General features: G+C 34.2%; 5 protein-coding genes and 2 non-coding genes across 7 annotated transcripts; 2 read left to right on the top strand and 5 right to left on the bottom strand.

The window, feature by feature from the left end:
- The first annotated feature begins 11,722 nt into the window (after nucleotides 1–11,722).
- On the top strand, nucleotides 11,723–13,376 carry LOC145034000 (sequence-specific DNA binding transcription factor). Its single transcript, XM_078982450.1, has one exon. The coding sequence runs from the start codon at nucleotides 12,046–12,048 to the stop codon at nucleotides 13,309–13,311; it is 1,266 nt and encodes a 421-aa protein (XP_078838576.1). The 5' UTR covers nucleotides 11,723–12,045; the 3' UTR covers nucleotides 13,312–13,376.
- Nucleotides 13,377–19,506: 6,130 nt separating this feature from the next.
- On the bottom strand, nucleotides 19,507–19,579 carry TRNAR-UCU (transfer RNA arginine (anticodon UCU)). Its single transcript has one exon. It is a non-coding gene; the product is annotated as a tRNA-Arg (tRNA).
- Nucleotides 19,580–20,918: 1,339 nt separating this feature from the next.
- Nucleotides 20,919–20,991, bottom strand: TRNAR-UCU (transfer RNA arginine (anticodon UCU)). Its single transcript has one exon. It is a non-coding gene; the product is annotated as a tRNA-Arg (tRNA).
- Nucleotides 20,992–21,773: 782 nt separating this feature from the next.
- Nucleotides 21,774–26,108, bottom strand: LOC145033992 (pyruvate kinase 2, cytosolic-like). The gene is made up of 14 exons (XM_078982444.1): nucleotides 25,860–26,108; nucleotides 25,598–25,694; nucleotides 25,010–25,107; nucleotides 24,737–24,892; nucleotides 24,583–24,660; nucleotides 24,327–24,458; nucleotides 24,157–24,237; nucleotides 23,974–24,045; nucleotides 23,783–23,872; nucleotides 22,869–23,013; nucleotides 22,697–22,785; nucleotides 22,466–22,629; nucleotides 22,227–22,386; nucleotides 21,774–22,150 (listed from the first exon to the last, which is right to left on the bottom strand). The coding sequence occupies exons 1-14, from the start codon at nucleotides 25,926–25,928 to the stop codon at nucleotides 21,998–22,000; spliced, it is 1,584 nt and encodes a 527-aa protein (XP_078838570.1). The 5' UTR covers nucleotides 25,929–26,108; the 3' UTR covers nucleotides 21,774–21,997.
- A 21,101-nt stretch (nucleotides 26,109–47,209) lies between these two features.
- LOC145033979 (uncharacterized) lies at nucleotides 47,210–49,639 on the top strand. The gene is made up of 6 exons (XM_078982434.1): nucleotides 47,210–48,135; nucleotides 48,224–48,368; nucleotides 48,454–48,599; nucleotides 48,699–48,934; nucleotides 49,025–49,192; nucleotides 49,287–49,639. The coding sequence occupies exons 1-6, from the start codon at nucleotides 47,393–47,395 to the stop codon at nucleotides 49,385–49,387; spliced, it is 1,539 nt and encodes a 512-aa protein (XP_078838560.1). The 5' UTR covers nucleotides 47,210–47,392; the 3' UTR covers nucleotides 49,388–49,639.
- Nucleotides 49,640–56,374: 6,735 nt separating this feature from the next.
- On the bottom strand, nucleotides 56,375–58,915 carry LOC145033969 (Leucine-rich repeat protein kinase family protein). The gene is made up of 2 exons (XM_078982426.1): nucleotides 57,533–58,915; nucleotides 56,375–57,233 (listed from the first exon to the last, which is right to left on the bottom strand). Exons 1-2 carry the CDS (start codon nucleotides 58,863–58,865, stop codon nucleotides 56,569–56,571), a joined length of 1,998 nt encoding a protein of 665 aa, XP_078838552.1. The 5' UTR covers nucleotides 58,866–58,915; the 3' UTR covers nucleotides 56,375–56,568.
- A 2,042-nt stretch (nucleotides 58,916–60,957) lies between these two features.
- On the bottom strand, nucleotides 60,958–63,620 carry KDTA (KDO transferase A). Its single transcript, XM_078982422.1, has 12 exons — nucleotides 63,342–63,620; nucleotides 63,141–63,234; nucleotides 63,007–63,049; nucleotides 62,789–62,911; nucleotides 62,561–62,680; nucleotides 62,409–62,487; nucleotides 62,222–62,332; nucleotides 62,021–62,118; nucleotides 61,838–61,928; nucleotides 61,620–61,739; nucleotides 61,480–61,550; nucleotides 60,958–61,394 (listed from the first exon to the last, which is right to left on the bottom strand). Exons 1-12 carry the CDS (start codon nucleotides 63,541–63,543, stop codon nucleotides 61,212–61,214), a joined length of 1,335 nt encoding a protein of 444 aa, XP_078838548.1. The 5' UTR covers nucleotides 63,544–63,620; the 3' UTR covers nucleotides 60,958–61,211.
- Between the last annotated feature and the right edge of the window lie 8,469 nt (nucleotides 63,621–72,089).

Genomic DNA, 72,089 nt, shown 5'->3' with positions numbered 1-72,089 from the left:
TTCAGTGGAGGAGTTCGTGTCGGAGTTTGGAGTAGCGGGATCTTATCCTTTCGGTCAGCAGTTGCAAGGTGAGTTATCCTCACTATATCAACAGGGTCTAAGGCACCAAGGCTGGCCCTTTTATCGGATTGAGATCCGGGAATCTGTTGTTATGTTATTGATTTGGTATGTTTGCATCCTGGTAGTTAGGATGGCATTTGCTGGTAACCGGTTAGGTCGGTATCCTGTTAGAGTATGTTGTGTTATGTGATCTGCTAGATCGGTTTGCCTGAATATGAATTGTTATATGATTGTATGTTTATGTGCACATGGTTGTTTGGACTGGAGTTGGGTTGAGGCGGGTCCTGCTTCGTGCTGTAGGCCAAGATACCCAGGGCGGACCGGTTGTTCCGAAGGCCCAGCGAGCGGTCCGGATAGGCTGTAGGCCCCACGAGGGCGGACCAGACGTGCCGAGGCTCGGAGAGTGGACCAGGCCGACTGAAGGCCCGGGTGCGGACGGACCAGTCATACTGTAGACTCAGAGAGTGGACTAGGTGGGTTGAAGGCCCGGTGCGGGTGGACCAACCACACTGCAGACTCGAAGGACATGATTGGACTCGGAGGGTGGACCAGGTGAACTGAAGGCCCGACACGGCGGACCAATCTCACAGTAGACCCGATATGCATGGCTGTTCTGTGATTCGTTATTATATAGCATGTTATGTGTATGGTATATGTGGTTGGTATTTTGGGGGTATCTCACTAAGCTTTCGGGCTTACAGTTGTGGTTTAATGTTTTTCAGGTTCTTCAGGAGACTGTGGCAAGGCAAAGGCGTGATCGTACCGCTCCTCGTGTTTATGTTTTATGAAATGGACCTGGAAATACTCTGATAATAAATGTATTGAAAACCTTTTTGTAATAACTTAATGAATTGGGTTGTTTTTGAAAAGTTTAAATTTATTTGAAAATTTGGGTCGTTACACATGTATCACAATATTGTGTGCTTTGGGCTCCCAACATATGTACATACATCCGTGTTTTCCGCAAGATGTGATTTTAGTAATTAACTCTGATTATTGTTCTACTTAGAAATGCTTTTAAATGTATGGGTCAAGTTACATATATGTTTTGATTATAATAAAAATGAAAATTTTACCCTATGATATTCGGAATGTTACAATAAAGTTGGAAACTTTATCCATTATGGAGCTATCAAGAATCATAAAAATGTGATGTTGGTTATTTTATCCCTTTCATGCAAGAGTTGTGATGTCTTAATGGATTAATAAATTAGGGTTTTAGCTTTTGGACATTCCTTTGCCATGGAAAGTCATAAAGGTGGAAACTTTATGACTTAAGACAATGTTTTAAGGCTAGATATGAGTTTGGGTGAAAATTCCTTAAGGGATTAAGTTCTTAATGAAGGATTGGGATCAGGTTGCATATATCAGAAGCCCAAAATAGACAATATTATGATACGTGCCTGAGGGAGATGTTACAAATATTATCAGAGATAGGGCAAAGGTCGATGTGTTCGTCGGGGACGTCGAACTCTATAATGTAGGGTGAAAGTGAGTTCCACAAAATCCCACATCGACTTGGAAAGAGAACGTCACATTTCCTTATAAGGGGTATGGATATATTGCTTGTCACAACATGTTTTAAAGTCGTGAGGGCAACAGATCCTATAATAACTCTACAGTTAAACGTGCTCGTGCAAGAGTAGTATCTAGATGGGTGACCCCCTGAGAAGTCCTCGTGTCGAGTGGCCCAAAGAGTACAATATTATGATACGTGTCAGAGGGGGATGTTACAAATGCTATCAAATCTAGGGGACGGTTTGATTTGTTCGACAGTAACGTCGAAACCTATAATCGGGATGAAGGCGGGCACGTTAGCTGCACATGATCCCACATCGGTTAGGAAAGAGAATTTAACATTTCCTTATAAGGGGTATTGTTGGGCGTGTCAAACCCAACAAATAAAGGGTACAAATGACTCCTTAAACACTACTACTATGCACTAATTTATGATATCAGAGCTATGACACGGGTCGATGTGTTCGATGGGGACGTCGAACCCTATAATGTGGGGTGAAGGTGGGTTGCACCTAATCCCACATCGGCTTGGAAGGAGAACGAAACATTTCCTTATAAGGGGCGTGGATGCTTTTCTTTTCACAACGTGTTTTAAAGCCGTGAGGGCAGTAGATCTCATAAGGACTCTACAGTTAAGCGTGCTCTGGCGAGAGTGGTACTAGGATGGGTGGCCCCTAGGAAGTCCTCGTGTCAAGTGGCCCAAAGTGAAAAATATTGTGATACGTGCCAAATGGGGATTTTACATGAAAGGTTGGAGACATGGACTTAATGGATTAAGTTGAAAAAGATGCACTTTTGGCCCCTTTGAGACTTAATAACTAGATATTGTTTGTTTGGACCATTCTAACAGGTAAAGTTGGAAACTTTATCTATTATGGAGCTATTAGGAACCATAAAAATGTGATATTGGTCCTTCTATCCCTTCAACCCAATAGTTATGATGTCTTAATGTATTAATAAGTTAGGGTTTTAACTTTTGGACATTCCTTTTCCATGGAAAGTCAAAAAGGTGGAAAATTTATGACTTAAGATAATGTTTTAAGGCTGATGTGAGTTTGGGTGAAAATTCCTTAAGGGATTAAGTTCTTAATGAAGGAGTGGGATCAGGTTGCATATATCGGAAGCCCAAAATGGACAATATTATGACACGTGCCTTTAGGAGATGTTACAAATATTATCAGATCTAGGGCAAAGGTCGATGTGTTTGTCGGGGACGTCAAACCCTATAATGTGGGGTGAAGGTGGGTTGCACCTAATTCCACATCGGCTTGGAAGGAGAACGAAACATTTCCTTATAAGGGGTATGGATACTTTCCTTTTCAAAACGTGTTTTTAAGCCGTGAGAGCAGCAGATCTCATAAGGACTCTACAGTTAAGCGTGCTCTGGCAAGAGTAGTACCGGGATGGGTGGCCAACTGGGAAGTCTTCGTGTCCAGTAGCCCAAAGCGTATAATATTATGTTACGTGCCAGAGGGGGATGTTACAAATGGTATAAAATCCACGGCACGGTTCGATTTGTTTGACGGTAACGTCGAAACCTATAATGGGGATGAAGGTTGGCAGGTTAGTTGCACCTGATCCCACATCGGTTGGCATAGAGAATGTAACATTTCCTTATAAAGGGTATGGATACCTTCCCTGACACAACACATTTTAAAGTCTTGGGGGCAGCAGATCCCATAAAAATTATGTAGTTAAGCGTGCTCGGGCGAGAGCAATCCAGGGATGGGTGACCCCTTGGGAAGTTTTCATGACGGGATCTCAAAGCGGACAATATTGTGATATGTGCCCGAGGAGGATGTTACAAATGTTATCAGAGCTAAGGCACGGGTCGATGTGTTCGACGGGGACGTCGAACCCTATAATGTGGGGTGAAGGTGGGTTGCACCTAATCCCACATCGACTTAGAAGGAGAATGATACATTTCCTTATAAGGGGTGTGGATACTTTCCTTTTTCACAACATGTTTTAAAGCCATGAGGGCAGCAACTCTCATAAGAACTCTACAGTTAAGCAAGCTCGGGCGAGAGTGTACCGGGATGAGTGCCCCCTGGGAACTTCTCGTGTCGAGTTGCCCAAAGCAGTCAATATTGTGATACATGCCATATGGGGATGTTACATGAAGGTTGGAGACTTGGAATTAATGGATTAAGTTGAAAAAGATGCACTTTTGGTCCCTTTGACACTTAATAACTAGATATTGTTTGTTAGGACCATTATAATGGATAAAGTTGGAAACTGTATCGATTATGGAGCTATTAGGAACCATAAAAATGTTATATTGGTCCTTCTATCTATTCAATGCAAGAGTTATGATGTCTTAATGGATTAATAAGTTAGGGTTTCAACTTTTAGACCTTCCTTAGCCATGGAAAGGCATTAAGGTGGAAACTTTATGACTTAAGACAATGATTTAAGGCTAGATCTGAGTTTGGGTGAAAATTCCTTAAGGGTTAAAGATCTTAATGAAGGAGTGGGATCAGGTTGCATAAGTCGGGAGCCCAAAGCAGACAATATTGTGATACGTGGCTGATGGGGATGTTACAAATGGTATCAGATATAGGGCATGGGTCGATGTGTTCAACGGGGACGTAGAACCCTATAATATAGGGTGAAGGTGGGTTTCACTTAATCTCACATCGGCTTGGAAGTAGAACGAAACATTTCATTATAAGGGGTGTGGATACTTTTCTTGTCACAATGCGTTTTAAATCTGCGAGGGCAACATATCCCATAAGAACTCTGCAGTTAAGTGTGCTCGGGCAAGAGTAGTACCAACATAGGTGACCAACTGGGAAGTCCTCGTGCTGAGTGGCCCAAAGAGGACAACATTTTGATACGTCCCTTTGAGACTTAAAGACTAGATCTTATTTTTTGGGACCATTATAATGGATAAAATTGGAAACTTTATCCATTATGGAGCTATTAGTAACCCTAAAAATGTGATCTTAGTCCTTATATCCCTTCCATGAAAGAGTTATGATGTCTTAATGGATTAATAAGTTAGGATTTTAGCTTTTGGACCTTCCCTAGCCATGGAAAGTCATAAAGGTGGAAATTTTATGACTTAGGACAATGGTTTGAGGCTAGATATGAGTTTGGGTTAAAATTCATTAAGGGATTAAGTGCTTAATGAAGGAGTGGGATCAAGTTGCATATGATGGGCGTACGTTGAGTACGTTTAGCGTACTCATTGCCTTGGACTTCGTTCCATTGACTGTTGACTATTTTATAAAGTTTGACCTTGGGTCAAACTTGAGGATTTCGGACTATTGATTAAGATTTTATCTGGTTCTAATGTTAGTGGATTTCTTGGGAGAAAGTAGTGCAAAAGGTATCATATCATAGTCTTTCATGGTTCTTCGATTCATGTGAGTTTCGCCTCACTTTACCCATAGGTCGAAGGCACAAATGTCAACCCACTAGTTTAGGTTATCTTTAGTAGAAGGATGTCATAGGGACTGTATATATTCATTTAATGTAAACTGAGAACTCTTGATCTAGGATCTTTTAGATGTTCCTTGTTTGGTTGTGGTTCCAGAGTAGGATCACCTGTACGGGTGTCTATCTCACCTCTGAGTATATACAGTTATGCATTCGTTGGATTGTTGGTATTTAGTATGTTGTTATGTTGTAGCAACCTGTTAGATCTATATCCTGGTAGTTGGTATGTTGTTATGCTGTAGTGACCTGTTAGATCTGTATCGTGGTAGTTGATATGTTGCTATGTTGTAGAGATCTATTAGATCTGTATCCTGGTTATTAGGATGTTGTTATGCGGTAGTGATCTGTAGATCTATATGTTAACCCGTACTTTCTGGTTATCATCTAGTGGATCTGTATGTCTACCTGTACTTGTTGGTTATCATCTAGTGGAGTGCCCTATGGACTATATGTGGTCATGTAGGATAGCCTGAGAACTCTTGATCTAGGCTTTTTGCTTGTTCCTTGTTTGGTTGTGGCTCTAGAGTAGGATCATCTGCTCGGGTGGCTATCTCACCTTTGGTTACTTATGGTTATGCATTTTACGGAGGATAGTTAATAGCGATAGAGTGTGCGATGTAAGGACTAGTGTGACATCCCCATTTTGACGGCCAGAAAAGACCAATTTTGTTTATGCTTTGTTTAAAAATCAGAGTAACATTTTAAATAAAAGTGTTGCGGAATTTGTTCCTAAAACAAAATATGATAAATAAAATTTATCAAAGCATTCCTTAAAGAAATGTATTTTCATATATAAAAAAACTTGGGATGTCATGTTCCGATACAGACCAAAAGCATAAACGGCACATTATAAGCCTTACAACAGTTATATACAATTACTGGTCTATAAACAAAATATCTTCACAAATTGTCCAACTTATGCTCATGCGCCACTACCTGTAATACAAATAAAACTGAGTGGGTTAGACTTGGAAGCCTGGTGAGCATATAGGGTTTTCAACCCAAAATAAATAATTACAGTTAATTTTCACCATCCAACAATAACTCGATTACCCATTCCCGTTATCTTCACTTTATGTCCCTAAAACAACAACTATCACATGGGACCTAGTCTAGGATTTTTTTTCATTGGGATGAACATTACTGCAAACGGGTTTCCTCAACAATAGATGTTCTAAAGGCAACCATGAAGGGGATAAAGTACACTGGTGAACACATCGTTCACAACACATACATGTTATGAGCCTGACAGCGTTCCACTGGATTGTCTAGAAAGAGTCTGTGGTCGTCATCCATACTCCGCTAGATGACTAAATCAACAACAACATCGAGGCCTCTCATCATTTTATTTCATCACACATCAACTATCTACCCATGTTCTACCCAACATATATGTAGATAAAAGTATATATATACCGTTTAAAACATGTATACAACATTCAATCAATACTCATTTCACTAACAAATAATATATAAACACATAGCACGTATTTTATGGAGAATACTTCGTATTTATGTGTTAGAAGAAATCAACTACACACTTACTCAAAACGTATACTTAATACATTCAACAATACTTGTATTAAATCGCGTTTATGAAAGAGACTATGCAATCACTTGATAAGACGATGCTCGAATAGCACTACGACTCTTAAAGTGGTATTCTTCGGTGAAACTGTGATATCTTCACACGTCGGGCTTCTCGCGGGCAGAGCGTCGGCTCGAAACTCTTTACTTCTCGGGATCTTCGGGGCTTCAGGACTCGCTTCGGATCTTGGGATGATATCGGGGTTTCGGGGGTGTAACTTACACGTAAATCAAGGTAATATGGAGTAAGAGGAAAGAAATTGGCAACCCTAAACGGCTGGCCTCGCTTTCTATTTATAGGGGCTGAAATCCTATGCTCACGTCGTGAGCTCGATATGTCACTGCGTTCATCATGGCCACTTGCCCTGGAAGATGTCCATCACCCGCTCATATCGTGAACACTGTGCTCCCGTCTGAGCTTTGACATAGGGGTTGAAGTTCGTTCCCCGAACTTCAGAAATTCATATCTTTTGCATACGAACTCCGTTTTCGATGTTCTTTATATTCACGTGTAGGTGAGATTATGCTCTACAACTTTCATTTAGATTCCATCGGCTAATTTTAACTTTATTTTTATTATATTATTTTTAGTAGGCTATGATAGGAAAACTCTGCCAGAAATTCATAGCTTCTTCATCTGACATCCGTTTTCATCTGTCTTTTCACCGTTGGACTACTATCGATGAGATCTTCGATTCTCGTTTAGATTGTTTCGGCTAGAAATCACTCGATCTCATATTTGAACTTTGGACTGCATACTGCTAAGTCGAAACTTAGAAAAATCATAACTTCCTCATGCGAAGTCAGATTTAGACGCTCTTTTTATACACACTCTCGGTTTAACTTATTCTACGACTTTCGTTTAGATCACTAAGGCTAAATATCGCTTTAACGTAAATTCAGGATTTACATCACACAGTGTCGTACTGGTTCTTTCACAAAACTACGACAGGTCATAACTACTTCGTTATAACTCGGATTTCGGCATTCTTTATATTTTCAGAATCCTCGTAACGACCACTACAACTTCATGTATATATATCGGGCTTATATAATATTTTATTATTATGATTATTGTTGTTTTTAATTCATTTAAGTCACACAATTAAGCATAAAACACATAACACTCAAAATAATACATTTTTATTATTTCACAACGGTTTACAAATGTTAACCTAAACTATTACATCATCATTAATGCCTAGCCTAAAAACATGGGTGTTACAACTAGTAAGCGGTAGTGAGTTGTATGATTGTTGTTTTGCTTGTATTATGTATCTACTTGATCTTAATTGTTTATATGTCGACATATGATAATAGTGGGTTGAGGCGGTCCTATTGTGTGTTGTAGGCCAAGATACCCGGTGCAGGATGACTGTAAGTCGTAGGCACTTTAGGCTCGAATAGAGTGGTTGGGTTGGGGTGGTAGGCCAAAAAAAACCCTGGTATTCCAGTTCGATTGTTGATTGGACCCGTTACTTGTTGATATTCCAGTTCGAGGACTGATTAGGCCTGGGCATTCGATAGGTGGTTGTTCTATTTTGATAAATTCGGTGTTAGGTTCCATTGGCATGTATTTTCTATCTTTGTTTCGCATGCGTGTTCAAATTAAAAAGAAGTTGGAATTGTTGCGTTCAATGGCGGAGGGAGTACCGGTAAACTATTAAACCAAATGCTCTTTTATTAATTAAAGCCAACTCATTTTAAGTAAACGGAAAATTTTGATTTTTAACTTTGATGCTTAGTTGGTTACATTGAATCAACACCAATACCAAGATAATTATAATTAATATTACATATTCAACTTTTTTTGTAAATTTTAATTAGTAATATTGCTATGATTGGTAATTTACCAATTTATAATAACAACGTAAATCGTGGGCAACAAATGATTTACAATATATATATATATATATATATATATATATATATATATATATATATATATATATATATATATATATATATATATATATATATAGGTTTAGGGAATATGTGACTGTTATTTACTTAATATTAAGCATAGAACCATAAAAACTACATAGTTTTAACAAAATGCAATCAAATATATCTACCATCTTTCTTGTATTCTGTATTATACTAGATGATAGACTTTGTACATATTTTTATGAAGTTTTAAATATTTAATTTTACACCACAAACCATGTATAAAAATACATTATCAATTACCTATAAATCTTCATATTCCAATTTAATATAGAAATCTATAGTGAAAGATTGAAATTGTTATTAAAAACCCAATAAACTTCTTCCCATAACACATCAAAAAGAACCATGCAGGTATATATATGGTAGGTGTCAAAGAACGTTATGAAACTTACTAGATGTCTAATAGAAACAACACATTCGAAATACATAGATGCTGGAGATAAATTATGAAATAAGAAATAATATGAGCTCTAAAATAATAGAAGGAAGCTAACAATGAAAAAAAAAAAATTTAATTAAGATGAAGTCAATTTTGATGGTTGTATACCTAATATTACATACATGAGAGCCACATATTCATTTTTCAATATATATATATATATATATATATATATATATATATATATATATATATATATATATATATATTTCAAATGAAAATAAAACTTATCTATATACTAACTATGTATTTTCGTATAAGAAAGTGCATATGGTCTTGAAAATTGATTTTTGCAAATAATGATATAACTTTTATTTGAACGATTTTGTTTTGTCAATTTCTCTGGTAAATTTGTAGATCCTATTATGTCATTTGGATATAAATATATTATAATATTTTATTATAGCCCCTTTTATTAAAAAAAATTGGCTCCACCTTGATTGCGTTAAAAAATTCCTTGGATTTCTTGGAATATGGTGATTGCATCTAAATGTAAGGGTGGTCTTCAGTTTGGCATCTAAATGTAAGGGTGGTCTTCAGTTTGGCAGCTTGGAAGCTTTGAATTATGCATTGTTACAAAAATGGCAGTGGAGATATTACCAAAGTCCTAATTCCATTTGGGTTAAGTTGGTAAATACAATCTATGGTACAAAAAATTGAGATGTTTGTCGTCTTCAGCTTGGTCGTGGTGGTAGGGTGTGGGCCCGTATAATGGGGTCTATCAAAATGATGAATGAAAAAAGATATTATTTTGTTAAATACCCTTAGGAAATCTATTGGAAATGGGTGTGATACGATATTTTGGACATATATTTGGGTAGGAGAAACTTCTTTCATGTCGAGGTTTGATAGATTATTTGCTTTGGAGATGCATAAAGAGTGTTTCGTAATCAAAGGTGGGGTGCAATGGAAGCTTGGCGATGGCGTCGACCCCTAAGAAGTGGTGATCAACAAGTGCAATTTGATGAGTTGATGAGGATTTTGTTTGATGTGATCCTTTCTAGTGTCAAAGATAAATGGCGATGGGTTTTACAAGGTTCGATTGACTTTACGATTTTTAATACTAGGAAAATTATCGATCAGATGTTGTTTCCGAATGCGGCTACTCCCACCGGATGGAATCCATACATCCATATGAAGGTTAATATATTTGTGGGGCATGCGTTGTTGGATCTCCTTCCTACGAGATGAAATTTAAGTCATAAAGGTGTTGAAGTGGCTTCTTTGTTATATATGATTTATTCTTCTTCGGTGGAAGTTTCAAATCATGTTTTTGTTTCTTGTGAACTTTAAGTGGGTATTTGGAAAAAGGTTTTTTTGTTGGTTTGATGTGGTTCAGCTGATTTGGACGGCAATGAATGACATTGTTAATTCAGAAGGTGTCAAGAAAAGGAGCATGGTGGGGGGCTATTATCTTTGTGATTCTTTGGAGGATTTGAAGGTTTCGTAATGACCTGATGTTTGGAGAGTTGGTGTGTTGATGAGATGAAATTTTTGATAGCATTGTTGATTTTACATTTAATTTGTTCATTTTTAGAAACTTAAAAATTTCGTTAAATGGGTTGATTAACTTAATAACCCTTATATAGCTATTTCCTTGTAACTTCTTGTTTTTTTTTTCAAATTTTATTCAATTAAGCCTTTCTATTAAAAAAAATGACATCTTCTTATATAGAGGGAGACCATTTAAAAAAAAATAGATATTCGAAAATCTTTACTTCGAGAATATTTTACTTTCGATACATTTTCATTTTTGAAGATCATGATTAGATACTGAATTACTGATATTTTCATTATAGTTGTAGGTGGTTGTAATGTTTGACACTATTCATACTATATTGTTTGATTGAACCGTCTTATGGAGTTTTTTTTTTTTTTTTTTTTTTTAATATACGATTTATTAATTACAAAAAACTAATTTCCTATGTATTAATTTGTCGTTTTGAATAAATAATATAATCTTATTCTTAATATGTATTTTTAAAGATTGAATATAAGCTTATAGTTTTCATCATTTTTTTCATAGTTAATCTTCCCTTTAATTTGAATAACATCATCATTTTTTTAATATAATATCAAATGTTAATATGTGCTGAGAAAATATCAATAAATAGTTCGTCTACGACAATATGCAATACGATATTGAATGTGTATATGACATTCAAGAGTCACGAAATGATATAATCCGTGATAGTATTGCAATTTGGTAAATGGTACATGAAATTTCATTTATCATTGCTGCTAATATTGCAATATAATAAATGGTGCATGAAAATTCATTTAAGCATGAATAACCAGAAAATAATTAAATGAAATGTATTCTACATTCGTCAAATAATAATGAGCATTCTTTTAGATACATTCTTATGTCTTAATATTTCTTATTTCTCAAACATCACGAAATGATATATCAAATGTCTTTACAATTGGGGTTGGAAGTGACATCACACATTACAATTTAAACATCCTATATAATTTTTAAGGTGTTTTTATTGGTTAAAACTGTGTTTTCTGAAAAAAAAAATATTAAAAATAATTAACTAAAGATTAACTTTACAATTTACTTTCCTTTTAGCATAATCAGCATGCATCGTATCGACAAGGTCAACTCTATTTTTATAATATACAAGTTGACTGTTTTAAAAAATCCTGTGGACTCTCTCTATGACTCAAAACCCAAACCCACCCATAATCTATAGATACATTATTTATGTACGTATATGTAAAAAAAGGGTGGCAGAAAAGAAAAGATGAAAGCAAAACAATGGGCAGATACTTGTCGGTGAAACTAGTTTTACAAAACCAACACCAACTGCAAAACCAGCTGCTCCGCCCCTTACTATATCAGCCACCATACGTACCTTTCTACTTTCTACTTTCTACCATCGCTCCTATCTTCATCTCTACCCAAAATAATCAATGAATTCGCAGTTTTAAATTCTGGGTTTTAATCCCAACATCATTTTAGCTGGTGGGTGTCTCTCAAAATCTGTTCTTGTACTAATTAGTTTTCTGAATTTTTTTGATTAGTTTTAGAAGCTGTTTCAATGGAGACAAATGGAATGTTCTCTAACACGTCTGGAGGGTCGGGAATGTTAGGGCTTGAAATGTCGTTAAACCACCAGCAAAATCCCAACTTCCTTCACCAGCAACCACCGTTCGCGGCGGCGGCGGCAAAACAAGGGTACCCGTATGCAGCTCCAAAACAAAAAGCTTCGCCGATTAGCGACGAAGAAGAGCCGCATAGCAACAATATGAACAATCCGTCTACCACCGAGGATAGCGGCGGCGATGGGAAGTTGAGAAAGGGGTCACCGTGGCAGAGAATGAAATGGACGGATAACATGGTGAGGTTGTTGATAATGGTGGTTTTCTATATCGGAGATGAAGGTGGGTCGGAGCAACCAAGTGGGTCCGACACGGCGGCGAAAAAGAAAGGCGGTGTTGGTGGGGTTTTACAGAAGAAAGGGAAATGGAAATCGGTTTCCAGAGCGATGATGGAAAGAGGGTTTTACGTTTCTCCACAACAATGTGAAGATAAATTCAATGATTTGAATAAAAGATATAAAAGGGTTAACGACATTTTAGGGAAAGGAACTGCTTGTAAAGTCGTCGAGAATCAAAGTTTGCTCGAAACCATGGATCATTTATCGCCGAAATTGAAGGAAGAAGCCAAGAAATTACTCAATTCGAAGCATCTTTTCTTCAGGGAAATGTGTGCTTATCATAATAGCTGCGGCGGAGGGAGTGGCGGAAGTGTTGCAGCCCACCATTCTTCACCACCGGAAGTCACCACAACCGAACAGCCTCCACACCACAGACAGAATTGCGTCCATTCAAACAACGAAGACGAAGAAGACGACGATGAGGGAGAAGATGATGAAGACGACGGCGATGGCCACCCCGATGAGGAGGAGGACGACGGCTTATCAAGCCGGAAAAGAGGTAGAACCGCAGAAAACGATGGGCATGACGGCATAATCCAACAATTTAATGGCGAAATCAGTTGTGTGATGCAAGATTTGACAAAAAGCGTATGGGAAAAGAGGCAATGGATGAAGGTAAAGATGATGCAATTGGAAGAACAAAGAGTAGGGTTTCAAGGGCAATCTTACGAATTAGAGAAGCAAAGATTGAAATGGGTGAAATTTAGCTGCAAAAAAGAGAGAGAAATGGAGGTGGAGAAGCTAAGGAATGAAAGAATGAAGCTTGAGAATGAAAGAATGGTGCTTTTGTTAAGGCAAAAAGAGATGGAATTGGTTGATCTTCAACACCAATACTCATCTAATCTTCATAAGAGAACAACTGATTAATCTTTCTATTAATGGTTGATGTCATTTCTTTTTCTGTAGATATATAACTTGTTTTTTTTTTTTTTTTTTTTTTTTTACTTAACTTTTGTTTTCGATGAATGTTTACATGTTTAAAATGCAACACCGGGTTTGAGATCATGGCGAGGAACACCATCATTTGGAGAACCCACGCCCTTGGCATGGGTAGTACGTGGTAGCCTTAAATTTTGAAAGATGGAGAAATTGATCTCAAACATTAAAAATGACATAGTTTAAGTATGTAACAAGTAATATACAATTAATAACAAAACATAAGTTTATAAAAGTCCAAATGCATCTTCTGAAATTCCAAGTTTTAAGTCTTTCATCGTCAACTACTCTGAACTAAGTTGGATACATATCAAAAATCAAAATAATAAGCTAGGAAATATGATACATAGTGAGTTAATAATAAGTCAAATATTCAAGTTCTCAAGTTCAACTCTTAAACCTTTTAAAATTTAAATAACCCGTAAATTCCCACATTGGGGATAGAAACAACTACAATTTCAATCATATGAAAATTGAAACTCAACATTTATATAAACAATTATAACATTCAAAAAAAGGAATACAAATGCAATATACAATTATTTCAAACTCAAGTCAATCTCATAACCCAACTCACACAATTATGACAAAATTCGAGCTCAACGGATTGTAAACTTCATATATGATATTGTCCAATGGCTCATTGTAGTATAAGGCATAGCACACACACATCCTCCTGCCCGTTAAAAATACTAGGGCATAGTATGATATTTCCCTGGACCACATGTAGGTTAGCAAGTCCTCACATGCATATGAGGGGTTCTAGACTAGAATGTCATCACTCATCACAACCCTTAGCTAATTTTGTGGGATCACAAGTTCTTAAGGCCACTCGACTCAAACTCCTACCCATACACATGATTGAAATCATTTTTAAAACACCAACTATTAGGAAATGATGCTTTTTAATGGGAAAATGACATTGTAGCTTTATAATGTTTTTGGAATTTTTCTCTAAGTGGTTATTTTTTATAACCGGGTTACCTTTTATGTCTAAATGGCTATATTTTATACCTGGTTACCTTTTATGTCTAAATGGTTATTTTGTTGGGTCTAAATTGTTGTTTTTTATTACCGGGTTAACTTTTATGTCAAACTCATTTAATAATTAAATGACTAAATTCAATAAAGACAAAATTTCACAATTGGTCTCTGTGGTTAACAAAATATTGTATTTTGAGGACTTTCTAGCAAAAAATCACGTGATTGGTCCCAATGATTTGTAAAATTATATAAAACGTCCTTCTGCCGTTAAATCTAATTTTTCAGTTGTTATATTTTAATGAAAAAACTATTTTGCCTTTGTACCAATATTACAATACACTACAAACCTCAAAGATCATTTCTGTAATTTTATAAATTTGAAATTCAATATGTTTATAAATTATCCTATATATATATAAACTATAATTATAAATTATATATATATATATATATATATATATATATATATATATATATATATATATATATTCAGCAACTTGATAATTTTTTTTATCTTTTTGATATTTTTTTCTATTTTTATTTTATAATTTAGTTATTTATTATTTTTAATGTTTTTATTTATTTTGATTCAAGTAAATAAACTTAAATTCGATAAATTATATCGAAACCTTTTTTTCTCTTAATTATGAAATGAAACATTACTGTTTTTTTTTTTTTTTTTTTTAATTTTATGTTGTTACGGTTTATTTTTTATTTTTTATTTTTCTACTTTGATGCTCTATAATTAATATCGTTAACTTTATGTTTGCATTTATCATTATCATTATTTCATCTTTTGTTGTTATATATATATATATATATATATATATATATATATATATATATATATATATATATATATATATATATATATATATATATATATATATATATAAGAGGCATAAATTTTAAAACATATTGTACAATTAGAAAATGCATAAATCAACTCTCCTAAATATTAGGTTTTAAAAGAGTTGATTACCCTAATCTTGCCAATAACTAATCACTAATTAAATATTGGATCCCTTAAATTGTGGAAAAAATTATGGAATTTAGAATAGACAATCTTATTTTATTTATTTCTCCATTTCATGGGGTATATGACTCAAATGGCCCTAAAATGGAGTCTACAAGATGCATGGGTGCTTATGGCCATAAGAACCCCCTATGGTTCCAGATCTGAAGTCATGCTCCTTTATAACCACAAAATCCCGATTATGACTCTATAAGAGCTTAGAAAAGATGGAAATGAACCCTAACTAGAGATTTAAGAGATAGATGGTCAAGGTTAGGGCTTTTTACCTCCAATAAGCTGGAAATGGGACACAACCTCTAGATCTACTAGCTTCCACTTGAACTCCCAAGCTCCTTCTTCCTTCTCAAGCTTCACAACCACAACAAACACACAAAAATGGCTCAAGAACACTCAAACAAGGTTAGGGTTTCGATTTAGGGCTCTTCTAGACTGAGAGGGACGGTAGGGATGGCAAAAAAACCCGAAACCCGATCATTTCGGGTCGGGTAACGGGTCGTTATCGGGTTTTTTAGCGGGTTCGGGGCAGGGAGTGGGTTATCCTCGCCCCGACCCGATTATATATATATAATATGTTCAAAAAAATTTGCTGTTAATTGTACACATTCAAATATAAAATACTTATCGTGGACAATTTTTTTAGTTATTAACAATCTGGTGTTAATGATCATTTTTATGTGTTTTGACGTATTAAACAAAACTTAAATCAAATAATTTTTTATATAACGTCCAGTTTATTTTATTAAAGTGATGCATCATGTTTTTAATTTAAAAGAGTTGCTAGAACATGTATATTTTATAAGACATTGGCGTACCCTAAAAGAGAATAAAGATTTCGTTATCAGTTGTTGTAAACCTGATAAGATACCCGAAACCCGACGGGGAAACCTGAAACCCAATGGGGCGCCCCGAGAAGATACCCGAAAGTTATCGGGGCGGGTTTGGGAATCCATGCCCCGCCCCGAACCCGCCCCATTGCCATTCTTAAGGGACGGTGGACATTGGGTTGGGACAAGATAAGGCGTTTAAATATGGTGCAAACCCTAAATATTAGGGTTTCCTCCAGACAGGCCTACTCGTCGAGTCAAGGCATCCGACTCGGCGAGTAGGTTCTCCTTCTCGCGTCCCATTTTAACCTCTACTTGACGAGTTCGTGCCTCTAACTCGCCGAGTCCCATAACTAAAGTACAAAATTTTATAATTAAATTACGTACAAGGAACCGGGTGTTACACTTGTTTTTAGTTAAAAAAGATGTAAGGGTAGGGAGATTGCATTGCTGCCTCAAATGGAACGATTGACATTGAAAGATTATATAGATCCAGAGGAAGTAGTTCAAAAAAAAAATTTACAAGATTTATTTTTACTTGGCTTGTAAAAAAACAAAAGAAAAATATAGATAGTATTTACTTTTATTTGGTATGTAAAACTATCATGTTCATCATCTTCTTCTGGTATCATTATCAACCTACTGCCGAGAGCTTCCCAATCTAACCTCATCCATCTTCGCCCATTGCAATAACCACATCGCACCACCACCTCCCTACCGAATAACTACCACCCTTCGCAGCTTCCTTTCCACTTAACCATCTCCGACCACCACTAACTTACCTTATACCACCACCACTAGTTACAGTTATCACAACCTCCAAACTTTCAAAACCACCATATAACTTCACCAACTATCACCACCATTGCACCCTTGTACATCCGTTGCCACAAAACTGCAAACACCAAGACCTCCTTCAACCATCACTATGTTACCAACGGTTTCTTTTGGTGATGGCATCGTCTACGTTGAGTTTGGATCTAGTAACAAACAAATGATCAAAATGTGATGTTGACTTTCTAATGATATCCACATCAACATATATTTGTTTCTTTTTCTAGGATATTTGGATTTAATTTGATTACATGGCACAAAATTGGTTATTATATGTTAGAGTGACTAAATAAGCACGTAAAACCCCACCTTATGCTCCTATAAAACCAGATTAATAGTTAAGGGATTGATTAGACCAATTTTAAAAACATTGTAAGGCTATAATGTCATTTCTTCTTTTCCAAAATATAAATCATAAAACATATAAAATTGATATCATAAACGAAAGCATGTCAATATCTACAAAACTATTAAGTGACATGTATCCATGGGTAGAAACTCACCTCAATTAACTCAATTAACTAAAGATGCTCAACTTTACTACTTATGGTGGATGGTTCTCTAATGGTCACCTAAACAAGAAATTCTAAATTCATCATTTAACCATTAATTAATTTCTTAAAGATATCGCTTTTGGATTCTTGTTGCATCTATTAGGCATGTTCCCCAAACCAATAGAATAGTAATGAAGTGGTTTGAGATTAAGTAGATCAACCGAGCAAAAGTTATTAAATTTACAAGAAATTGGGGAGACTACTACATAGGTCCTGTAAAAAATTTCATGCCAGTTACATGATCGTGTAATGCCCAAGCAACACCATTTCATGGTTTTTGCCCCATTACGGTATTATACTTTGGTTCTTATGACTTCAACTCTTCATTATATCGTCCATTTGACCATCAAATGCTAAACGAAGATAAGTTAGCTTGTTTTCCTCAATTAACATCAATAATAATCAAATGATGTATAATCCTGATTTGAAGATATGGCGACTCATAACTTTAAACTCATGATTAAATTCAATATAAGTCAGAAACACCTCTAACTAGGACATTAACTTCCCTCAATGATTAGTTGATTATTATGGATTGTGACTCAAATTGAATAATTAACATAGATTTATGGTTCAACATTAAGTTCGAATAAATTTAGAATCACATCAAACCACAAACAACTACAAGCATAAAGTCCATTAAAACGCCATTAATGGCTTGAATTCTAGTTAATAGTTTAAATAAGTAATGATAGTAATATGTTTTTGGATTCTCTTACTTCACTTGAACATCTAAAACAAATGTATAAGCTAATCAATTCATAAATATCATTTTTATAAGTTACAGTTCCATAACTCATAAACCTATTTTTCGTAGATAAAGGTATATATGACATAAAGATATGTACGTTAGTTTAACCGTCAGCAAAAACCATATAGCCATATTAATTATTTTATTTTCTAATATATTTAATTAGTTATATTTTTTTTCAAAACAGAGCGTCGTTTGGGCACTTCCATTCATTTTTAAATAAAGAAAAACCATATATAACATAAAAAACGAAACCTGGTTTCTCAAAACAACTCAATGTGGTAAGTGCGTTGATTTTGGTATTTATCTAACACAATAAACATGTTATAGTTTTTACTTTCTATTTTAATTTAACAATAAATGTATTTTTTGTTTTTGCCGTAAGGCTAAAATATGCTTGTAACGATTATGTTTGATGTGGATCATAAAACTTGGCATTTGATGTTATCGTCACATCTTATTTTGAGCTTTGTGTATGTATAATATTATGTTAAAGTATAATATTATTTGAATTATACAATTAATTAATTTATGATATCACCTTTTTGTAAAATAAAATAAAATATTTCAAACATAAGATTAATTTTTTTGGCAAATTATAGAAGAACACAAAGCCTAACATACATTTTCTAGTCTACTACTAAAATACAACTTTTATCCCAAACAAAACATGAACCATCCATCAACATATGTTTTATAAGCATCGTTCCATAACACCAAGCCACAACCTATAAGTCATTTGGTGACATTACGTCATTAACCACTAATGCCACATCATCGACACCATTGGTGGAGCTAGTAGGGGACGGATGGGTATTGATGATCCCTTCCCTCCAACCAATCTATTAACTGGACTACAAGTCCAAAATTAGTTGTGGCTCACTATAACTAAAGTTCACCAAGCAAAGCTTACTTTATTATTATTATTATCATTTTACCAAAATTTTGGATAAGATTTATAGGTAAAAAAAAAATTGTCTCTTTTAAAAAGAAGAATAATGATGGCTTTTTTTAATAGAAATGCATGCGCTGATTTAAAAAATAAAATAAATAAATGTTACATTGTGATTGTATTTTTATTAATAAGAAAGGAATAGAAAATAGAAGGGGGGAAACCTGAGGTTTACAAAAATAAAAACTTCACACGCCCAGTGGGACTCGAACCCACAATCGCCTGATTAGAAGTCAGACGCCTTATCCATTAGGCCATGGGCGCCTTGTTGCTTAGAATTGGAGTTATAATAAATATATACGGGCTACCGTTATATAAGTTATACAAATAAAGTTAACTAAGAAAAAGATATCCAAAATTTATTTCTGATCACTCTATTAAGACATAAAAAACAATGGACACAATATTGTATCTCATAAAACCAAAAAGGTCATACACCCAAACCCAAACCTAATTTTTAATCTTTATGCTCGATAATTTTAACCGCAAATGCATCTCCAACCTTTCGGCAAACCACAACTTGATCATGTGACGCTTTTCCAAAATCTATTGCAACCTTCAAAACAGACTTATTTGATCAGGAACTGAGCTAGATGGGGTAGAGTGGTCGGGCCTGAAACCTTTTCTCTTTTGGGGTTCTTGAGCACACCATGCCTCCTCCATGATTGTTGATGGTGTGGGTGGTGATGTTGAGGTCATGGTGGCGTAATGGTGTTGGCAAACCATATTTGATAGCCTAATAAATATTTAATTCCTTTCGTTGTTCAAAAAAATATATATTAAATAAAACTTACGTCAATTAACCCTATGTAGGGTGAAAGGTGTGGATAGCAATACCCAACCAAAAGTAGCTCGTTCGCCCCTTGCTATATCAACCCCATACACGTAACATTCTACTATTACTCATATCTAAAAATCATCTCTACTTGAAATAATAATAAAATTGGAGATAAATTCTAGGATTTCATTACCACGTACTAATAACGGGAAGGTGATTTTCAAATTTTAAATCTGTATTATTTTTAGAAGCTATTTTTCAATGGAGACAAATGATATCTTCTGTATAAGATGTCCGAAGGTCCGGAATGTTATGGCTTGAAAATTTCTCATACAAGTTTCCATGATAGTGACACACTGGCAATTCAAAGAAAATGATTGGTAGTGTATTTTTATGTAATAATCATACGTAACAATCTTTTTCATTAATATTTTTAAGCAACCTTTTAAAGTTAATGAGTGTGCTTAGAGGTCTTTTATTAGGTTCTAGTTATAGTTGACCCTTAAGAATCTTTTTCATTTTAATAGAAAACAAAACCAATGTACTTTTGAATAAATAAAACCAAACACCATCCTAGCATAAAAGAATACTCTTGCAAACAATTTTCAATCACTTTCGTCAGTGGAAAATAAAAAATAACTTTATTTCATTTGTTGGCATCCGATCATAAATTCATAATTACGGCAACTATAACCCTGACACAACAAATAGCATTTAAATGGTGATTTCTTAACTCTATTTTCATTTCAACTCTCGCCATATATATAAAAAAAAAGAACATCAAATTATCATATAATAATAATAAAAAAAATAAAAAAGTTTACACACGCCCAGTGGGACTCGAACCCACAATCGCCTGATTAGAAGTCAGACGCCTTATCCATTAGGCCATGGGCGCTGTTTTTGTACTTAAGTTGGTATATACCTATAATAATACTTTTGGGTACCTAAGTATTGTCTTTTACTCATCAATAACGAATGTGATTTTTTTCTCCTTTATTCTTTCACTTCCACGTAAGCTCTCAGTTATCTTTTTTACTCACGCCATTGACATGATTTAATCCAAAAGTTTAATCCTGAAATGATTTAATCCTGTTCAAATAATTTAGAGTAAATTTATGGTTTAAGGTAATTTGTACATTTGGTTTCTAACTTATTTTTTTAATTCCTTAACTTATTTTTTAACTCCGAAAGTTTGTATTGTTTGTTTTTGTTATACGTTTGGTTCTTTAAGGTAAACACGCAAATTACCCTAAACCATAGGAACCATTCGTATAATTTACTAAATAATTTATCCAGCATAAAAGGATGAGAGCAGAAAACATAGGAAAAGTAGGATATCATTATTGGCAGAGATTCTTATCTTAACGTTATAACTAGAAAACCGAAACCCCCAAATTACCAAGGCACCAAACCTGAAACTCATATCCATATACAAGTATCCAAAATTGATTTCTCCTATTTGCCTCCTAACATAACTTCCAACCAACTTCCTAAATCAATCTATAAAAAACTGAAGACAAATACAAACAATAAATGATTCAACAATTTTATTTCACAGAGTCCCATTTGACGATTTTTTTTTTTTTTTTTTTTTTTTTTTTTATAAATTAAACCTAAACGAAGGAGGAGGTTACATACATTATATTTTTCAAACATATAATAGTATAAAAATAAAACTAAAAACAAAACTGAAGCCCTTTTTATTCGATTCTTAAAGAAGCTATTGAGATATAAAGGTAAATGAATAATCGTTGTATCTTTGTCTTGTAAAACCAAACCAAAATTTGTCCCACACCGGAACATTTATAAATATAACATACACGTTTCCAAAAAACTGAAAAAAAAAAAAAATCACGTCATGTGAAAGATGTACCCAAACCAAAAGTCCAAAACCCAAATTTCTAATCTTCAAGCTCGATGATTTTAACAACGGAAGCATCTCCAACCTTTTGGCAAACCACAACTCGATCATGTGACTTGATCACTCCAGACGCTTTCCCAAAATCCAATGCAACCTTTAGAACCGATTCATTTGTCGCACTATTGGATTCAGCCTGTATCAAAAAATCATTTACAACTTTAGTAATAATAATTCCATTTTATTATGTAAAAATTAAAAAAAAAACTTACGGGATGTCGGGGATCAGCAAGCATGGGGAAAAGACCTCTGACAATAAGCGACTGCCTTGCCTCAAATGCCCCACTGAAACTCCACTTCAACTGATTACTTTTTAGCCGAGGAATCACAACTGATAAAACCGGCATTGTTGGTCGATACTTTGCGATCAATCTGCGCATTTTTTTTTTACGTTTAAATTAGTAAAAAAAAATGGGAATATGAATTTATGTAAATATATTATGGAATATACCTTGCAGCTCTTCCGGAAGAAGTGAAGCAGATAATAACAGATGCTTTCACTTTAATGGCTGCACGAACCGCTGATGAAGCAATTGCTTCCAAGTGAGTCATTGGTTCTCCAACGTATTTCACTGTTTTCTTGAAATATAAATCTTGGTTGAAAACCTTTTCTGCCTGCAATAAGTCCAATGTGTTATAAAAATTAATAATGAAAAATGTAATGAGATGTTTGGTATGTTACCTCTGCACAAATTTTACCAACAGTGGATATTGTCTCAACAGGGTATAATCCACGCAGAGTCTCCGCACCAAGGAGAATTGCGTCACTTCCTGAAAAGATTCTCGTCATTTATTATTTATTTATAAGGATTAAGATTTTTTTATTTAAAAAAAAAAAAGGAAAAGAAACTAACCATCTAAAACAGCATTAGCAACATCGGTTGCTTCAGCACGAGTAGGTCTTAAATTGTCGGTCATGCTATCCACAACACGAGTAACCACAGCAGGTTTTCCAGCCATGTTGCACTTGTAAAGAGCAGTCTTCTGAAATAAAAACACCTGCAAAAGCAAAATATACATTTCCTCGCGTTAAGCCCTTGCATATTTTACAATTACAAAAACGATCCCTGTGCTTTCTGAATTCTGAATTTCAATGTGTTTTAAAAAGTCCAAAAGCGAAACCTTTTCCAATTTAGGTCATTACAATTTACAAGGTTTCATGTTGATTTTGGTCTCTACTCTGGAGCATTAAATCTAACTACACAGTGGTTAAGTTTTTTTACATGACCATTTTGCCCTTGGACCAAACCCAATGAAAAAGAACCAGTATAACACATGGACCAAATTTCTTAATTTTATATAGAAACCAAACTGAAATAAAAAGAGCCCCACATAAACGGCAACATACCATGGTCTCTCCTAATATTAATAAAAAAATCAATCATATAATAATCTAACAAAAATAAAAGATTAACATAACTTAACTTAAAGAAATATATTAATAATCAAGTAAAAGATATTATAAAATTATGATAATTACATAGAGCGTAAAATAAAAATCGCCTAAATAACAAATTTGGTCCTTGGGGTATAACTTTTTCAGGTTTGATCCAAGGGCAAAATGGCCATTTAAAAAAAAAAATAAAAATAAAAAAAAATAGTTGAGTACTTAGATTTAACAATCCAAGAACCAAAACTGATATGAAACATAAGGATAAAAGCTTAAATAAGTTTTGATTTTGGACTAAACAAAGTAAAAATCAGGAACCATTTTAGTAGTTTATTATATTTTTTACAAAATTAAAATTGTTAGCTTGAAAAAACTTACCTTCTCTGGTGGAAGATCAATGCCAAGATTTCCACGAGAAAGGATAATACCATCTGCCTCTTGTAGGATCTCATCAAAGTGAGTTAGACCCTGTAAACAAAATGAAGACATTGATGGATCTAAACTCAAAATATATTAAAAAAAAAAAAGTTAAAAACCATATGAATGAAAAATAACTAATGACTAATCACCTCTATATTTTCAATTTTTGCAAATATTTGAGTTTGACTAAGATCACCAAGCTTGGAAAGATATTCACGTGCCTGCAGTTAGTTGTAAATCAAAAGGTTAAAACTCTTGGCATAACTAGATAAACATAAAAGTAGTAGAATGTAATAACAAAAATAAGGGCATATTTGTAAAAGAACACTTACTTCACGAACATCTTGTGCATGGCGAGTGTATGACAATGAGAGAAAGTCAATCTTGTTTGGAACCCCCCAAGCGCTAATGTTCTGAAATAGGAGACAAAGTCATCATAAAAACATGTTACTTTTTAATGGATAACTATACTTTAAATATCATCATACAAATCAAAGCTAACCTCTTTATCTTTTTCAGTGAGAGTAGGCAGATCAATATGAATTTGAGAAGCATGGAGAGTGAACAATGCCCCTGCTAGAGTTGCAGTGTTCTTGATCTTGCAATCAACATCATCCCCATCCACTTTATCAACCTGATCACATCCAGTCATGAACAAATTATACTTGGTTTTCTATACAGAATTCATGCTTTCCTCTAATAAAGAGACATGCAACATCTTTCTAAAATACATGAGACTAAAAAAAAGAATGTCTTACTTCTAGCCAAACAGAGGTTGTTTCACTTCCAGTGAACAAGTATTGGCCAATAAAAATGGTATCTCCCTTCTTCACAGCCTGCAAAGAGCACATAAACAGTGTTAAAGGCAATATGTGTAAAATGTAAATGATGATATGGCATGGGTGTTCTCACCTTAGCTAGTCCATTGAAGTTGATTGGTAGTACTTGAGAAGAAGCTTCTTGACCTTTATCAGGGGTCAAGATAACATTACCATCCTGCTGAAGGGAAATGGACTTCTCACTCTTATTAACCACCTGCATCTCAGCCCCAACTGTATCGAGCATTACCTGGAAGTAAAAGAAATTATTTAAGTTCTTAGACAAACTTTGATTATGCTGAGTTATTCATATAAAGATGATTAAGATTAACTGAAGTAGGTTAAAGGGATAGAAATGGGAACATACTGCACAAAGCTTCTTAGTGCTCTTGATAGCCGTCTTTAGATTATCCAAAGTTTCTTGGTGATAAGCACAGTCTCCCCATGAAAAATCAAATCTAGCAACTGCCACATGAACATCAAACAAACCACAAAAGAGGTTATGACATTTAACATCACACCAAACTGTCAGTATATAGATTTAACTTGTTCTTAAGTAAAAGTAGCTGACTAGCTGTAATTTCTTTTGGAACCGAAGGCATTAATTACTCTCCAGCTTCAAATTGAAACGAATTGCAGGTTTTTTAGAGAGTAAAAACAAAAGCTACATAAAAAGCATACTGGAAATTGAAAAAAAGTCATAATCATATATATTCTGGCGTTTGAAAAATACAAGGTTTGACATCGCTATACGAGCACAACGAATTTTCAAGTCAGCAACATTAACAATAATCGTATTATACAAGCGATTGGAAAAACGATTTGACATCACATGCATTAAATGGCTCGTAGTTGACATCATTATACGAGCATAACGGCATAGCAAATCGTCGATGATCGAATTCAAATCAATACCACACACGTAAACATTGAAAAAATAATAATAACGACATACCAGACATGCCAGCTTTGAGGCAACCAGAGATAACATCCACAGATCGTGAGCGAGGACCTAAAGTTCCAACGATTTTGGTCATCGCGGGGAAAAAAGACTGCAAATACGTAAAACAAAAACGCGAATTCTTTCAGAAAATCTTAGATCGGAAATAGGTAAAAAAAACATATACATATATATCAAGTATGATTACATGTGTAAATATGAAAATTAAAGAAGAAACGCCAAAACGGATCGATGAATTGAAATTTATTAAACTTACAGCTTTAGAAGGCTCGAGGATGGATGCCATTCTGATAGGTTCTTCGAGAAGCAAGTGATTGGAATGCATTTTGACTGATTAACAGCAAGAACTCTTGGAAATCGAAATCGAAAGAGATAAGTTACAGAACGAAGAGCGATAGGAGTATGGAGAGGAGATTGTAGCGTGAATCAGGTGGAGGAGTTTGGTAAAAAGAAGAGGAATATGCCGAGTTCCGAGTTTTATTTTCAAACACATGAAACTAGGAGAACCCGGTTTTCTACAAAACCCGCCACCCGGTTTCGTCTTCCCCAAGCTACTTTTGTTTTAATTCCAAATTTCGAATTTATATAAGACAAAATTGCAAAAATGGTCCCTGTGGTATGCAAAATTTTGGGATTTTAGTCCAAACAGTGACTTTTTTGGTTTCGTAGTCCTTTTGAAGTGGTTTGTATGTGAAAATGGTCCCTCCAAAAACTGAAATGACTATAATACCCTTAGGGTATTTATTTTTCATTTTTCTTTCATTATTCTTAAATTTTAATATTTATTTATTTATTTTAACAATTAAAAAAATAAAAAAGGGCCCACGTCTCTCTCTCTCTCTCTCTCTCTCTCTCTCTCTCTCTCTTCCTTATGATCCATCACCCTCTCCGGCTGTTGCTACCCTTCTCAACCCCCACAACCCCGATTGAAGGCTTGAACCGCCAGAAAAATCGACTCCTTCATGCTTCATAACGAATCAGGAAAAGAAGAAAGAAAGAAGATGTTGCTTGCGATCCCTTTCGATGGTATTGTAGCAACAAACACGATTTACTACACCCGAGATTGAACACACACCAAAACTCGTCAAACTAAGTTGAATTAGGTTTTCTAAAATCGAACTAGATAGAGATACGGTGGAAATCAAGTCAGAAATCGAAAACACGTTTAGAAATTTGGCAGAATCATAATTTGGATTATGAAATCAGTTCATACATACATATGCTCACAAAGATTAATGCAGAAAATCTAAAATAGATTACAAGAGAGCAGATATTAGCAGCGGATTAAGTTGGAAGAAGGAGGTCGGCCGCCGGCGAAGTGAAATTGAAGAAAAATGTTAGAGATTTGAGGCGTTTGATCGACAGAGAGATACGATTCTGATTTTGGGTAAATACAGACATTGCAGATGTGGATTAAAATGGTTTGATGATTATGATTGAGAAATAATAGAGAAGCTTCAATCGATTATCCATAATCATTTTATTTTCCGACAAGTTCGGGTGATTGAAGGAGGATAAGTTTCAATTGATTTGTCCCAGTCTCTCTACCAGTCTTCATCTCTCAAAAAAGCAATACGATTACCAATGGGTTGCTCCGATCAACAGAAAAAAACAAGGAGGGAGGTGGTTTCATGGTGGTCCCAGCAACAGCAACACCATCGTTGGTGGTGGTGGTGTTTCTCGATGGGAAAGAGGCAGTGGGTGGCGGAGGGAGGAGCTCCGGTAGCCTCTGATGCTTTTGTTTGGTCTTCTACCGGCGAAGACAAAGGAGGGAAAAAGTGGCATCGGTGATTGCTGGAGTGACTCGACAGAAGAGGGCGGAGGGAGGTGGTGGTCGGTGTCAAGTTGGTCGGTCTTTTCCTTCGGCCGGTGAGATACGAACTGGAGGGATCGAGATTTGCTATAGCAGTAGCTGGATATTTGGGTTTAGTGTTATGTGTGTGTGTGTGTGTGTGAGAGAGAGAGAGAGAGAGAGAGAGAGACCAAATTAGTTATTTATTTTCTTTTTCATTTAAATTAAACAAAAAAAATACAAAAAATATATCAGAAAGGGCATTTTAGTCTTTTCAGTTTTCCGAGGGACCAAAACCACAAGCAAACATGGTCAAAAGGACCACCAATCCAAAAAAGTCACTGTTTGGACTAAAACCCCAAAATTTTGCATACCACAGGGACCATTTTTGCAATTTTGTCTTTATATAATATAGACTTTTTCTAAATACTAGACTGAATTACAAGAATGGTCCCTGAAGTTTGACAGATGGGACAAGTTGAATCAAAGTTTTTTTTCTTACACCATTAGTACTTAAGATGGGTTTTTCATGTTGTTTAATAAAAACCGAAACTGAAACTCATGATGTGTTTTTCTTTAATTTTCTAAAAACCGCGAATTTTTGGTACAGTATGGTTTTAGTTTTTTCAATAACCGTAAATAATTAAATCGCACCAAATTTAATATACTAAATAATTATATATAATATTTATTAGGGGTATTGAGTATAAGGTTGGTAGGTATACTAGTTTAAATGTAGAACAATCAAAACTGAGTTATTTTATTAAAAAAATCCATTTTCATTGATCTTCTCTTCCGTGGAGTTTCTAATTCTATCATCTTCTTTTTTTATAGTCTCAAATGCATATTTAATGGTGATAAATGCTCATAACATATTTAACGTTGTTATTCTTCTTCCTTGTTTCATCTTCCGATAGTCGTTGTAACATCCCAAAAATCCAACAGTAAAGTTTGAAAATCAAAGTATATGTTTTACCGAAAGGTTTTATTCATAATCATTAGTAAAATATAAAGTTGTCTTTCATATTAATACAAATTGTAACATCTTGTTTCGGATCGTTTGTGATTTAGGGTTCGTGGGCTGCAACTCGGGCATCAGAAAGCCTTGAGGCTGCAACGGGTTACTAGAAGCGTAGGGCTTCTCGCCATCTTTCTGTGGATGTGCGGATTCGTTGGGAACGGGCTTATAACGAATAAGCTATGATAGTTTGAAGCTTTGGCATGTTTGGTCCCTTATTTGAGAAAAGGTGGCAGCTGAGTACGCGGGGCATACGCGTGTGTACCTCAGCGTACTCATGTGCGTGATTTGGACACGGAGCCACCTAATACGATGGGCGTACTAGGCTCAATGTGAAAACCCTAAATGAGGGGTGTGTCCCTATTTAAAGAACATGATTGGCCTCATTTCTAGCCACCATTTCCAGCCCTCAATTCTTAGAGGATTCATGATGATTCTTAAGGAAAGTATGGATAAGTGTGAAAGGTAATATTGGGTCGTACTACTAGAAGCGCCTGATCCGTACTCGAATCAAGGAAAATCATGGGGATTCTAAGGAGTTGGTTGGGGTAGATGGCATGTTTGCCAGCATGATTCATTTCATTGTATTCCTGTCCTTATCAGTCCTTCAATTTGGTTATTCGGAAAGAGAATGAGTCTGGTAATTGTACAGGACTTAGTGATCGTGGCAGTTTGATAGTTTCATTTTATTTACTTATTTTATAAGTCTATTTTAGAATATTTCATCTCATTTTAGTTAATCCCCATGCATATTTCCTCTTTTTGTTGTTTTTCATTTTTATCGGGTTCTTTCTAGTTTTTTGAGCTTATTTGTAGATTTACCAAAGACTATTCAATGTGGAGCGATTACGAGAGTGCAAAACCTTGAAACATGGAGTTTGCGGCACATTTCCGAATTATTTGACGGACACGATTGGGCTAATGGTCTAAGAAGTGATATGATTATTTGGTCTTGAGAAGATCAAAGGAAGATATGGGCTAATTTGGAGGCATTTTATTGGCAATCAACAAGGTCTTGGTCTTAAAAGAAGATGGAAAAAGATAATTGTAGTTGCGGAATTGATTGATCGAGTGAGTGTTTGAGCTTTGGATGGTTTAGAGGAGATGATTTTGGTCGAAGTTGAAGAAATAATGAAGAATCGTGGGCTATGAGTTGATGGAATTCAAACTAGGCTACTAGGCCAATGCAATTCAGGCCCAAGAAATGAAAATGGCCCATTGATGACTAGCTCACGCGACCCGCGTGACTTCTTTCAGGGGCATTTTCATGATTTTGCTTTTGGCTTCTATTTGAGGAAGTTTGGTGGGAGTGTTTTGAAAACTTTTGACATCAGAGTTTGGGGCCATTTGTCCACACTTTGAAGGCCTTGAAGGTTATAAGAAATTGAAGATTGGCATCATTTTATCATCTTTTTCACTTTGAATGTTTGGTATAATTGTTAGGGGCAGGATCCTAGAATCATATTCAGGATCCTTAATATCCCTGAAATCACATTTTCCTTAAATATATCGCATAATCCTGACTATTATCACTAATATTTTCTAACACTTATAACGGCTATATTATTTTTTCTTTTTTTATCACATGTGCAAAATTATTCAATATGAGACTTATTCTCAACGGAGAGTCATCTCAACCAGGAAAAAGACTCAGAATACGAAGCCAGACAACATTTATATGATGATTCTGAAGGATCCCGAAATTATCTGCCTTCTTGTTACTTGCATTATACTATAAATAACACATATATTTAGCACACAGCACACACAATTAGCTGGATTAATACACTTGTACTCGTTCACCTTCATCATCTTTGTAATATCATATTTAACTCAATAAAACACATCAAAGCAGGTGATCATTATCACATCCAATGTTTTATGTTAGAGATCCTATAAAGGATCAAGTGCTTTCCTTATAACTCGCTTGTCTCACCTTGATCATAATTTTATACTTACATTATACTAACACCACAACCTCTCATACAACTTGGTCTAATTGCACTTAATCTATTTTTTACCAAAACAATTTGACGCCCACCGTAGTATCGTGATATTGAGATGTGATTGGCTACAGGTCCTTGTAAAGCAGTTGTTGTAGGAAGGCAAATGGGAGTTCTTTAGGGACACAAAGTAACTTCATGTGTAGGTAAGCATCGATATCAATTCTTAATTCATATATTTGACAACCAAAAGAACTCCATTCAAATTGTTTTGTACTGCAATGTATTAAGTGATATATTATCATGTGTGCTTTATATGTATATTTACCAAGTCATATTCTGTATTTAACCTAGTCAATAGACTTAGTTGTATATTCCTAGATAATCTCTAAATCAGTTTGTAATCTTGGCTATATATGCCAATCGTATCTTGTACTCTAATATAGATTTCTCAATACAACAAAGCATTGCTTTATATGGTATCAGAGCCATCCTGCTCATACGAGCCAAATCGTTCCTACCCTATTCTCTAAAATCAGTCAACAATCACGACAATGGCTTCCAAAAATACCGCTCAAATCACCGCCTCCACTCACCTCACAATCAAACTTACGCCAAACAATTATCCGGTGTGGAGAAAACAGGTTGAATCAACCTTAATTAGCCTTGACCTAGATGGTCACCTCACCTCAGCACCACCGGCGACCACCCTCACAGACAAAGACGGAAAAACCATCGCAAATCCAGAGTATCGGCCATGGTACTGCAAGGATCAGATGATCTTTAGTGCAATTTTAGGGAGTTGCTCAGATTCAATCCAACCCCTGGTATCATCTGCTACAACAGCTCGTGAGGCTTGGAATCGACTCAGTTCCAGTTACGCCTCTACTTCCAGGTCACGCATCATCTCCCTTAAATCTAAACTTGTGAAGAACCCTAAAGGATCACGATCGGTCACAGAATTTCTCAAGGACATGCGTGCTATCGCCGATTCCCTGGCCCTTGCCTAGAGCCCCATCACCGAAGAGGACCTTAAGGTCCATATTCTCTCACAGCTTGGCGACGAATATCACACAATTGCTGCTACTCTCAAGGTACAAGAAAATCCAATTGAATACTCAGAACTGTTTGACAAACTTACTGACTTTGAACGTAGCCTCAAAGAAGCCTCTCCTCCTTCCGATATCCTGCCTACCACGGTGAATTACACTACCCGCAATCAAGGATTCCACAATCGGTCATTCAGTACCAACTCTTACAATCGCCAAACTCGATCTTCACCGCCCTATCAGTCTCGTGGCTCTCAGCAGTCACAATGGCATAACAACAACAATCCTGGTGGTAACCGAAACACAAAAAGCAACCAGTTTTGTCAATTCTGTCACATCCCAGGTCACCTCACCAAGGATTGCCGGAAACTAGCACGCTTCCTCCGCGACAACAACATCACAACTGACAGCCACAGCCCTTCACCGCCCACTGCCAATGTCACCACGTCCTCCCCAGCCTCTCCAAAATGGATTTTTGATACAGGGGCATCCAATCATGTTGCATCAGATCCTACCTCCCTTCATCACGTATCGGAATACGGAGGACCCGATAAGATAGTGCTTGGTGATGGTACCTGCTTACCTATTACACATACCGGTCACTCCTATATTCACACATCTCACAAACCATTAATTTTATCTAATGTGCTTCATGTTCCTAAATTAAACAAGAATTTAGTTTCTGTTGGTGAATTATGTGACACTAATCTTGTTTCGGTGGAATTCTTTCCATCTCATTTTTATGTGAAGGATCTGGACACGGGGGCGCGACTCATGCGAGGAGAGAGAACTGATGGCGTTTACCTCACTCGGTTCCCTAAAACACGTTCCATTCATGTCACCTCCAAGACCTCACCACTTCTTCTTCATCACAAACTTGGTCATCCTTCGCGTTAAGTCTTCAAGCAACTAGTTTCTAAGTTAGGTTTTAGATTTCAGTCTGAGTCTAATGTTCATTGTCCATCTTGTTCAATTAATAAAAGCCATAAATTGCCATTTGGTCAAAATTCCTTTGTTGCTACAAAACCACTTCAACTCATTTATTCGGATGTATGGGGACTGGTACAAAAATCTGTTGATAAATTCTCTTATTATGTCATCTTTGTCGATTATTTCACCAAGTATACATGGCTATATCCTTTGACTCACAAAAGTGACGTTGCTCTCATCTTTCCACAATTCAAAGTGTTAGTTGAAAAATTCTTCCAGCTACCCATTGTATCCTTATTTAGTGACAATGGAGGTGAATACATAGGTCTTACCTCATACCTTCAACAGCATGGTATATCTCACTACACAACTCCACCCCACACTCCTGAACAAAATGGCATTGCGGAAAGACGTCACCGGCACATAGTTGAAACTGGTTTAGCACTCCTCCATCATGCTCACATGCCATTAACCTTCTGGTCCCATGTATTCCAAACAACCGTGTACCTTATCAACCGCCTTCCAACACCCCTCCTCCAAAATAAATCCCCCTTTGAATGCCTCTTTCACCAATCACCAAATTATCATAAACTACAACCCTTTGGTTGCCTATGCTATCTGTGGCTCCGTCCCTATACCACCTCCAAATTACAACCACGATCAGCCCCTTGTCTATTTCTCGGGTATTCATCATCTAAGTCCGCATACAAGTGCTATGATACTCAAAACAAAAAATTATACCATTCCAGACATGTGGAGTTCATTCCAACAACATTCCCTTATACCACCGAAAACCTTCCTGAAACACTCCCTACCCCTGATACGCTACTCGACTCACTCACACCTGAACAAAATCCTCTACATACTAACGACCTTCCCACCTCTCAAAATACAGCACCGCCACCTACACCTTCCCCTCCTCTATTCACTACAACTGATACTACCCACCCAGAACCCATCACCAACTCCCCTACTGCACCCGACGAGGACCCAGCCACCCCTACCCAGCAACCACTATCTCCCAGCACCTCCAATCCACCATCCCCAACAGTACAGCCACCTCCTACAACCTCAACGCTTCCTACCCATCGGCATAGAAAACCCAATACCAAATATTACAACCAATCATTTATCAACTCCACTACTTTACACCCCATTCCAAACTCCATCAAACCAACCACCCATACTCAAGCTCTAAAGGATCCCCAATGGTGCACTGCCATGGACCATGAGATCAACGCTCTATTACAAAATGGTACCTGGGAACTAGTACCCAAATCCTCCCACACTCCAATAGGATGCAAATGGATTTTCCGCATTAAACGCAACCCGGATGGTTCCATCTCCAAATATAAGGCCCGCTTAGTCGCCAAAGGATTCCTCCAACAACAAGGCAAAGACTACTTCGAAACATTCAGTCCGGTTACTAAACCTGTCACAATTCGCACAGTTCTATCCATTGCCCTCTCCTCCAACTGGAACATCCAACAACTAGACGTTAATAATGCTTTCCTTCATGGCACCTTGCATGAAGAAGTATTCATGACTCAACCTCCTGGTTATATCCATCCTGATTATCCTACTCATGTTTGCAAACTCCGTAAATCTCTCTATGGGCTCAAACAAGCACCTAGAGCGGTATCTCGAACTCACTTCCTTCCTTGTGTCGTTTGGCTTTCACAAATCCAAGGCTGATCCATCTTTGTTCATTTATAAATCCGGTACCATCATTAGTTATCTCCTTTGTGTACGTCGATGATTTTGTACTTACCGGCAACAACAACTCCTTTCTTGACAAGTTCGTCTCCGCATTATCCAATCGGTTCTCCATAAAAGACCTAGGTGCCCTTCATCATTTTTTAGGTGTTGAAGTCATTCCTGTCTCTACTGGTCTCTTTCTTTCCCAACATCGTCACATCCATGATCTCTTACAACAATTTCACATGGATGGAGCTAAAGAAGTCACTACTCCGTTAAACTCATCAGCTCATCTCACCTTGCATGACGGCTCCCCCAGTACAGATCCAACACCGTATCGCCAACTTGTGGGCTCACTACAGTACCTCGCGTTTACACGTCCGGATATATCTTTTGCGGTCAACAAACTATCACAGTTCATGCATGCTCCTACTGATACACATTGGCAAGCTTTAAAAAGAGTTCTTCGATATCTCAAAGGTACAATTTATCATGGCTTATATCTTCACAAGCAATCCAATCTCTCACTTTCAGCCTTCTCGGACTCCGACTGGGGTAGTATTGAGTATGGTGGTCGCTCAACAACAACTTATCTTTTATTCCTTGGCTCCAATATTATCTCCTGGCGATCTGCAAGACAAAAATCCGTATCTCGTTCGTCTACAGAGGCGGAATACAAAGCCCTTGCCAATGCTGCCTCCGAAGTTATGTGGGTTAAAAACTTATTGCGTGAACTTGGTATCTTGCTGCCTCAGTCTCCTACACTTTTCTGTGACAACACCGGTGCTACATATTCATGTGCGAATCCCGTTTACCACTCAATAATGAAACATGTGGCCTTAGACTACCACTTCGTCCGTGAACAGGTACAAGATGGCTCCCTTCATGTTCGTCATGTCAACTCTGTCGATCAGCTTGCAGATGCTCTAACGAAACCTCTCTCACGGGGTCCATTTCAACGACTACGATCCAAGATTGGCGTATCCGATGGATCCTCCATCTTGCGGGAGCGTATTAAGTGATATATTATCATGTGTGCTTTATATGTATATTTACCAAGTCATATTCTGTATTTAACCTAGTCAATAGACTTAGTTGTATATTCCTAGATAATCTCTAAATCAGTTTGTAATCTTGGCTATATATGCCAATCATATCTTGTACTCTAATATAGATTTCTCAATACAACAAAGCATTGCTTTATACAATGTACAACCAAAAAGAAGTTCATGAATTTTACATCTTGTATTGTTCATGAAAGGTGCCAATAATGGCCTTTTCTTCAAATTTTTAGGCTTGACTCTATATCCATCAAGGAAAAAAAAACTAAATTATTTATTTATTTTTATTTTTTACAATTCTACTGATAAAACATGGTAAGACTATTGGGCCAATGATTGAAAAGGCCGTTGAATCATTTGACAACATGGCTATTGAAGCTTTTCTTAGGCTGAACATGGTAAGTTTTTTTCCACAATGGTCTCACTAGAAATTTATGGAATCTCAAATAATCCACTTTATCTTTGAAGCCCTGATTTGTCTTCTATTTTAAATATTTTACTAGCTTATTGGCTGTTCTAATGGGAACCTGTTTTATTTTATCTGATGCTTTAATGTGTAGCCAACACACAAAAGGATTATGGATTGTTTTGAAATCATGTAATAACTAAGGCTAAATCGTTTGTTGACTATTTTATCTTATTAAACATATGGGTTTGAGCTTGGGAAACTGACAAAACTAGCCAGACGTTGAGCAAGTAGTCTTTGATTTTCCTTAAAATGTAATGTTTTTTGTGATATAAAATATTGAGGGACAAAGATTTTTTTATATTTGTAAGTAATATTGTTTTATGCAGAAAACGGAATGGTCGAGGAGTGGTGGAGATCAGATTAAAGATCAACTACTTGGTGGCTATGCAGTTATCGCGGTCAAAATTTCAATCGCGGTCACATGCCGCTATTTGAGATTGCGGTTATCGCGGTGGTATAGCGGTGATATAACGTTTTTTTAATATTACATATAATTTATAATTTTATATTATATTTATATAGAATTTGTATATATTTGAGTATTAATACTATAAGTCTATATAGAATTAATATCATAAACCTAAAAAGTCATATAAAAACATAACATAATATTCTATTATGGTAATAGGAAAACTACGTAGTGTCAAAGTGTCAAATAGAGATTAATTGTATTACCCGTGTTCAATATCGTATTAGTAGATCATGGTTGATATAAAGAGTTAAGTTTCAAGTCGTAGCCTCATAGGTGTGGTTCGATTTACAAAAAGCATTAATGGAGTTCGATCATAGCAGATGAAGTCTTCGTGAGTACAGAAAAAGATGAGAATGAGAGTTGTCGGTAGACGTAGTTGCTTTGACCGCTTTTAATTATGTTAGTTGTTTGGGCATTTTAAAATTAAAGTGTAGTGAGATCATTAAAATTAGTTTTTCATTGATAAAGTAACAAAATGATCCTAAATGAGAACGAAAATGGAATAGTGCCCATAGCGCCGCTATAGCGGTTATTGAAATAGCGGTAAATAGCGGTGAATAGCACCGCTAATAGCGGTACCGCGAAATGAAAACGCTAAGTTGAAAATAGCGATTTCTGACATCCGCAAAACGCTATAGCGCTGCTATAGCGCGCAATTGATAGCTTAGCTTGGTGGTGTATTGCTTATTATTATGCAATTAAAATATAAAAGCACACATCTTTCACCATTCTTAGGCTAAATATTCATGAAAATGGGACTATTGTCACTGATGTTTTTAAGCTATATTTTTATTAATATTTTACTTTATCTAATATATATGCTTTTGAAAACTTATGCACTTGTGCAGGTGTTTTGGAAGGTATATGAGGCGGTTGATCTGGAACGGGTTTATGCAATTACCCAGTATGATAATCTAAGTCATCTTACCAAAACACAATTGACTTACTTTTTTTTAGAAATGTAGCCTAGATGTTGATCCTAAAACACATTACTCATACATATGTGATTGATTTTTCTTACAAGGTTTAACATTTTTTTTGTTTTTAAGGTCGACGACCTTTGGAAGGAGATTTGGAAGCTAAAAAAAGGTCATATTTATTAATAATGAAATACTAGAAAATTTGCCTAAAATTATAAGTGGCGAGGATATACAATGAAAGAGCACTGAAATCTCACATTTACAGATGTACCCTTGAACTTGTAAAATTAAATTTTATACATTTCGGACAATTGATGCACTTTCACCTCATTTGTATGTGACGACATCTATATGTGAATGTGTGTGATCGTGTCTATATGTGATTATGCTTTAATTTAACTTTGGAGGTTATTCTTTTGATTTTAGTTGTCCTAATGTTTAATAGTAATGTAAGTTAACAACGTTCATTGAGATGTCAAAGAAACATACAGTAAATATGGTGTTTTTCGTGTAAAAACTAATAAGGTGAGAATAAAAACTTAAAATAAAGGGTTTTTATGTACTTTGATTTTTTTATCTAATTTTTTTTACGTTTTTGTTTTTTTTGTTTTTTTTTTTTTTTTTTTGCCATTGATAGTTAATTATTGCATTTTATGAAGCTCAAGCTTTTGTTTTTAACATAGTTATTGCAAATTATATTCTTTATTTTTGTAAATATTTAATAGTATATGTATGATATCTACGTCAAATAAACCAATGAATTTGTGTGTGTATATATATATATATATATATATATATATATATATATATATATATATATATATATATATATATATATATATATATATATATATATATATATATATATAGAGAGAGAGAGAGAGAGAGAGAGAGAGAGAGAGAGAGAAAGAGAGATGTTCAAATGTTTCTAGCAATTATTGTGTGCATGTATGTATCAATGAGAATTGAGGAAATAATAAATTATTAAATAAATCATTTAAGGATATTATAGTAATCTTTGCATTTTTAATTATCGTAGATAATTAATATCTTTAATATCCCTTTAAATATGAGATGTCAAAGTCAAAACCTGTAGAAAAAACCCTACAGTTGTCGTCTTCAATTTTGTTCCTCCATATCTCATTTGTCTCCCTCACTAAAACCCTACAAGTTCTTTTTCTTGGATTTGGCTCGATGATCGATTCATGGATCTTGTATAAGCTAGTATGTAAAGAGGTTAGCAATATTTTATTACATCTATATGTTTTCAAGGTTTGGTCGTTCAATTGCCGGCATCATCCATAATTTAATATCTCTTTAATAGGTAAGGCTTGGTGGGTTAAGATTAGAGTTTTGTAACAAAATCATAAATCGTGGTTCTTTTTTTATTGAACAAATGGGTATACCATTAATGTTTTTCTTTTCTACTCATCGTTGCATTAAAATTATTATAATAATTATTAATCATTTTATTTTGATTTCTAAATGGTTTGTAGTTAATCACCACATCATATTAATTCCGGTAATTTGCATTTGATAATTAAAGAAATTGTTCAAGGTATGATATTAGGAATATTATCAGGAGGCAAAGAATTTTTTTGGTGGATTTCATAAATGTGGTTTTGTATAAAAGAGTCAAGTTTGATATGTTGGACTTAATCGGAAGATTCTGTCAGAATATGTAGCAGAATAACTAGTAACACATGTTATTAGAATAAATTACAATTGTTCAATGTCTACTACATTCTATCAGAATTTATAGTTTTTATTCTTTTAGAATGCTCTGAGTTTTTTAATATTTTAAAGTTGATTATGTTTTTTTTTTTTTTTTTTTTTTTTTTTTTTTTTTTTGTGGATTTAGGTTTTGAAGAGACTGCTATTGATGTAGAAAAGGAGAAAAAAACATAGAGAACTAGAGTGCATTCTTTCAAAATTTATTATGTTAGAATGTATAAATTGTTTCTTAACACTAATATTCTTTTGGAATTGATTAATGCTTTTGTTAGATTTTGATTTTTTTTATTCTTTTTTTTAACTATTTTTAGTTTTAATCATTAAGAATAAATGTAATCCTTAAACCATTATTAGTCATAATTTTTTTTAAAATGAATGTAATAATTGTTTATAGTCTTATTTTTACGGACGAATCTAAATAGTGATTTCTAATGAATAAAATCTGTATTCTTTTAGAATGTTATTCTTGATAATATGTTGTATAATTCTTTAAGCATGTTTAATATAAAAAATATCTTGAATGAAACCATATTCTCAAAAAAAAAAAAAAAAAAAAAAAAAAAACTGTAAATATATTACTAGTTTATTGTTGACTTTTTGTCATTTTAACAGAATAAAATCGGTTATTATTAAAAATAATATTAAAATTTAATTAGAATTCATTTAAAAAATCAAGTTTTTTAAAAATAATGGAATTAATGATCTCTTAAAATCCGAAAATTTCTTTTTTTAAAATAGGTTAATTGATCAAAATACCATTTTGTTGAAATTTGTGTGATTATATGATACATGCTATCCTATTGTAATATCATAGACCCTCAGATCATGATTGTTGATTCTATTCATCCGGTGGTCTATCTATACATTCTGACACACAATAGTTAGTAAAAACAAAATAATCTAAGCCTATATATATATATATATATATATATATATATATATATATATATATATATATATATATATATATATATATATATATATACTCAAACATTTTATCCATTTATCCATTTAGGAGTTTGTAAGGAAAAAAATATCTATTTGTCTGGAATAACTAATATTTGTTTATACAATAAGTATTCTTTTAATTATGTAAAATTTTCTATACACGTTTTATTATTCGTTCAAACTTTTTAGTTGTTTAAGAATTAAAAGGGGAATAACTATTGTTTTTTAACATTTTATCCATTTTCCAGTTAGAAGGTGACGTAACTATGACTTTCTATAGATACCCTTAACGCATATGCAAGAATGAAAGACATAACATCTCCACAATTTATATCCACCTAAGACTAAACAACATCCCTTAACACATATGCAATAATGAAAGACATAATATCTCCACAATTTATATCTACCTAAAACTAAATCATATGTATCATCCACCAAAAAAAGACTAATTGACCTTGCATTGTTTGTGCTTATATTTTCATAGCTTTTTGTTAAAACATTATTCGTCCGAAATGAAATATAAAGGGTTGGTGACATTACGTGCCTTATTTATGTGAATCCCACTTGCGGCCCCTTATTGAGTTTGATATAAATTTCATTTGATTATAACAACTCATTTTAACAACACTTTTTTCTTCGGTTCCAGATAATGGTTACAATGAGGTGTAATAATAGTTGAAAAGAAATTATTTGCTGAAAACAACAAACCGCAAATAGAAACAGACGACAATAAATTATTCCTCCAATGCACTTTAAGTCATTTGCAATCCTTTTGAAATAAACCATTCACCAAAAGAAAACTTATCGTTGAAAAAAACGTATCCATTGATATTGAAGGGAAACAAATCACCAAAAGGAAACTATTTGCCGATAAAAAAATCAAAACTTCGGAATAAATTAAGATGTTATGGTTATTTAGAGTTAATATTATGAGTAATTAGTTGCAATTTGTAAAAAAATAACACAAATAAATTTATCAGCGCTTAAGGATTATATTAAAAATATTAATGTAACTTGGTTAACATTTAATGAATTTTATTATTGGATATTATAGCCGCAAGGAAACTATTCAAATAAATGAATTAATCATCGCCCATAAATAGTTCATCGACGTCATGCGGGTAAACGATTTGTGTGTGTGTTTGTGTGTGTGTGTGTATATATATATATATATATATATATATATATATATATATATATATTTACTATATTATTAATGATATTGTCCACTTGTTGAAAATTAAGAGATACAAAACCCAATACATCATTTACAAACATGTTATGCATATCACTAACTTGACATCATATATGCTTTTCCTTTTGTGAAAACCCCTAAAATCCTATATACACATCTTCATACGCCGTTTCTTCCATTTCTCTTATGTATCCCTAAACGTAACCGCCATTGTGCCTACCTCTTGAAGCTGTCGCTACCTCCACTCTCTTGAGACAGTCGCTACTTCCACTCTCCAGCAGGCCACCGCTACCATCACCCACCTTACGTCGCTACAACATAGAAGAGGGTTCCCCATTAACCCTTACATACTAAGCCGATTGTTCTTCCATTTTAACTGTATAATTGACGCCCTAGGAGTTTACCTATACTACCACCGGCATCTGCCACCCCCAATGTCACCCCACTTCTACCTTCTATCGGGACGAGAAACCCTAAACCTATCCCACCGCCACCATCAACGCTAACATCACACACTGTTTACAGGTACCACTAATCTTAAGTGTCCTCCACCATTGCCACCAGGCATCACACACACTTAACCTGACAGTTGGATTCTCAAGACTGATTACTTATCTGCAAGCAATGAGGCAGGAAGATTCCTAACAGAAGAACCTTGCGAATAGCACAAGAACGACCTAAGTCAAGATGGTCAAATTAACCTGCAAGCTCCAAGGAAGTGGCGCCCTTTGAAAGAGAAAACCGGGCATGCTGCCTTTTATGGAATACGTATTGTCATATACGGGGAATGCATTGCACCTTCTTTGGTATTTTTATTTTTTTAAATATTGTTTATATGTAACATTGCAACCAAACTCATTTAAGATGTTTTTTTTTTTGCTTATGTTACAGGACACTCTTAAACGGGCAGTGAAGGCTGGAGATGGGACCATAGTGGCGACTTACCCACCATACACCCGCTTTCTAGACACTGGTATCGATTATGCCATTGTGAGCTCTGGCATGCCACATGTCAATATATGGGTTTAGGAGTTTATAAAACATGAGATACCGTGTGTCTCCGATGATTACATTGTGGAATATGTATGCAAACCTGGATATTCCCTTGAAACACATGTCCAATATGATACCAATGTTTGGGCAGAAAGGTCGTTTAACAATCTCAAGAACCGTTGTTTAACCATTGAAGAAGAAGAAGAGTCAACAGGTCCTACAACACTTGAGAGCTTTGATGTGGCATGTGAGGTATATGGATCATGTGACAGAGGTGAAGAAATGTTGATATGTGGGAATGAAAGCGGTTCGATTGGATGTGGTGTTGGGATGCATATCGATTGTTGTAATCCACCAACACCCATTTTCCTCCATTGCACCATATCTTCTATGATGAACCCCAACACGATCTGCCATCACTGGGTTAAAAGTCAACAAATACATTTAAAGGTACTCCAAATACATGAACTTCTATATATCAGATTAATTTTTTCAACATTTCTCATATTTCATAACTTCTTATGGTATTCACAAAATAGATGTTGAAGCCTTTGTGCTTAAGGTATCCCTTGATAGATGTAATTATCAGGGAAGTTTGTGTGTTAGTTAATACAATTTAAAAAATATTGATTTTCCTTCTTTTTTTCCCTGATTTTCACTTGATTTTCCTTCTTTTTTGTTAATATGTTAAAAAAAATGTTGGTAGGTGAAACCACTGATTTGAGTTGAGGCTCAAGTTGAAAGACTTGCTAGAAGTAGGATTATGATGCTTGTAGAACCTATAAGCCAATTTAGGGAACAAATGTATGTCTTATACCATGGGCTTTTTTTGTGTTCAGAATTTGTAATTAATCTTTCTGCTGTATGAATGCAAGTAAGAGGGTTTCATTCACTGATTTATGCAATGCACTCCTATGAGCTGGTGTTTCAGGGCTTGTAAGCTTTACAACTACAACATCTGTTGATGAGGCTAAGCATGGTCTTGAATGTCCAAGCTACCCCTGGCCTCGCTAATTAATTATGAATTCATATGACCATGCTTTGTAAGTTCCCTTTGATACAATACACATTTTTTTTGGATTAACATGTTGACCTTTTTCTTTTGTTCTTTTGACTTTTAAAGTGATGCACATTATTCGAGAAGGTCACTAAGTATAGACACAAGTTGTTGTCATTCTACTCTTCACATGGTTGTTGCCATTCAAGGACATGGAGTTATAATTTTGAAAACAATGGATCAAAGGTACTTTTGACAGGGCCACCTGGAATTGATCCTTCACCTTATCCTAATGGAATGTAAGCCTTAAATTGCTAATACTTTGTTCCTTTCGAAACTTTATAACATTATGTTGTTTTCTCTATGAAATCTTGCTGTATCTTTTGGTTATGACCTTATGATTTGGAGATAACCTATAACGCTTGATGTTTTATGTGTAGGAGAAAAGTGATAAATATGATCACATGGACATGGAGATTGGTTGCAAGGAGTAATCTCAAATGTCCACCAGTTGTAGGGTAAGTTTCCTTCGAGATCTTCTATTCTCTTATCTAACCTTTTGGAATGTTAACAGACACAACTGATACATTTCTTTTACTCCCATCTCTCAATCTGGTATAGTTTACTTTCCCATTTTGTTATGCTCTTTCCAAACTATTTTTGTTGTTTCTAATTTATTTTAGTAGTTCTTAGATTATGGAGTAAATCCTGGCTTGGGAACTGAAACTCATTTAAGCATATATAGAAACTAACCTTTTTTGTATTTATTTCATTTAAGTAGATCTAGAAACAATATCTATATGAAACTAACATTTATTTGTATTTTTGTTTATTTCAGCAAACCTGAAATCAGTGATCTTTTCATCACCTTAGGTTGTAGCCTCTAAATTGTAGGTAAAGTGTTGTTAATTTTTTTTATAGATATTTGTCTATGTCTAGAAAGCTCAATGTGTTGCCACTCTTGATGGTGAAGTGTGAAAATGTCCCTAATTGATGACGTTTCTATAAGGTTGGTCACTCAATTTTACCATCAATATATTTTTAACCAATTTCCTTAAGATGGTTTGTAAAGTACAATTGTTATGAGCCTTTCAATTGATTGAAGTGACAATTTGGGAGCATAATGATATTTTTGTCAAAAATAAGAAGCTTATGATGTTTTTGGTTTTTTGTCACATGACTTTTTTTTTAAAGAACAATATTCTTCAAATAAATTGTGAATATTGAGTTTGAGTATTAATGAAATATTTTTATTTTTATTTTTTATGCACATATATGCTTAAAGAGGTTTAAGACTTTAAATGGATCCCAATGGTTGCGGTTTTCTTACTCCAGGTATGCTCCATTTTAGATATTTTATTTTCTTTTTAGGCATTTGATTATAAAAATGAAATCTCCAAGGGTAATTTTAGAAATTTCTTTGCCTCTTTTTCCTTTGTTATGTGAAATACATAAAAAAAAAATAGCAAGTTAAAATCTCTCTTTTTTGAATTTATTAATTAGTACTTTAATATAAGTATATATTTGAAAAAAAATATATTGTTTTTATGGCAAGTTCCATAATTCTAATTGTTAATTATTAATTTTTTATTATGATTTTATATAACTGAAAATATGCTTATAATACGATTAATTTGGGTATGATTTTTAAATATTAATGGTAAGATTTGGCATAATTTTGGTATGATTTAATTATTGGAATAATTTTGTTATGTTCAATATTTTTGGTGTGCATTGTAATTTTGTTATGTTCAATATTGTTCATTTTCTTCAAACTTATTCCGCTAGACTGCTTCAGTTGTTTGGATTACGTGATGACTTCTTTATTCATTTGGATTTTGGGACGACAACAAGTTATTTTAACTTCTTTTTACGTTTTGTCTTAAGTAGTGAGTATGAAATATAAGGTTATGTTTAATAAGCAAAATCTGTATAGAAAGATATGGTTGTGTGTAAAATTGTTTGTATATTCTATTTCAAGTTTTTGATTTATCAAAATCAACTGTATTTTCCTTTTAATGCTTTAGAACGGTCTGATCAGGTAGATTGACTAAATTGCTAATATACTATTAACATTGTTTATTAAAGTTTATAATCTATGTTATATTATGATTAAAGATAATTACATGTGTAAATATTTCCATTTAGTATAATTTATGAGATTTATTTTTGTATATGGCCTTTTTTAATAGGTTTGACATGGATTCTCCAACATGGTTAAGGCCATCAAATGGTTTTTTTTTTTTTTTTTTTTTTTGTGGTTTTTAGTTATTAGGTTAATTTTAGTTTTTTTTGTATTATCAACTCTAATTTGGTTTTGGATTGAACTGTAAAATTGATAAAAATTGATTCTTTATTGGTAGGAAAACAAATCATAGTTGTGTACTTTTTCCTATGACCATGTATATACAATTGACTTGGTGGAAGGGTTTTTTTTTTTTTTTTGTAATTTTTTTTGAGATCTATGTTGGTTGTTTACATATGCTATAATTATGATATGGAGGGTCTAATGGTCAAAGTAAGTTAACAATACTATCATTCAAGGTTTACTGTTATTATGTTTTTTTGAGAGTTTTATTAATTTTATATACTAAGAAAAATAAAATTTATAAACTTTCAGGAAGCTGCAGATGATTTGAGAGGGGTGTTATAGATGGTTTAATTGATTAAGATTCAGATAAGGTGTAACAACTATGTGATAAAAGAATACTTAATTTCGAATAGTAATTTAATAAAAAGTTTGGTTCTTTGGTTAACATTATTTGGTTCAATTTAAATGTTTTTAGTTTTAATCTAAGATTACTTGTGCTTTGAGATTGTTTCCAAAGATTCCTGAGCAAATTATATAATAAATGTCAATGTATCTTTTTGTTTAATCCAAAATAACAATATACATCTATTAATTTTAAATGAAAACAATGATGTAGATTTATTTTCACCGAAACAAGTGGACATCAATATTTTAAACCAAATCACATGTATTCATATTTTTAACCAAAATAAAACTTTATTTTATTTTTAAACCAAAACAATTTGCTTTTAATTTTCTCTCAAAACGATAATGTAATTTTGATTTTAAAAACAACAATGTATTTATTTTTAACCCAAAAGGACAACTTATATAATTGATATATTTCAATGATAAATGATATTTGTCGATACGCTCTTTAAAAATACAATTAATAAAATATAATCCCAAACAATATTATTTTGTTTTAAACTCAAACAATTTACTTTTATTTTTAACTCAAAGTTTTCTTTATTTCAACAAGCATAAGTACATACTTTCACTTTTGAACCATTCAAGCAACATACCTAAAATTTAAAACAAAAAACAGTAACTTGTGTTACTTGAAAAGTAATTTACATTACTTGAAATATAACATGTTTTCGAATGGAAAATATTGCCGCAATAAACTATTCGCACTCAGGGTTTAGCGCGGGTAAACGGCAAGTGTGTGTATATATATATATATATATATATATATATATATATATATATATATATATATATATATATATATATATATATACTAGTAATGTACCATTATGTTGAACATTTTGATCTTTTTTTTGAACAATTTGGAAACTTCATTGATATTTTTTTGTATTAAATGTTTAATTCGTTGATATGATGTGTACAAGTGATATACCTCAATGGTATTTGTACTAAAAACAACAATGATTTTTTGAACGTTCTGGAAACTTCGTTATCATTTTAAATCAATTTTTTATTTATCTGAGATAAACAATTATCATAACATCTTATTTACACATATATGTATTTCGTTGGTATTTAATGTACACATTATATATACTTCAATAATAATTTTTATACTAAAAAAACAACAATTATATTTTTTTATATATTTTAGAAACTTCATTACATTTTTAGATATTTTCCAATAAATAAAATCTATAAATTTAAGATAAAACGTTTTCTTAGTATGCAACTAGCTTATAACTCATGAAAACCACAATTATGAAATTAATTAAACCTTAGTATTAAATACATGAAGTTAGATCATTTGATAATCCGTATAAATTTAATTTTATTTTTTAATGTAATGTTATTAATTATATATAACTAAAATGAAAAAAATTTAAATTTTAAAATAGAAAATCAATTAATTTAATATAATTAGAATTAAAATTAAAAATTGATAATTAATAAAGTGACAATAATAATAAGATTTCTAATTTAAAGATACTCATTTATTAAAATAAAGATCCGCCAAATTAAATAAATAAATAAATATAAAACATATGTTTACAGGCGCCATTAAATGTAAATAAATAAATAATAAACATATTCATTTTTTTCTTTTTTTTTGGTAAATGAGAATAAAAGGAAAACATTAAATGTAAAACATATGTTTACAGGCGACAATGGTAATCTATCCCGGGTTCCACACATTAAAAGCCTGTATCTATTAACGGACCCGTCATATGGCGTGACGTTTCTGCCCTCTAAACTCCGGTATAGTTAACGGTTCTTCAAAACTCAAACTTAACGTCGTCTCCGACTTTCACTGCCAACCCTAACCCTAACCCTAACGTCCTTCCGATGGCGTCTTCTGACGACGACTTCCCTCTGATCGGCGACACCACCACCACCAACCACCAAACAAATCCTGATTTCCACCACCAACTCACCGGAAATTCCCACTTCTTAGCCTCACAGACGACTCCGATTAATGCACCACCACCGCGGGCGGCACAGGAAGCCAATGGAGAGGGTTACAACGACGGCGCGTTTTGTTCACAGCCTATGGTGGTCGCTCCGTACGAAAACGAGTCCGATCCGAACAGATCTAGGATTAACGGTGCACGAAGCGAGAAGTGGAGCGATCGGGATGAGCTCAGCGACGGAGGAACACCGTATCATTACAGTAAGAAAACAAAGATAGCAGGTTCATCTTCCGGCGGAGAGTACAGGAAAGACAGAGAGGAGTGGAGTGACACTGCCATTGCGTGTCTGTTAGATGCGTATTTAGACAAATTTATGCAGTTGAATCGTGGGAATTTGAGAGGGAGGGACTGGGAAGAGGTGGCGGCGATCGTAAGCGAGAGGTGTGAGAAGCAAACGAAAAGCGTGGAGCAATGTAAAAACAAAGTGGATAACTTGAAGAAGAGGTATAAACTAGAGAGGCATCGGATGATGAACACAAACGGTGGAAACGCTACAAGCCATTGGCCATGGTTCAAGAAGATGGAGCAGATTGTTGGGAACTCGTTGCCATTGAAGACTGTACTGAGCGAAGAGAATTCAGCTGGTGGTATGAGTAGCCCTGTTAGACAATCCAAGAGGTATGTAATGTAGTATATAATACCCTTCTCGCTAAAATCACTCCATCATTTTCTTCTTCTTCAATACTTCAAATCAAAACTTCTGCAGATATGGAACAGCAACATCTAGCCCAAGTTGTCAGATCACTACTATAAAGCCAAAACCAGCGACAAATTCAAGATGGAGAAGAGTTGTTTTCAAAATCAGTGGTGCTGCTCTTGCTGGAACCGGTTCCAACAGTGTTGACCCCAAAGTACAAACCTTGTTAACTCAGTCCAACACAGTACAAAGTGTCTTATCTTATATATAATTATATCCTGGTTTCTTGAAATGTACAGGTGGCGATGCATATTGCTAAAGAAGTATCAATGGCTTGCAATGTTGGCATTGAGGTGGCAATAGTCGTTGGGGGGAGAAATTTCTTCTGTGGAGACACATGGGTTACAGCTACTGGTATGGATAGAAGCACTGCTTATCAAATAGGGTAATGCTAATATGTTTACCAACATTATTATTCAATATACAAAACATTTATTCAATTATACATGGTAATGATATTAATAAGGATTACATATGTTATCAGTATGATGGCAACAGTGATGAACTCGATACTAATCCAGTCAGCATTGGAGAAACTAGGTGTTGAGACACGTGTCCAGTCTGCTTTTTCTATGCCAGAAGTGTTTGAACCTTACAGTAGACAAAGAGCAATCAGACATTTGGAAAAAGGGCGAGTTGTAATATTTGGTGGGATTGGTGCAGGCACAGGGAATCCCCTCTTCTCTACTGACACAGCTGCTGCTCTTAGAGCCTCAGAGAGTATGCACAATTTTCCCCTAATTATTCTACCAAAAATTACTTAAAAGGAAAAAAATGATTTTTTTTTTTTTTTTTTTTTTGTTTGTGTAGTTCATGCGGATGCGTTTATTAAAGGGACAAATGGGGATGGTGGATATGAATGTGACTCCATTGGTAATGTTGCATTTGAGCATATTTGCTTCAGGGAGTTGGCTTCTAGAGGTGTGTCATCAATGGACATGATGGCTGCAACTTTCTGTGAAGAGAATGGGATTCCTGGTTTGTGTTTTATTTATCCAATTAGTGATCTTTCTCTTGGTGATTTTTCTTTTTCTTTTTTTGAAGTTTTTTATTTTTTTTGTTTTGTGTGTAGTTGTGATATTTAATCTTCATGAGCCTGGGAATATATCGAGGGCGTTATCGGGAGAACATGTTGGCACACTAATTGATCAGACAGGAAGGGCTGTTGTGTAAATCATGATATATTGAGTGGGAATATTATATATAAATATATGTATTAGTATTTGATGTGTAAATTGTTTAAACATAGATATGTCTGAGGGAGGTAGAGAGTGTTGTAGTAACCATAGTTAAGTATTGTTTGCTATAGTTGGGTTGGGGTGTTTGTTGTATGTGAGTTAAATCCAAGTAAAGATAATGTAATTGTGGGTAACAAATTCGCACATGTATTTTGTGCGTATTCAGGTTGATTGATTAAATCTCTAAGTGACCGTGATGAATGATAAAAAATGATCATATTAACCCTTGATGCAAAACTTTATATAGCGCCAAAAAATAACTATGGATTTTATTAGTGATTCAGAAAAAAGCAATGAACTTTGATCTGGGTTGGCGATACAACAAACAAATGAATCAATTTGGTGATTTCCTTAGCTACTTACAAGTTACAACAAACACATGAATATTCAGGAAAGTGAACACAAGTGATCGAACACTTGGTGAGCAGACGAAAATCCAAGTTGAATTTGAGGTTATTCTCGATTGATTTCTTGTTAATTTATCAAACATGAATATTACTTAAAGCTTCAAACCGATAAAAGGAAACTATATTTTTTAAAGCTTTAACTCAAACATATAAAACCCAAAAAGAAACTTTAAGCAATATAACGAAACCAAAATTTTAAAGCTTCAAATTGAACTAATGGAACCAATCGAATTTTACAACTGTAATCGAACTCAAAGAAGAAAAACATGAGAAATCAAGATTATTATCCGTTAATCGAAATCAAAGAATCTATAGGGGATGTTTGTAATTGAAATCAAAGAAGTTGTCGAGTTGTGCATGTAGACGAAGTGGATGTGGGAAACGATTTGGAGAAATCTATTTGAGGTCTGAGATTCGCCAGACTTGATTGCTACGGTGGAGATGGTGGGGTATTAACAAAAATAAGATGCATGCTCTCATGGATTCACCAGACTTGCTTGCTCCACTGTTGCTTTTGATCGCTAATGGAAAGTCTTTGTTGCTTCGTCGATGGGAGGTTAACCGGGGGGGGGGGGGGGGGGGGGTGAAATTAGAACCTGTTGCAACAATACGTAGGGGAAACGAGTTGTTTTTGTTTTTTTTTTCTCGGTCTGTCAAGTAGAAAGCAAGGATCGAGTCCCGTGTGTGTTTTTATTGGACCGAGTCCCTACATTTATAATTCATATCAAACATATCAATTGATATTTTATGGACCCAGTTAGATACTATATCAAACGACCCCTTAGTGAGGTCCGATTTATTTTATTTTGTATTAATTGAACTGAAAAAAGTTGTAATATGACTGATATGTATATTGAATTGGGAATGATGTCAATGTTACATAAGTTGAAAAAAAAAGCAGAATATGAACATACTATTGACTTTCTGCCTTTATAAATCGAATTATCAAACCACTTGGGTTGTGGTGACTTTGTAAGGCATGTGAAAAATATGGTGGATAACCTATTGATACATGTTCAAATCCAGACACCACTCAGCCCTTGTGGCCATGGTGGTTCGTCTGCAGTGACTCCAGGGCATGAGGCAAAACTTCATGTTTGCAGTGAGAGATTAGTCAGTACGCGAAAGATAGCCCGGAAATCCTTGTTAGGAAAATTCCCTTTCCAAAAAAAATCGAATTATCAAAGTTAAGCCATAGAGAGCGTGTTTCCATACTTGGTCTCGAGTTGGTTGTAAAAATGAATTACTGGTGCTTTGTATATTATAATTTTAAAAGTTGTTACCAATAAAACTGATTGGTTGAGCTTTTGTAATTGATTTTGGGTTGGGTTCAGAACTAAATAAGTTAGATGGGCCCATTCATCTCTTATTTGGGCTAGTGCCTTCAAGGCTTCAACGATAAATCTTAAGGTATCCAGTTATCGTTTATCCTAGTTACTAAAAATGAAAAAGTGTTGTGATTATTGGTTAATTTAATAAACAAAAATGGTAGTTTAATTTGACAACTACTTTTTCTTTGAGATTTTATTGGAAATACATCATTATGTTAGATTGTTTTTGTGTCATGTCAATTATACCAGTCATAAGGGTAAAATGTGAACATTTTCAATAGTTCAATGACAAATAGATAATGAAAAGAAAGTTTAGTGACTAAATATAAACAAAATCAAAAGTTCGTTTCCCTCTAAAAAAAAGTTCAATGACTAAATGTGAACAAATTTTCCTATTGTATTATGGTTTAGCTAATCATGTATTTTTGTTAAATTTTGATAACATCTGTTGATGAAGAAATCTATGAAATAAAAAAACAAAACCTCGAAAAGGTATAAAAAACAAAAACGAAACCAATATTATATGTATAAATTTTATTTTATAAAACTATGCAAATATGTATAAATGTAACGCCTAGTTCCTGGTGTGTATTTTAACTTATAATTTATTCATTTTTATAGAGCAACTCAATGAGTCGGAAGCCCCAGACTCGTCGAGTAAAGATATTATGGACCGCGGATTTCAAGAACCTAACTCGACGAGTTGGGAGACCTCAACTTGACGAGTTGGCTGGGTAAAATGAAACCCTAATTCCGAGGTTTTGCACCTTATTTATACACCTTAACCCCAAGGTGTTGGCCTCATCTCCAGCCTCCACTGTCCAAAACCCTAAGCCTATTTTGGTGATTGTAGGCTAATCTTGTGCATTCTTGGTGAGTTTGAAGAAGAAAAAGCTTGAAGGAGGAGCAATAAAGTGCGGGAGGAGAGTAGATCCAGAAGTTGGGCTTCTTTTCTAATTCATCTGAGGTATAAAGCTTCAACCTTGTCCAAAGCATGCTTAGATCTAGTTTTAGGATGCTTTCTTTCATGTTTGGTCCAAATATATTGGTTGTTGGGATTTGGACGTCCCATTTGGGCAAACCCTTCAGATCTAGGGTCATGATGGAACTTCATGGCATAAAGGTGCCAACTTTATGGTCATGGAACTCCCATGCAAACTTTGGATCATCATTTCAGTTTTCTAAGTTCCATTAGGTTATGCATGCGAGCAAGATGGGAACTTTACGCGACCAGTTTATCCATTGAGTATGCCACTATCTGTTGAGATTTATGTGTCTGTATGCTAGGATATTATGTGGTAGTGGTAAGGGGTGAAATAGACCTTGTAACCGGTTAAAAGAGACCGAAGGGATAGGCCAACACCTACTTATATGTTAGGATGTTATGTGGTATTGGTAGGGGTGAAATAGACCCCGTAACCGGTTGAAAGAGACCGAAGGGGTAGGCCAGCACCCAGATATGCTAGGCAGATGTTATTAAAATCTAACAAAAATACATAATTAGCTAAACCATAATGCAAGAGGAAAGTTTGTTCACATTTAGTCATTGAACTTTTTTGAGAGGTAAACGAACTTTCGATTTTGTTCAGATTTAGTCACTAAACTTTTTTTCATTATCTATTTGCCACTGAAATATTGAAATTGTTCACCTTTTACCCTTATGACCGGTTGTTGTTAGTCATAAGGATAAAATGTGAACATTTTCAATAGTTCAGTGACAAATAGATAATGAAAAAAAAGTTTAATGACTAAATGTGAACAAAAGCGAAAGTTCATTATCCTTTCAAGTCATTATCACAGTTTCTCTTTGGACCCAATTATATACCATATCAAACGACCCCTTAGTGAGATCCGATTTATTTTATTTTGTGTTAATTGAACTGAACAAGTTATAATATGACTGATATGTATATTGAATTGAGAATGATGTTAATGCAACATAAATTGACAAAAGAAAAGCGGAATATGAACATACTATTGACTTTCTGTCTTTGTAAATCGAATTATCAAAGTTAAGCCATAAAGAGCATGTTTCCATAATTGGTCTTGGGTTCTTTTTTATATTTTATATTTTTTACTTTTTTTTTGAAACATAATCTCCCTATACTAATAAAAGAGTAGTTCTTTTGCCATGTGTCACTATATTAGACCTCTTAATTAATGTGTTGTCACTTGTCAATCTATTAGTTATCTATTTTAAATTTATTAGACATCCTCATTAATGTGAAGTTATTTTCAATGTATTTATTCTCTATTTAAAATTTAAATTTTAAATTTTATATTATTGTTTTCATTAGTTCACAAAAAAAAGTCTAATATATATTAAAAATTATTTATATATATTTATTTGAATCAACAATTATAATTTCACATAACTAATAAAAATATCTCTTAATTAATAATTTATTTAAGATAATTGATTAATATTTTTAATTTTTTTATTATGAAAGTTTAATTATTTTTATAACCGTGGTTCCACAAGTTATAAACTAATCTATTATATTCCATAATAATCCTAAACATCTATGTTTTATAGTAGTGATTTGTATATTATAATTTTAAAAGTTGTTACAATAAAAATTGATTGGTTGAGTTTTTATAATTGATTTTGGGCCAGGTTCGGACCTAAATAAGTTAGACGGGCCCATTCATCTCTTATTTGGGCTGGTGCCTTCAAGTTAAAGGCTTCAACGATAAATCTTAAGGCTATCCAGTTTTCGTTTATCCTAGTTACCAAAAAGGAAAAAGTGTGGTGATTATCGGTTAATTTAATAAACAAAAATGGTAGTTTAATTTGACAAGTACTTTTTCTTTGAGATTTGATTGGAAATACATCATTATGTCAGATTGCTTTTGTGTCATGTCAATTATTTATTTATGTGTACGCATTTGTATTTTTCAATTTGAAGGTACGTAATTATCCTTGGTATCTCATGTTATGGATTTTGGTTACATGTTTACTATTACTGTTAAGAACCTAGTACGAGTGATACAACATTTGACCTGTAACCTATTTTTATTAAGAAAGATTTTCTTATGTTTGTTTGATTAATTATAAAAGTGGAAGCTAACAAACAGTATGCTTTTTATTGCATAGTTTGCCTTATAGTTAAAGATAGTTGGTGTAACTAAATGAAATAAAAAGAATAATTAAACATATAATTAACACTTTTTTTATTATATATAAAACAAGGTTGGTGACCATTGTGGACTTTACCGCTTTATGCCTTCAAAATTCCTGCATTGCTTTAATTTATCTATACACAGCCTTTCTTTTTTATGGTTAGTGCACCTCATGTCCCATGTGATATTATTGTTAATGTTTCGTTTTTTTTTTCCAAAAGAAATATATATATATATATATATATATATATATATATATATATATATATATATATATATATATATATATATATATGGGTAAAGTGAATATACCTAACAACCTTATATAAGCTTAGGTACCTAACCTTATCAAACTACGTGATTTTGCATTAAATTTTCATTGCAATCATCCAAGGTTCTTAAAGTTCATCCCTAAACTTGATTTACTTCAAAAAAATTTGGAAATTCATCATTATATTTCTCTTACATGTGTAGGATATGAAGCCCATCAGGTGATTTTGCGGTAGGATATGAAGCCCATCAGGTGGTATTCGATAGAAAGACGTAATGTAAAAGAAAGATATTGTTCAAAATCTAAAGATTTTGGAAGTAATCAAGTTATAGGGTTGAAGTTTAAGAACCTTAGGCAATTACAATGTAAATATGATACAAACCAATGTAATTATGGAGTTAGGTACGTAAGCTTATATAAGGTTGTTAGGTATATTCACTTTACCCTCTATATATATATATATATATATATATATATATATATATATATATATATATATATATATATATATATATATATATAAGTTTATAACTTATAAGCATTACTAAAACAAACACAGATAATACTAGATATACATTAAAATTCAAGGGAATACATTTCATATTTTCATATTGTATAAATTCATCGAAAGCATAAAAGATGAAATAACCTTAAAGCAGAAATCATTATGTCAAGGAAAAGCAACAACCTTTGCTCGTAGACAGGACGGGGACCTCAGAGCGTGTTTATGGTATTCATACACAGGAGCATATAATTTTGTTTATAAGGATACTTATCGTAATATTTTTTTTATATTTAATAACAAAGTAATAAATAAAAAATATATAATGATACATACATGTATTTTTTTTATAACCGGATTTAGATTTAGACCCTAACATTTCCAATATGAGTTATTTTAAACAGGAGCATATAATTTTTTTTTTCATGAACCATTTATTATAAAATAAATGTTCAGTTTGGGTTTATGTTTCTTACATCTAAGTTATGTAATTTTATTTTATTTTTCTGATTGTATCTAAACTGATCTCTTTATTGATTTTCACTAAATAATCTATTTAATTAATATTCAATAATATTTAATTTTACTATTTGATATCGAATATTCACTCCGGTCAAGAGTATATAGTATTTTTCTATCATTTTTACTTTTATATTTAGATACGGTAATTTTTGTGGTATCTTATATTTTCAATAAAAAGGTCTAATATAGTTGTTTTTTTGTTTGTGGCATCTCGTAATGTATGTATAAAAACGAAGAAGTAAATGAATTTGTTTATAAAACATTTCAAATATATGATAATTAATTAATTAATTTAGAAAAAAAATACTTAAAGGTTAACCATATTAAAGGAGTTTATTATATGACAAAAAATGTTAAATCATTTTATAAATTAACAAATGTAGATGAACAAATAATGATAATAAGGACATTAATCCATAAACACCTTAAATATATATTGTTCAAACCAAAATTGTAGACTTTTTTGGTTCGAGTGAAAATGAAGTCAAAGATGTAAAAGCATAAAAAAGCAAAGAAATTGGAGTAAAGTAAAGTGATAGAGAGGGACATCATCATACCACACCAAGCCAAAAATGAGCTTACAACTCTCCTTAATTTTTCTTTAAATTTTGAAATTTAAGTCCGCGTTTATTCATCCCACATATCTCCATATGTCATCATCTTGACACAAATCAACGAATACCAATTGTCACAAAACATTTTCAGTTTTATAATCTAAGATTTTCATTATAAAAAAAACATAAAACTTATAATGATTTCTCAAATCTTAGGAAAAAAGGATTTTGATTGAACATCCACAAACATATTCGACGAATCGTCAAATTAATTTACGACTTTAAAGTTACATCACCGATACTAATAATCACAAACACATAACAAATCCTGCAAACCAAACACGAAAAAGTACACCATAAAACATTATCACATAAACCAGATGGAAGAACCATCATAACAGTCAGTCTAGTCTTCCGTTGTTGCAACCGAAGGCGACATTGAATTACGCGACTCCTCATAATCTTCCCCTATCGGAGACATCTCCACTCTTATTTCTTCTATCATCTTCACAACTTCCACCATCGTCGGTCGCTTTTCAGGCTGTGCCGCTACACAAGTCATGGCAACATGAAGCATCGAAACAAGCTCCTCCTCGATGTTCTTGTACCTCAATAATTCCTGGTCAAACACTTCGGCAGTCCACTCGTCACGCACCACTGACCGAACCCATTTCGGTAAATCCACAACTTGTTCCTCTTCATCGACGCTGATGCGGGAAGGCGAAGGGTATATTGATGGAGCTTTGCCGGTTAGTAGTTCTAGTAGTAAAATGCCGAAACTGTAAACGTCTGCTTTTTGAGAGAGTCTTTTGGTTTCGAATTGCTCGGGTGCCTTGTACCCTCCTAGTCTAGCGGTGGCGTGAGCGGGGTTTAGAAGTAATGATAACCCGAAATCAGATATGCAAGCGACTCCGTTTTTGTCAAGTAGAACGTTTGATGATCTTATGTTTCCGTGGGGGATTCTTGAAGTCTTGTGTTCTTCGTGGATACGGGCTAACCCGCGGGCTGCCCCTAGTGCCAAGCTGATTCTTGTCGTCCAATCTAATGGAATTCTCCCGGGACCCCTATTTCCTGTAATAAGGATAATTTTGTCGTTTCACATTAATATATTTTAAATTTTTTACAAACCAAACTTTTCAAAATTTGATATTAAACCTAATTAGTTACTTTAATTACGTAAATCAATAGATCGAATCCCACATCTGCGATGATACCAATCAGTTAAAAACGGAAGTGGGGATTTGAGAAGTATCGTGAAGGAGCAAATGCAAGATTCGATTAGATCAAAATCGCAAACCCCACGTTGACAAAGATGAAACAAAACTGATTAATTATGAAAAAAGAGTAGGGAATGAGATTATGAGAATTACCATGGAGGAGAAAATGCAAGCTTCCATTAGGGAGATAATCGTAGACAAGAAGCTTCTCTTCCTTAGCATAGTAATAAGCTCTCAATTTCACTACATTTTGGTGTTTAAGCTTCCCAATTACATCCATATACTGTTCGAACTCCTTCCTTCCACAAGGATTTGCATCTTTCAGCCTTTTCACAGCCACAACCGTGCACCCGTCGTCAAGCACCGCCCTATACACCGTCCCCAAACTTCCTTTCCCAAGCATCTCTGCCGACGCTCGCAATAAATCCTCTAATTCGAACTTCTTCTTCTTATCGAAGAACACCAGTTTGTTGTTCCCATCACTGTCTCCACCACCGCCATTGTTAGCATATACTCTGCTTTCGCTGCCGTAGCTGCTTCTGCCTTTTCCGATCTCAGAACCCAATTTTGAATTTGAGGTTACCGATCTCTTCCCACAGTAATATGCAATTAGGAACGAAGCGATCACAAGTAGTAGTACTGAATTTGCGATCACGATCGCTACGATGGCTGCTGGATGTAGCCCTCTATGTGTTTGCTTTTTTGTCTCATCGATGATTGTGGTAGTAGGTAACGAGCTAGGGTTTGACTGTACTGTCAGGGGAGGTGTAGCGGCTGAACAAGCAGGCAACGGACTTGATCCGCAGAGTCCTTTGTTGCCGGAAAAGCTCTTGTCACCGAACTTCTGAGCAATATTCTCCGGCAAATGACCGTACAACTCATTGTTTGACAAATTCAGTTGTTTAATTTGCGACAGAGAAGATAGAGACTGCGGGATCTCACCTGAAATCTCGTTGTTCTCGAGGCGGAGTGTGAGAAGACGAGTTAATTTCGAGATTCCATCTGGGATCGGACCTATGAGGTTGTTATCGGAGAGGTCTATGCGTAAAAGTCGAGTGAGAGACGATATTTCCGTCGGAATAGATCCGGATAAATCGTTGCCGGAGAGATATATGAGTTTGAGGTTCGTGCAGTTGGCGAGGGGTAAAACAGTGCCGTTAAGGCGGTTGTCGCGAAGATCGAGAATGCGGAGTTGGTCTAGAGAGGAGAGAGAGTCGAGGGGGCCGCGGAGGTTGAGGGAAGGGAGGGAGAGGCCGGTGACTCGGTTGTTGGTGCATTGGACACCTGTCCAAGGGGCGGAGCAGGCGGTGGAGTGAGTGATGGAAGAGAGAGTCCAGTTAGAGAGGAGGATGCCATGAGTGTCGGTTTGTGATCGGAATAGAGATAAGGCGGCGGTGTCACCGTCGACGTCGGCGGTTGTGGAGAGGGAGATAGAAATTGGGAGGAGGAGGAGAAGGAGGAGACAAAGAAACCGGAAAACCTCCATTGGGAAAGATGGAGAGATGGTTACGCGGGAAAGAAGTGTGATATAGAGCATGCTTTTCAAAGTGAAAAAGCACAATAATAAGTGCTCTTTTTTCACAAAAATAAAATTACTCAATTTGCATTTTGCAAAATGGATATAAAAACGAATTAATATACTTGCGTTATATTTATAAAGGATATAAAGTTAAAAACATAAAACAAAAAAACATCACTAAAAAACAAAATGGGTCAACTCATGTCGTAATAAAACATTAATTCATTATTTGAAAATATATAAGTAAATTGTTAGGAAATTTCTAATATTTTCAAAAATATTATATTTTAGTATAAGTTTCTTTTTTCAAACATAAAACGTCAATATTATTTATTTTTGGTTCAAATTAACAAAAAAATATTTTTTTGATAGGAAATGATATTATCGTTTTTTTACAAAAATAATCGACACTTTTATGTTAGAATAAAGATTTGAGACTAAAGTATAAATTTTCCGAAAATCTTAAATATATAAGCTCTGTTGTTAGACATTTTTTGTATTTAACTTTTTAAAATATTATCACAAATGTTCTTTAATTCTTAAAACCTTCAAAAGTTTTCTTGTTAATTAAATATTTTATTCTTCTATACTTTAAATATTTATCAAACTCCATCATAAAATTATAAATTTTATCATTTTTAAGTATTCATCAAATTTCCAAAAACTAATATTACTCAACATTAACGTTTAAATAAATAAAAAATATTTCAGTATGGATATTTTAAAAATAAGTCTAAACCTATATTTCGTATTTTAATATTTAATATTTATGTAATTAAAATATTGACAATTACTTTTTAGTGATATAAATTTTAACTAAAATACATAAACTAACAAAAAGATAACAAAGACTTAATATTTAATTATAACTGCTATTTAGCCACGATGCATAAAAATATTATTTTAATACATTAATTGTTTGTAAATATATTAATTGTTTGTAAATATGTATTAACAAAACAATGCCTAAAAATTATTTCGAAATATAATTAGGATGTTTATATGGTAAAATGGGATGTCTCTTTAGTCAATCCCATTTAACAAATCATCATATCTTTTAATTCGCACATAAAAATTGATTACTTTGCCCTAAAGTAAAAACAATTACCTTGTTACATTACCCCTTGCAGCGTTCGACACGTCCACTAATAATAGTTAATGAAAGATTTTAAGATATTTTTTTGGTTTCATTATTATGTTAAATTTATAATTTTCATCATGATCTTTTTCTCTCCATAATTACCTACAAGAAAAGTTGTAGATAAGAAATAATAAACAATCATTGTAATGCATGTGGATCCACTCATTTTAACATTATAATTACATATTTACATTTACGACATAGGAAACTTCTTTGACAGTGGCCTTCCATAAAATGAGTACATTTCTTCAACAATCGTTGCATTTGATATTTTTAACCATTTCAATAATCGCTTTTCATATGAATTATTCATACTTTAAGTTAACCAATAACCACATAACAAAAATTGGTGATATCGAAATGCAAAATTAAAACATTCCAAACAAAATCTCAAATCTTATGGACTAATGAGGGTTGAATTAAGAAAAAGGAGTATGGAGAAAGGGTGGTTGGAGGCATGATTGGTGTTTTAAAAGTACCCACATGGAAGAAGGTAAAAAGCTCCCAAAGGCATGCTTCCTCTTCCTCTTTTTCATTTTTCAACTTTGACATAAAAAGAATCATGATTACTTATTTGGGTAAAACCAAAAAAATAAAATAAAAAGTAAACCATCACCTTAGTGGCCATTGTGAATATTGTCTGTGATTATGAATGTTGTAAAGAAACAGGTAATAATATAATTGTTTATAAAACAAGTATAGTGATATTGTCGGTGGTCTAATAATAGATGCATAGTTCTTTGATATCTAGTTTGGTTGAATTTGACTTAGTCCTCAGTCATTTTGATACCACAATTACAAGTCACTAATTTGGTCATTTGAATCTAACTTAGTCAATTACTATCGAACATTATCTAAATCTTACAATCATATGTCAATAATCCATCGCCATCAACAACACAATTAACATGAAACATGTTAAACCAATAGATAAATCCTACATAGAACATGACTTGAGTGTCAATTGTAAAACCGATGGTCAATTTTAAGATACAATATTGATTCATATGTTTAAGGATTAAAAGAGACTACAAATCTACATGCATAAGTCAACTCTTTATCCACAACAATCTTTCAAAATGAGATTAGTATTTCACACACTTTTGTGATGAATTTCTTTTTGAGATATGTACAATCATGTGTTATCTGTTGTTTTAATACTCCAACCAAAATCAAGATCCTTGTGTGTGAATTTTTCTGTAAATATGAAGTTCTAGAAGGTTCCAAACATTTTCAATAACCCCACTTGAAAGAGCACGAAATGTTTGCTTAGCAGCCATGCGATGTGCTTCTAGAAGTTCAGGATCACTGAGAAGCTTGTCTAGAATTTCTTCTAGCTCCATACCTCCACCTACCTGTAGGGGCAATTATGTCATATTACCAAATATTAATAAAGAGTTTTACAAGGCCCAAATATTCACTTGTTTTAAAAAATTCAACCTGTATTACTGATAAAGGATTCAACCTCTTCATTGCCATGATCATATGTGAGAAATGACCAACATGTTGACCTAACATTACCAAATCAACAAAATCTCAAAAAGTTCATTAAAAAAAAATTTAATTTTAAATTTACTCACCAGTCAAAACAGCACAACCTACAGCAGCAGCCTCGGAGATATTATGGCCAGTTAAACCAGGCAAGAAAGAACCTCCGATTACAGCTATAGGGGTAAATCTGTAAAATTCCCTCAATTCTCCTACATTAAAGAAAACATTTTTATTCTATGAGAATTCAACTGAAATACAAAAAATAAAAAATCACACTTATTTATTTTAAAAAGACAAAAAAAAAAACCTAATGTGTCCACCACGTATACACTCGTTTCAGATGTAAGTGAATCACCACGTGACCTCAGCGCCACATGGACCCCTTTTTTCTGCAAGTCCTGTATACATAATATTTAAAAAAAAAATTTAGTAAGTTATAACTTATAATAATAAATAAAGAGAAAGTTGAGATGAAATCATGGAATGATACAAGAGCAATCTCCTGCCCTAGATCTGGATGCCTAGGAACAATTATGGCAAGAATATTGATGTGCTTTTGCATTAAGGCTCTATGAACTGATACCATTACTGTAAAAAAAATGATCAAAATGTATTTACTATTACCACTTTCTGTTAAAAGAATGTTAAGAGTTTTAGTAATCAGTTAATCACTTAATCATCATCACATCACCTTCTTCTTCACCCTTATGTATTGATGAAGCCATCCAGACACATCTATCAGTAATATCTTCCTGTAGATCTTCTATATTTCTCATGTTTTGACTTACATTGACTTCAGTTCCTGAAAACACAACATCATGTATCAGTGAATAACTGTCATAAAAGGGAGTATAGAGTTTATGGGACATGAGACATACCAAGTTTTAGGTCACCAGAGAAGTTGATGATAGAAGGTGGAGCTTGCAGCAGTTGAAAACTAATTGCCTGAATATTGCTCTGGAATAGAATACAAGTGTAAAGATTTTATAACAGAGATGTGAATTCAAGAATGAAGTAAAGGAGATCATACCAATGGAACTATGAGTGAAAATTTGGATAGCATTAATGAAGTAAGTAGACGAATTACTGGTGTTGACCAGTTGTTAAAGGATTTTGTTGACATTCGAGCATTTAATAATGTTAGCATAACCTACACAAGATGAAAGCAAATAGGTTAAGTTGAATTCATTGATTTGAAAAACAAAAGTGAATGAAAAGGTAATGGTAAATTATATAATTATATTTATATTATACTAACACCATTTGCTGAGGCAGTAAGAACAAGATTTGGCCATAGTTCACTTTCTACTAGCACAAGTGCATAGGGCTTCCAATATTCAAGAAAAGCATTCACAGCAGCAGGTGTATCAACTGGAGCAAACTGAATTAGGGTTCAATAATCATGAATGGAACTGAATTCATACAGAAAGTTAGCGAATGTAACCTGTATCGTGAGATATAAACATATATATGTACCTGATATATGACATCACAAGGAAGCAAAGTCTTTAGAACTTCACTGTAACAACGATAGAAAGGAATCAAAAGATTAGTATTAGGATTTTGCTTGAGGGGATATGAAAAGGAGATAGAATACGACTGATACTTACAATGCAGATGCTGTAGTTGTCGTCATCAAAACAGTTACATCCGGTCTTCGTTCAACACATCGTTTAATCACAGGCACCACACTCATTCCTTCACCTGTTGGTCACTTTCATAATCTTAATTTATGAATTTACAAACATCATCGTATTCATACATTCTACAAACATATAGTATAACAGGATTTCTAGAGAGATATGTAAAACCTAGGGAAACGGCGTGGAACCAGATAAGGGAGCCAGGGGGCCGAGGGAGAGACGGTCGACCGAGGCGTTCCGGCCACCGGAGAGGATGCTCGAGGCCTCGGAACTTGCGCCACCGGAGATGAAGATTTATCAGCGGTGATAGACCATATGTGATAGCTCTGTATATCATGTAAACCATTTCACCGCCTTTAATCGCCCCCATTTTCGAATCCGTTTTGAGTTCAAGCGGCTCTTTACTGAAGTCAGTGGAGTGGACCCCTTGGAATTGCCGTTTATGGAGATCACACAAGAAAAATTTAGAATAAAAGTCAAAGGCAATAACAAGGGTAAGCAATTTTTGGTTTAGGGAAAATGACTTAGGTAATTATGTTCCAAAATTGTTTAAAAGGTTTGGATTGAATGGCTATGAAAAAATCCATCAATAACTCAAGTTAATGAAATAAGTTAAATGTATTTTTTTTTTTTTTTGATAGTAAACGTTAACAAGAAAGCAAAAAAAACAATTTTTTTTTTAGAAGGGATTTGCTATGAAAAAAAAAAAAAAAAGTATTGGAATCTACACATATTTTTTTTGAACCATATGCATCAAAAGACGCTTGTATGGTTCCGAAGAGATACAATTTGACCCTAATGAACCGAATTTATCGAGTAACATTACTTTTTTAGGTCAAAAGGTTGATAGTGATATCTCAAATCAACTTATTGGTCTTGTGATATATCTCAGTACCGAGGATGGTACCAAAGATCTGTATTTGTTTATAAACTCTCATCACGGTGGGTAATACTATGGGTGGTTCTTTATGATATCATGCAATTTGTGTAACCGAAGTACATACAATATGCATGAGATCAACTGCTTCAATGTGATCTTTTATCCTGATCGGAAGAGAAGTTACCATACGTCTAGCATTCCCTCACGATTTGTGCCAATAAGACTTTTATCTTAGAGAAAAAAAAAGACTATAACTTCGCCTATGAAATATGAATATTAAGTAATAATAGAATGACACTTTGAATTCAATATAAGAAATTTTGTTTTCAAAGCATTAGATTATGTATCAAGAGAGTAATATAAGAAAAATGTATTTATTTTCTTATCAGAAGTTCAATTCAACGTCAAACTTTTTTTTCACATCAGAAGCCTCTTAACAATATTTATAGAGCGAAAAAAAACAAGAATCTTTTATATCATTTAAGTTTGTTCTGTTTAAAAAATATCTTACAAGTAAAGTTTTTGTAAAAAAAACACTAACAAACAATATATTTTCTTCGAATTTCACCTTATGGTAACCGATAGTCATAAGGGGCGTTGAGGAGGGGCAAAGTGAACATCTGCACAGGGTCCAAATATTCTTAGGGGCCCAATTTTTATTTTATACATATATATATATATATATATATATATATATATATATATATATATATATATATATATATATTGTATATATTTATTTAAAAAAACATTATAATAGCAATAAGGGCCATTTTTCTAGCTCATATAGCGCATTTGAGGATAATTAAATCTTCATGACCGACCCTGCCGAAAGTTACCGGTAAAAAATATTAAAGGGAAAAAAACAAGAGGAAATGACTCAGGAGGGTAACTATGTTTTAAAATCCTTCAAAAGCACCATCGAAGTTTGGTATATTCAAAAAACATCATCTGTTAGGGCCAGAATCCTAACAATATTCAGGATCCTCGGCTACCTCCATATCCCAACTAATTACCGTTATTATTTTTATTAATATTTATAACGGCCATATTTTGTCTATAATTAACACGTGTGCAGAAGTAGTTAAGGGAAGACTAATTCTCAATGAAGAATCATCTCAACAATGCTAAAGATCCGGAATACTTGGTCAAATAACATTCATGAAGTTGGTCATAGAGGATCCCGAAAATATCGGACATCTTGTTGGTTAGTTTAGACTATAAATTGACACTTGTAATCTGCACACAACACATTGCTTTTTCTGACTAGAAGCTTACTCTATGAAATTACGAAATTATTCACTAATTCTTACTTATAATTCGTTGTAATCAACATTTTATATCAATGACTTTCCTTGTAAACCATCGTGTCACTTTCGTTTATCATTTGTGAGTATACATTTTGAACAACACAGCCTCTCATTCAATTTGGTTGATTAGCACTTAAGCAGTTTTTTACCAAAAAAATTTGGCGTCCACCGTGGGGCCGTGGTGTCAGAAGTCCCCGAGAAAACCATGTCTACACAACCGATCCTTTCCTCATCCTCCGCTCCTTCCATTCCGACTAAAAACTTACCACCTCCTCCGAGTGGCCCCCCTGCTCAGAGGAAAACTGTAACGACGTAAAATTAAAACAATTTTTCATTTTTCAAACAACATAAAACTTATTCAATATTCTCAAATATCATGTTTAACAAATGTCATCATGATAAAAACATATCCCAAGATCATAAAATAAATCTTCTGCTAGTGTGTACGGATCATGTCGGCGTCTTCCCGCGATCATCGCTAGTACCTGAAACACATAACACGTAACACTGTAAGCATAAATACTTAGTGAGTTCCCCAAAACACCACATACAACACATATGCCACTCAAGGCCATAGCTCTATGGGACCTTACGATCCATGTGTCTCAGGGGACTTCCATCCCAACCCTGGTAGACCTTCCGACCCTACCCGTATGACCTTCCAGTCCATACACTGTTGACCTTCCGGTCCATATCATGGTACTCATAACATAGTATAACACATGCATATCACATAGCAACATATATCACATACTCCGCATAGCATATAAGACCTTCCGGTCACACATAGTTACCACTCTAGGTAAAATATAATGAGAAGACTCACCTCGTATGTTGTCTAGTAACTCACGTGCTTGGTATCCCCGAACCTCGTAATAATGACCTAGCCCCGCCTAAACACATAAGAAATCATTTCAAATCAATAACAGCTCTCCAGGCTAGACTATTCCTTTCCAATGTTCTCTCAGAAGGCTAAAAGACCATTTTACCCTTCTAATGGTATAAAAGTCCAAGTGTTGATCCAACCTCTAAAAGTCAACGAAAGTCAACTATAGTCAATGTTCAAACTTTGACCAGACTCGTCGAGTGCACTAGTGTGACTCGGCGAGTCCATGTGTGTCGTTATAATCCTCATGAATCCTTACTCGCCTTATCAAGTTAACCTTTCACTCGACGGGTTACCACTGGTCACGAATCGCGGGGCAACCCGACTCGACTCGTCGAGTCCCTTTATGGACTCGGCAAGTTCCTTCCATGGAAACACTCAAATGATCTTCTGAGGTAAGATCTGTTTCTCTAACCTACAGATCTGACTTCCCAAGACTCAATAACTACGCAAAGGTTTAATCTTTACACCCATGCAACACATATAAGACTCTATTTGGTGAAATAGCTTCTAAAATGGCAACCTAGGTTCATATCTCTAATAGAACAACATAAAGCAGGGAGGTTGGGGATCTCTTGTGACATCCCAAAATCACGGCCAGAAAAAACCGATTTTCATTTATGTTTTTAAAATAATTTCAGAGTAAATCCTTTTGATTTGAAAGAGTTACGAAATTTGTTCCAAAAAACAAAGTATGATAAAATAAGATTTACCAAAGCATTTCTTAAAGAAATGTATTTTTCATTATATTACAATACTCGGGATGTCGTGTTCCGATAAACAGACCAAAAGCATAAACATTTAAATATAGACATTACAACAGTTATTTACAACAACAAGTCTACAATCCAAAAATAACTTGACAAGTCATCAAACTTATGCTCTGGCACCACTACCTGTAATACAAAGAAACTGAGTGGGTCAGGCTTGGGAACTTGGTGAGCATATAGGGTTTTCAACCCACAATAAATAATTATATTTAATTCCACCAACCAACAATAACCCAATTACTCATTCCCGTTATTCTCACTTTACATCCCTAAGACAACTAACATAAGGGACCTAGTCTAAGAATATTTCATCAGGGCGACAACACATGCTTCGGGGGTTCCTCAGCAATATAAGTCAAATAAGCCAACCATGAGTGGGATGGAGTACAACGAATGAACGCCCAAGTTCATTAACACCTACATGTGGCGAGCCTGCTAGTGTTCCACAAGACTATCTAGAAATGTTTGTGGTCGTCATCTATACTCCGCTAGATGACTGAATCAAAACAACAACGAGGCCTCTCATCTGTTTATTACACACCAACTATCTACCCATGTTCTACCCAACATATTAGTAGATAAAAATATACATTTTTATACATAGTTTAAAAACCTGTATAGCTTGCTTTAATCAATACATATTCCACATAACAGATGAGGTACACACACACATAACAACAAAATATATACACATAGCATGTATTTTATATAAAATACTTCATAATATTGTATTGGAAGAAAATAACTACACACTCACTTGATCAGAAGATGATCGGACAACACTACGACTTATAGTAGTAGTAATCCTCAGTAGATCTGGAAGATCTTCACAAAAATCGAACTTCTCGCGGGCAGAGCTTCGGCTCGGGAATCACACTTCTCGGGATCTTCGGGGCTTCGGGATATTTATTGCACGTAAATCGAGGTAAAATGGGAGAGAGAGAGAGAGGATAGAAAATAGCAACGCTAAACGGTTGGCCCTTCAAATATATTTATAGGGCAAATTTGGCCCTTGCCACGTCGTGGCACCCTTTTTCCACGTCGTGGGCTTGGTCGTCACTGCATACGTCATCGCAAGTTGCATCTGGGGGACTCCCGGAGGTGTTAGAAGACTTGCCACGTCGTGGTCTCTGACACAGCTTTGGGTTCGCGCCCCGTACTTCAGAAATTCATAACTTTCACATACGAACTCCGTTTTCGACGTTATTTATATCGACGCGAAGGTGAGATTATGCTCTACAACTATCGTTTAGACTCCATTGGATAATTTTGAATTTATTTTTAATATATTATAAGTATATTACTTATATAGTATTTTTAGTAGGCCGGGCCAGGAAAACTCTGTTCGAAATTCATAACTCCTTCATCTGAACTCCGTTTTCGTCTATGTTTTTATCGTTGGACTACTATCAATGAGATCTTCAATTATCATTTAGAAATTTTTGGCTAAATATCACTCGATCTCTATTTCGAGTATTCGGGCTGCATATCGCTAAGTCAAATTTCGAAAAATCATAACTTCCTCATACGAAGTCAGATTTAGGCGTTCTTTTTATGCACGCTCTCGGTTTAAAGAACTCTACAAAATTCGCTTAGATCACTAAGGCTAAATATCGCACTAACTTAAATTTCACTTTTTACGTCATTCAGCGTTGTCGGTTCTATCGTGAAACTTCGACAGGTCATAACTGATGGGTTTTGGTCATAAGACATCTTATGTGCTCATACAAACCCTAATGCTTGGATCTAGGTTTCTCTATTGTACATGCTTTGAATCCAAGACTATAAACCCTAATTCTAGCATTCAAGTAATCATATTAATATGTAATTAGGTTTAAGATCATACCTTGATTGTTATGTAGCAATAACAATCCCAAATCTCCTTGAATTGACTTTGGAAGGCTTAGAGTCACAAGTGTCACTCCTCTAATGGCTTACAAACACCAAGAGCAAATGGAGAAGGTATAAAGAGAGAGGAGAGAGGTTAGAATTCGTCCTTAGGACTTCTTGGGAAGGGATACACGAATTCATGAGCCAAGGGGTGTTTATATAGGTGTAAAGATAGGGTTTCAGTCATTATCCTTATCTAGTTGCTTATCCACAAAGCAACCCATAAGATAATCCTTGAATCCTTATCATAGTCGAATTCTAAGGCCTTATCACCTCAAATTCGTTCACCCTATATTTAAGATAATCCTTACCTTATTTTGTAACTATCACATAATTACAAATCAGCCCCTCTAGTTTAATTAATTACATTTGATCACAAAATTAATTCTTAATTAATTATTGACCAATATTAATTGAACAAATATGATTTCTCCTTTAATATATTATTCTTATAACATATTAATAAATCATATTATCCTCTCTCTCTCTCTCTCTATATATATATATATATATATATATATATATATATATATATATATATATATATATATATTCTCCAATCAAGTTGCTTTGGTGAAGGCAACCCAAAAGGACCATGCACCATCGGGTCAAATACATACCAAAATAGTTATGGACTTAGACACTAATCCAACAGTATCCCACTTGGATAAGTCTAACAACTATTATGCGTATGACTTCAGATCCCGATCTGCAATCGTAGCTTTCCAAAGCCGCTGTCAACTCTGATCATATCAGATACGCGTGTCCTTAGATAAGGGATCATATATTCCTCCATTCTAGATATCATATGAGATATGATTTCTAATCATTCTCTTTGTACTACTTCTCGATTTCTGATTTATGACAACAAACTAATTGAACAAATCAAATTATCCCTAGTCCGGCCGAGTATTTACGTTTGTCATCACTAAACCATCGAGGGGCCCAAAGATATCGCTTTTATCCTTCTTTGGATAAAAGGAATGGATAAACTTTGATACAATGCTTGCTTGCACTCACTAACCAAATCACACACAACAATATGTTTTATAACACCAAGTTACTAGTGCGTTTACATATTATCAATGTGCAACCGATTAGCAAGATACAACTCACACATCTCAGTTTCAAGAATATAAGATGTTATCGTCTCACTAATCACTCGTGATACAATTCATGGAGTGATTGATAGCTTCATTTTATTTACTTCTTTTTATAGTTTATTTTAGCATATTTCATTCATAACTTAGATAATTTCCATGCATATTTTCCTTTTTGTTATTTTATGACTATTCCGGGTACTCTCGAATCTTGTGAGCATAATTGCAGGTTTTCGGGTCTAGCGGAGCGGGAGTGTTCGGGACGTATAGGAGGCAATGAGATTTGGTAGACAAAAATGACGTTGGGCTTGATGGGTAGTGGAGATGATGCATGGAGTGATATTGATGATTATTTGAAGACTTGGAGAGAAATAAACTTTAAATTTGCAAGATGCGGGGGAACATTCAAGCGTATGAAAATTATTAATTGGGCGAGTTCACGAGCTTTGGAGGATTTGGAGAGGTCAAATTGGGCTTTAAATGAAGAAAAACTTGAAGAAAATGGGCTAGGAGGTGATTGGATTCGATCTGGGCTAGTGGGATATGCTTTAGAGGCCCAAAATCTCAAAGAATCCCATGTCAGGCACCACCCGCGCAGCAGCACGCGGGTCGCGCAAGGCCCTGCAGGGGTAGTTTCGGAAATTCTTCTTTTGAGCTATTTGAGGAAGGTTGGTGCCCATCTTTTGCATACTCTTGGACATCCGATTTTTGAAGATTCTCTCTGGAGTTTTGAAGACTTTTGAAGGCCAAGAACCCTTGAAGAACATCATATTTTTACCTCTTGATTCTTGCTTAATGTTTGGTACAATTTTCTCTAACTTTGTTTCTTTGTGTTTAGCCATGCTTGGCTAAACTAATCTTGGTTGACTTTTGGTTAATCCTTTGAACTTTTGTTGAATGTTGAAGAATCCATGAACATGTTCTTGAATCTTTATGGGAATGTTTTGTGTTTTAACATCTCATCATTACTTGTATGTTTTAGTTCATGAGTTTAAATGTGTTTGTGGTGATTAGTTGGCTAATTTCTTGATTAAGTAAAGGATCCTCAAATTAGCAAGCAACAAATGATTTTTGTGTTGTTTTTGCTTCACACAATCATAAAAACATTCCCTCCAACATGGTGGTGAAAGCATTTGACCCCTCTTGGATTTGGTGACTTTTTTGTTCTTAATGCTAGTTGACTTTCACTAATTACATGCTATTTGGAATTAGTGACTTTGACTAAGGAAATTGTTATGAGCTTCTCTAGCCATTTCAACAATTAAGAAAAGTCTAGGTAATCTCAAGCTCCTTGGATTACTATAGCCAAATTGAGGATTTAAAACAAGTATTGCACCATTGAATTCTAATGATATGTTCATCAAAAGTCAAAGTGAGAAAACTTTAAGTCAACCATCTTTCCCTTATTGATTTTACATCAAATTCTTATTTTTGTTGCAATTGTCTATTTAAATCATAGTTAATTCTAGTTAGTTTCAAGTATTTCAAAACACCAAAACCCCCCATTTTATTTTTATTGTCATTTTACAAGTATTTTTACAAAGAGATTTTTCATAGAGTTAGAAATTGAATCAATCTCCGTGGATTCGATCCCTTTACCACTATACACTATTTTAGTGTGTAACATTTAGGGTTATTATTTGTGTTGGCCTCGACAACCACCAGTGATCCAAGTGAGTGTGGGTTTAATCCAATGCTCAAATCGTATTCGTAAGCACTCATGAACGTTGCAGCAAACATTTGCTTATGTCTAATACTTTTCTAGACAATCCACACACCAATTCAAGACAGTCTTCATTCATATCTACTTCCAACATATGAGCGACTGTGGCCCGTTCGAATAATTCGATTATTCTTAATAAACTCAATTATTCTGGAAGTCAAAACATGCAAGGAGAAACACAAGAATAATACTAATCCCATATGGCCTCAAACCTTTGAGTATAAATGAAACTCCTTTTATTTATCACCATACCGATTACTCATTATTTGTCGTTTCGGGTAATCAACTTCTTACTTGAATTATTACACTTGTCCCATGCTCCTAGCATGCACACAATGTTTACCTATGGTTCTTACT

The sequence above is a fragment of the Lactuca saligna genome, chromosome 1 (assembly GCF_052625555.1).
Source record: "Lactuca saligna cultivar CGN05327 chromosome 1, ASM5262555v1, whole genome shotgun sequence".
Classification (NCBI taxonomy): Eukaryota; Viridiplantae; Streptophyta; class Magnoliopsida; order Asterales; family Asteraceae; genus Lactuca; species Lactuca saligna.
This window is presented reverse-complemented; position numbering and strand designations above follow the sequence as displayed.

What these genes read in the sequence shown, in the direction of transcription:
- LOC145034000 (XM_078982450.1), top strand. Translation starts at nt 12,046, where the DNA reads ATGGAGACAAATGGAATGTTCTCTAACACGTCTGGAGGGTCGGGAATG.
- LOC145033992 (XM_078982444.1), bottom strand. Translation starts at nt 25,928, where the DNA reads ATGCATTCCAATCACTTGCTTCTCGAAGAACCTATCAGAATGGCATCC. An exon ending in GCACTAAGAAGCTTTGTGCA is followed by an intron (nt 24,893 to 25,009) that starts GTATGTTCCCAT and finishes TTTTACTTCCAG; the next exon opens with GTAATGCTCGATACAGTTGG. An exon ending in TCACTGAAAAAGATAAAGAG is followed by an intron (nt 24,238 to 24,326) that starts GTTAGCTTTGAT and finishes CTCCTATTTCAG; the next exon opens with AACATTAGCGCTTGGGGGGT.
- LOC145033979 (XM_078982434.1), top strand. Translation starts at nt 47,393, where the DNA reads ATGGCGTCTTCTGACGACGACTTCCCTCTGATCGGCGACACCACCACC. An exon ending in AGCACTGCTTATCAAATAGG is followed by an intron (nt 48,600 to 48,698) that starts GTAATGCTAATA and finishes ATATGTTATCAG; the next exon opens with TATGATGGCAACAGTGATGA. An exon ending in TGCTCTTAGAGCCTCAGAGA is followed by an intron (nt 48,935 to 49,024) that starts GTATGCACAATT and finishes TTGTTTGTGTAG; the next exon opens with TTCATGCGGATGCGTTTATT.
- LOC145033969 (XM_078982426.1), bottom strand. Translation starts at nt 58,865, where the DNA reads ATGGAGGTTTTCCGGTTTCTTTGTCTCCTCCTTCTCCTCCTCCTCCCA. An exon ending in CTTGCATTTTCTCCTCCATG is followed by an intron (nt 57,234 to 57,532) that starts GTAATTCTCATA and finishes TCCTTATTACAG; the next exon opens with GAAATAGGGGTCCCGGGAGA.
- KDTA (XM_078982422.1), bottom strand. Translation starts at nt 63,543, where the DNA reads ATGGGGGCGATTAAAGGCGGTGAAATGGTTTACATGATATACAGAGCT. An exon ending in ACATAAGGGTGAAGAAGAAG is followed by an intron (nt 62,119 to 62,221) that starts GTGATGTGATGA and finishes TTTTTTTTACAG; the next exon opens with TAATGGTATCAGTTCATAGA. An exon ending in AGGTTGTGCTGTTTTGACTG is followed by an intron (nt 61,551 to 61,619) that starts GTGAGTAAATTT and finishes TGGTAATGTTAG; the next exon opens with GTCAACATGTTGGTCATTTC.